This window comes from Prenolepis imparis, unplaced genomic scaffold, assembly GCF_030444845.1.
Source record: "Prenolepis imparis isolate NDT839.2.m4 unplaced genomic scaffold, iyPreImpa1.0 SCAF_3, whole genome shotgun sequence".
Classification (NCBI taxonomy): Eukaryota; Metazoa; Arthropoda; class Insecta; order Hymenoptera; family Formicidae; genus Prenolepis; species Prenolepis imparis.
This window is the reverse complement of record NW_028141161.1, coordinates 2,067,911-2,139,999: the sequence shown is the minus strand read 5'-3', so window position 1 is coordinate 2,139,999 and position 72,089 is coordinate 2,067,911. Positions and strand designations below refer to the sequence as shown.

General features: G+C 36.5%; 1 protein-coding gene and 2 pseudogenes across 1 annotated transcript; 2 read left to right on the top strand and 1 right to left on the bottom strand.

Moving 5' to 3' along the window:
* Positions 1-10,199: 10,199 nt before the first annotated feature.
* On the top strand, positions 10,200-20,715 carry LOC145933711 (uncharacterized; annotated as a pseudogene).
* Positions 20,716-42,135: 21,420 nt separating this feature from the next.
* On the top strand, positions 42,136-43,401 carry LOC145934222 (uncharacterized). Its single transcript, XM_083034593.1, has 5 exons — positions 42,136-42,313; positions 42,389-42,500; positions 42,772-42,890; positions 42,966-43,077; positions 43,205-43,401. Exons 1-5 carry the CDS (start codon positions 42,272-42,274, stop codon positions 43,399-43,401), a joined length of 582 nt encoding a protein of 193 aa, XP_082890719.1. The 5' UTR covers positions 42,136-42,271.
* A 25,110-nt stretch (positions 43,402-68,511) lies between these two features.
* The window catches only part of LOC145934221 (uncharacterized), a 17,138-nt pseudogene continuing 13,560 nt past the window's right edge, over positions 68,512-72,089 (bottom strand).

Genomic DNA, 72,089 nt, shown 5'->3' with positions numbered 1-72,089 from the left:
TATTTGTTATTCTATATTGTATTGGCCAAAATTGAAACGATCCATTCAATGTTGCACCATCTGTGCTTATATCTATAACTATTTCAGTAGGTAATTGATTTATAGGTATGTATACTAATTTCTGTTGAATAGTTTTTTCGAAACCGATATGAACGTATTTACTTGAACCTAATGAAACAATATTGTAATTTGATTTTTGTGATGTTTGCAAAAAAGTTCTAGTTAAACGTGGTAAATACGAAAAACAATGATGTGATCTTAAAACACGTAAAATAGCATCACCTTGCACATGTTTTATATTTTGTATGAGAAAAACATTACGTAAAGCTGAAGTAAATAAATGTTGATGATTAGTGAATGAACTGTCATTACAGTTGACAGCTAATTCTAGATCTGAGTCAACATTCAATTTTGATTCTTCCTCTATATTTGGATGTGTTACTTTAATACAATTAAAATTATTGTCTTCATCTGCAAAATTATTGTTTTTATTTGCAAAATTATTGTCTTTATTTGCAAAATTATTGTTTTCATTTACAAAATTATTATCTTACAAAATTGTCTTCAGATTCAAAATCGCATTGTTTATTAAATGTTTTGTATTTTTCTTTTAATCTTAAAAATAATATTTGTTTTTTCTTTTGCGATATACTTTTATGCATGAACTTTTTACTATATTTTAATTTATTACTTTTATTTGAATATGCCATATTATACTTATAAACACACTTATTGTATTCAGACTGTATTCAGACTCTTCAGTATTAATCTACGCAATAGAAGTTATTCATTTCTACAATTGTTTTTTTAATAACTATGAAATCTTACTATATGACCATCTTATTAACAGTCATTCAATTCATTAATATAACTGTCGACATTTAGATTCAATATGATCTCAGAGGTCTAGTTAGCACAAATCATTTTATAGCTGTAGTAAAAGCATTCTATGTTGCAGCAATCACGTATCATAGACATATCAGACATATAATCGTAAGAAATATATTGAATTACAAGATATATGTCAAACGACAAAAAATTATCAATACAAGTCATTCGTTTTTTTCTTCTTATAACGTAACAAAAATCTGCAATGATTATAAACAAATTTAAAACTAATAATTATATATAAGTATTGATATCTAATCATTTTACATTAACCATACGTTTAATAATATTAAATTTAAAAAAGAAAAGAAAGATTACCTGTGATTAAACTGTCGTAAGCAAACAATTACGCAGAGGCGGTAGATAATAATAAGAGGCCAACGCCGACAATTACATAGGCGGTAGAAGAGAGGCCAGCTCCAAAAATTTACGTATTGAAACTGATTTTCTTACATGGGAAAAATACTATCATCTGTGTGGCTATAAAATATAATAAAAATGAAAAAAGAATAACAGTTCATATTAAATATAAAAATCAAATATATATATAAGCTCACGATAAAATACCACAAATTTGCAATTAACAATTTTGAGGTTAATTTGCATTTCTAAATGATTCATCAAAAACTATCAAATATATGTAACAAATATTATAAAAAATGTCTTTCATGCAAAAATATCTTTAATATTTTTATGTTTTATAATATAATTTAAAAGAAAAAAAAAATTACCTGCGATTACAATCACGTAAACATATGGTGAACACACGCGCGATTACAGTCGGTAGAAAAGAGGCTAGTGCCGCCAAAAATTCCAGATATTAACGTATGGCAAACGCCATATTAGATACGTAATTTCCGGCGCTATTCATATGTATCTGCTAATGTATATTAGCTATACATACGCATTCTATGTATATACTCCAAAATTGAGAATATACGTGAAATATAAATACTATATATATATACACTCACTCCAAAAAAAAGCGGTACACTTAAAATTTGGGAAAAAATTATCAAATTTCAAATGACAATAACTTTGTAAATAATAAAGATAGAAAGGTTTATAAAAAACGAAAATGAAGCTTGGAATCTCTACTTTAAGAATCTATTCATTTTAATGTTGCGAGATAAATTTATTGAAAATGGCGGATGACAAAACGAGAGCATGCAAAATTGAAAAATAATGGTCCAAGTTCCCCACGGCACATGGCGTGAGTCAAATGTCGTACTCAATGGGATAAAAAGCATATGATAGTACAGAGTCTCCTCTTTAAAATGCTTTTTTAATCATCTCGATACGATGATTTTTCGCTGAGATATTCAAATTTGATAATTTTTTCCCAAATTTTAAGTGTACCGCTTTTTTTTGGAGTGAGTGTATATACATATACAGGGTGATTCACGTAACGGTTGCCACGATTTTTGGGACATTTCCGCCAGTTAAAAAAGTTTATACAGTGAAAATCAATCTGCTTTACGCAAGCTTTAACATGCAATACAAAATTTTATAAAAAAATTTATTTTATAAACAAATTAATGTCACCTTGAAATTTTTAAATGGAACCATCATATTTTTTATATATAAATTGATTCCTCATAATATTCCGGATAAAAAATTATAAGGGTAGGATGGTCAAAAAATGAATAGTTTACGAGATATTTTATATTTTAATCTTATAAAGGTGGTTCTCGTAACGATCGCCACGATTTTTGGGGTAGTTACAATAATCTGACAAAAAATGTCATTAATCAGGAATTTACCAATTTGTAACCGTCAACAAATTTAACAATAATTTAATGATTGCATATAATTACTTTATGTTACATTTTAATTCAAAATTAACAATTTTGAAGCTACTATAGTGTAATTCTTCGCTATCGAGGAAGTTCACTATAAATAGTAAATAAAAAATAAATAGTAAATAAAATAAAAATAAATAGTAAATAAAATAAAAATAAATAGTAAATAAAATAAAAATAAATAGTAAATAAAATAAAAATAAATAGTAAATAAAATAAAAATAAATAGTAAATAGTAAATAAAAATAATAACAAACTAAAATTTCCTGATCAGATTAATAGCTAAGCTACATGGTAACATAAGGTCAAAGTCAAGTCTGTTTACTATTTACGTTTTTAGTGAACTTCCTCGATAGCAAAGAATTACGCTGTAGAAGCTTTAAAATCGTTAATTTTGAATTAAAATATTACATAAAGTAAAATTGTATGCAATCATTAAATTATTGTTAAATTTGTTGACGGTTACAAATTGGTAAATTTCTGATTAATGACATTTTTTGTCAGATTATGGTAAGTACCCCAAAAATCGTGGCGATCGTTACGAGAACCACCTTTATAAGATTAAAATATAAAATATCTCGTAAACTATTCACTTTTTGACCATCCTACCCTTATAATTTTTTATCCAGAATATTGTGAGGAATAAATTTATATAAAAAAAATATGATGGTTCCATTTAAAAAATTTAAAGTGACATTAATTTGTTTATAAAAAAAAAATTTTTTTATAAAATTTTGTATTGCATGTTAAAGCTTGCGTAAAGCAGATTGATTTTTACTGTATAAACTTTTTTTTAAACTGGCGGAAATGTCCCAAAAATCGTGGCGACCGTTACGTGAATCACCCTGTATATATATTAGTAGACGCATATGCGTTCTCAGTATATATATATATATATATGTATATATATATATATATATATAAAATATCCACATTTAATAAATATATATTTAAAAACTATTTGCAGTTTGGGAAATATATATATTTAAAAATGTTTCTCTTTTTTGCTTGTTTAGACTAAAATCATCAGGGAGATCATTTGCTTGAGGTCCATAATATATAATAATGACGAAAATACTGAACGTACATAACTTATAATACATAATTGTTGATTATTGCAGTCAGCATGTGATTATCATGAGTCAATGAAGTAACGTTAATATCTGAGCTCACATTTTTCATCATGTGCATGTAACTTGTGCTCATGATACCTATCATCATAATATGATTACAAGACATACAACACATTTCGATCTATATCAGAAGATCATGACGTGATGAAATCTGATCATCAGGCATTGCTATCTGGGCGATACTATTGTTGAGATTAAATGTCCTTATGCGGCGCGGCATGTGTCTCCTATCACTGCAATGCTCAATAAGATTTCACATATTTATAGAATATTTGATAAAACGGATGACACTCGAATGAATCAAAGACACGCGTACTACTTCCAAGTGCAGGGACAACTCCACATAACGCAAAGAAAGTATTGCATTTTTGCTGTGTGGACACCCTTTGGATTGAAGTACACGATTGTCGAGCGTGATGACAGATTTTGGGAAACAAAAATGTCAGCACTGCTTAAACGATTCTACGAAGACTGCTTGGTTGCTGAAATAATAGATAGTAGAGTAGCAAGAAATATGCCTATTCGGGAACCGCAGTATGTCATCGAAGCACAAGCGGCTCGACAAAATTACATAAAAGTGGAAAGTGTTATCGAAAGCACTACTACCACTGTTGCTATTCCAGAAATAGAGCAAGATGACGATTGCATTATAACTGATTACTCGAATGAAAAACGAGATCTAATTGAGGATGACATAAAAAGATTGTAACGACCCCGTTCCCGACACGTCATCAGTCGGAAGGCTGCGCCCGGCGACCATCGGTCGGGCAGTGCAGGGGGTCGATTCTGTAATTTAAGTGAGATCACTCACTTTTCGCACTTTCATTTCATGTGAATTTGTTCGCGTGATTCTGTAACGAAGTGAAAATACGAAGCGAAAATACGAAATCACTAGATTTGCCAGTGTGGTGAAAAACATTTTGTCAAGGACTGTACCTGAAATAATAATCATAAACGTTTAAAATTACACTATTTTTTGTTATCGTCCTTGGTCGACAAACATGTTTAAGCGCGTTCTGCGTATAGAAGAAAGAAGATTCACTATTTCCAGCTTTTACTGTTACGAAAAACTGCTTTTTTCTGTGATTTTTTTCTGAAAAATGAATGTGACGGAAAAACAAAAAAAATTCTCATAAATTTTATGCATTCTCACCCGGATTTTGAAAGAGGCAGATTGCGATATAATCGAGAAAATAAAAGAAAAATAGTAAGTGATTTTATAAGTTATGTTTTATTAAATAATTATAATTAAATAAGTATAATTTTTACAAACGCTAATAATAAAAATATAATAAATTGTAAATAAAAAATACAAATAAATATAATGTATATTCTTTTTTTTTACAGGATGAATTATGGGAAAAAGTAGCATCAGCACTTAATTGTGCAGGCTCCGGCCCTCAAAAAACGCCAAAAGATTGGGCAAAGGTAAATATATGTTGAGTTTCAATTTTTATTTAGTATTATTAATAATAAGTAGTGATATAAGGCCGGTTCTAACTCAGGGGCAATCAGGGGGGGGGGGCGAGGGGAACCCAGGGCGCGGGGAATGACGTCACGCGGGGAGGGGGAATGACGTCACGCGGGAGGCGTCCGCGATGTATCGCGAGGGGGTCGCGGGGAGGGGGAAGCGTCCGCGATTTTGGAGCCGGGTCCGCGAGGGGTCCGCGGGGAGGGGGAGCGTCCGCGAGAGGGAAGCGGGGAGGGGGAAGCATCCGCGATTTTGGAGCCGGGTCCGCGAGGGGTCCGCGGGGAGGGGGAGCGTCCGCGATTTTGGTGCCGGGGCGGCGAGGGGTCCGCGGGGAGAGAGGAACCCGCGAAAGACCGCATGAAGCTCTTTGGGTGAGGGGTCCGCGGGGAGAGAGGAACGCGAAGGAGAGCGCGAGGCACACGTGAGAGAGATGACGCAAGCGAGGCGTATATGCAAGAGCGAGAGAGATAGCGCGAGATGACGAGAGGTAGCGAGATGATGCGAAGGAGAGCGCGAGAGCTGATGCAGCGAAGGAGAATGCAAAGAGAGAGGCGTTCGTAAGAGAGAATTTTTTTTTTATAATAATATTCTTAATAATAATTTAATATTTCTTATGCTATTATTAATAGTAGGGATGCAAGGAGAGGACCTATTCTAAAATAAATACATTTATTTAATATTTAAAATAATTTTTATTTTTTAAATGAGTATGTGTGTGCAATTATACAATTTTGTGTGTGTGTGTGTGAATTTAAAATATAAAATATATAAAATATAAAATATAAATTAATATAAAATGTAAAAAAGTATATAAAATTTAAAATATGAAATATAATAATACAATAATAATATAAAAATATAAAATGTATAGGGGGATGTGGGGCGGTGTTGAGCGATGGTGATGGTGATGATGAGGTGATGATGTTTGAAGCAGCAAGCGGAGGCGACGGCTGGGCGGGACTCCTGTATAACACAAAAAATATTAATAATCTTTAAAATTTTTTATTTATTATAAATTTAAAGAGATACTTACTACATTTATTCCTTCTCAAAGAAGTCGCCATGCTCACAAGGAAATTGCGATATCTTTTTTTTTAATTTTTTTTTTTATTTTTTTTTTATATCACAGGGCAAATCTCCAAGGAGATATCCTGGTTCCGCGGAGACGGAACTTAGGGTTATGTGGATTTTAGGAAATTATTAGATATTTGAATTTGTAGAGTAGCTGTATGACGTTTTCTCAAACCTATTTCTCGTCCATGTATCATCTGGAAGATTGAATTCACCGGAGTGTGTGTCGAAAGCGCAGGAACACTGGTATCTATGCTTAAGCAACATTTGCGTAGAAATTTTCTTTCTCTTTCAAGTCGCGCGATTCGAGCTGTCCGTGATTGCAAATTTTTAATTAAAAAGTTTTTCGGGTTTATTGTCAGGTCTACAAATGTCAAAAGTTCTTGTGAGCATTGTCCTTCTAACAAGTCGATACATTCATCACAATTTAACTCCCAGAACAGATAACTCACTTTACCACTTTCAGTCGGACGCACTGCTAAATTTTTTCTTTCCATCACAGCAGCAATTTCTAACACATCTTTTTCCAGTGATGCAATATATTTCATCAGAGTTGCCATCTTCACAGCACTTGCAGAATTCACACTTTAAGTGTTTTAATTTTTAACAGTTTAATATGTGCAAATAGAACACACACTGCACGATAAAATCTGATTTAGGGAGCATCTACAGTTGCAACACGTTTTCCCTTCAATTAGAGTATATCATACAGTTTCATGCAACCGCACAGCACGAGCATGCGAGTATAAGTCTGCTACTCTATGACACGACACATATATTATAATATTGCTCCCCTCTTGATTTTAATTCTACATTTCTCTTCATTTCTCTGTTCTAACTGGAGTATCATTTAGCTCATCATTTTTTGAAGAGTTTTGCTGATAATGCATGTGCACATCATACTATTCATATACATATAGAACAGGGGCGGGAAAGAAATAATTAAACACAGTTTAACAGTAAAATAATTTATTTGTTGCAAGCATTATAAATAATTTCATTTATAGCACAAGTTATCAATTCACAATCTATAAGTGATTCGCTATTAAACATATTACTATCACGTATCGCCTTTGCGGCATTGCTCACATCGTGGATATTATTGCGTTGTAATACATTTACAAATTGCTTAAATTTTTCATTAACACTATGAGTATTCTCACACAGCCAGGAATACATATGATCAATACATTTGTCGAAATCGAATAAATGTAGTAACTTGATGTAGAAAGTTGATGGTTTCATGTACAAAGAATTATCAGATAATGTAATTTTTATAATTTTTGAAGTATACATGTTAACCGCTTCGAGTGTCAAATCACTAATCCATAGTGGAGTTTCAGTTAGCTGCTCAATGTCTGCTCGTTTCCGCATTAGAGATTTCCATGTTTCAATGGGTAATATTATTTGATTGCCTCGATTATCACCGAGAGCCAATTCCACATAGGATATTATTCCGACGCTGATTCCTATTTCCAAATATTTGTATGATGTTGGGGTTAAGACGTATCTTCTTCCAAGTATACGAGCCGCATGATGAGATGAAGCGCTACAAAAATTTTATTAAAAATAATTATTTAAAAATCATTATTTAAAAATCTTTATTTAACAGATAATATTGAAACTTACTTGTCACATTTCTTCTTGCACAAAACATCACTCTCTTGTACTGGAACGTAATAATTCATGCTGGCGGAGTACATTTTAAAAGAACCTTTTGTTATAGCCCGAACTATAACCAGTAGTTATTAGAAATTAGAATTTACTGAATATCTTTATAGAATACTGTAAAACATTTTTGCTTATAAAAGAGCGCTCTCGACAAACGCTCGTCGCGTGAAAACGCTAACGCAGCGAGACACGCGCGAAGCACCGGAAACCGCGAGATGCAAGCGAAGACCAGGGACTTCGACCTGCTTCGCTTGCAATTAGATCAAAAACGCGTGAGTATTGTTAACCAATCAGAGACCTGTTTCCAAGGGCCTCTCCCGAAAGAAATCCAAGAAACAAAGAGGATATAGGACGGAGAGCCCGCCCGCGAAGGCAGTCTCGAATACAATTCCTAAACATCAAGATGTGGTCGCTAATAAGAAATCAGAACATCAGAACGAGACTCACTAACAACGACCTGAATTATTGAGAGGAATACGAATATACGCTCATCGAATGTTACGCGAATATATATTTAAAGAAAGGACGAGAAATAAAGCGAAACCATATTCAATCCGAAATAAAAGTGTATTTTAAGAGAAAGAAAAGAGTACAACACTCCTAACTTCCTACGAAGTCCTGCACGACCCGAGGATCCTCATCCTTAATTCGGCGCAACCCCAGTGCCTTGTTCGAGGCACACAACAAAATTGGTGGCAGCGGTGGGATTGCGCCGACGGACCGCCAGGACCAGCAGGAACCTGAAGACCTGAAAACAATACAAAAGTATTAGAAAAATCAGGCACGTCGAAATAATCGACGGACAACACAGAAAGCAGCATACTAAAAAATAAGACCCGCAATACACACATACACAACGTGTGGAAGCAGGCACGTCAGTTAGAAAAACAGCTGACGGAAATAAGCATAAGTCACAGTGCAGTGAAAGTGAAGGACGGACAACGCAAGCAGTACGAAGAGCGATAAGCAAGCAGCTGAGAATCGAGTAGGATCGCCAACGTCCCAAGGACAACGCCGACCTGCGACAATCTCACGGACAACGCGTCATCACGGAGCGACGACCTGCCGTGTCAAGCACGAGCACCGAGCCGCCAGCCGTTATCAGCCCACGAGCGATCGAGTTGCAGCAGCAGCAGCCAAGCCGTACCGAGCGATAAAGAGCGTAACGATGCGAACCGTAATACTGTAAGTCCGATCCTTATAATATTTCTGCGTGAATGTCGGAAGGGAACAAGACATCCCCGAAACCGATAGCGAACAAATCTTGGCTACATAGCGACTCAGCCAAACGAGCGATTCAAGCGTTACCCTTAACTGTAGAAAGACTCGAGCGAGTTCGGAGAAAATTAGAGAACGAATATTCAAGCGAAAGCGAAAACGAATTACCCGCGAACGTCATTGTTAAACGCGAGTTCCCCTTCGATAGTTTTGACGAAAGTATACTAAAGACGCGAACAGACGGTAATAACGAAAATATAAAAGAAATTAAAATACGCGCAAGCAAAACCCCTAGCAACGCGTCACAGAAAAGCGGATGGTCAACTACGTACGATAGTAGCGATTTTGACTCTAACGAAGATAACATGTCGGTAATGCACACCCCACCAAATGGTGCAGCGGACGTATCCGTGGGTGCTGTGGACCGCGAAATTGGTCGCCTACGCGAAACTATAGAGCGCGGAAACGTACATCGCGTAGAAGTCGACGTACACAGGACACCCGCCGAACATAGGACACCCGTCGAAAACAACGCGAACGAGGAAAATCCTATGATGCGCGACGTATTGCAAGGCCTACGAGATTTACAAATCGAAATGCGGACAGAAATAAATAAAATGTACGATTGGAGGTCACGCGGAGAGAGATCAGACGAGAGTCGTCAAAGCTCCCGCGAACGCGCACGCAAACGGGATGCAAATAGGCACCGCGATAATCGACATCTCCGTGAACACACCCGTAATCAAAATGCGGAAGAGAGATGCGACAGTCGGCAAGATCTACGCGAACTCACTCCCGAGCGAGACAGAAATAATCAACGTGATCACCGCGACTACCCTCGAAATCGAGACGCAGAAGATCGACGGAATCTACGCGAACACACACGCGAACAGGGAGCGGATAGGCGCTTAGACAATAGGCAGATTAGATCCCGCGAACGCGCTTATGATCGAGATTCGGACGAAGAGCACGAGCCTCGTATGGCTTACGGACGAACCGAGCGTGACATCCGAAATCGGCGGAATGCCTCACAACGGTACATGTCACTAAAGGAGGCGCGAATAATGATACCGGAGTTCGACGGCACAACGCGAACCCGATTACAAGAATTTCTAAACTCCTGTACGTACGCAATTAAAAATATTCACCCTGATGACGAGGAAGCGTTAATTCAAGGAATATTATTTACTAAATTACGGGGAAAAGCCATGCAAGATTTCGAGACACGAGACATTCAAACGTTCGAAGAATTGAAAGACCAACTAGAAAATTCTTATCAAAGTAAGCGGAGTACAGCGCATTTACAAATCGAGTTCAATTCGCTCAAGCAAAACTTTAACGAACCGGCACAGAGTTTCGGACAGCGCGTCGACAAACTTGCCAGGAAATTATATAGCTCAATGATTGAGGGAGAAAAGCGTTCGAGCACCTATAAGCGTGCTATTTTAGAAACCATACAAAGCCAAGCATTATTAAATTTCCAATTCGGATTACGTAACGAATTGAAAATACTCGTGCGATCACAACGATACACAACACTCCAAGAAGCGATAACGGGCGCAACCGCAGAAGAAAAGTTAATAGGATCTAACGCATCGCGAATGACAAATGCATCACAAAGCAAAACTGGGCAACAACCGCGACAAGGTCAACATAAAACCACGCAATGTTATAAATGCGGAAAATCGGGACATTACGGACGCGATTGCCGCAGCAGTAAATACGCGCTCCCAAAACCGGACAAGCCCCCTCGCGCAAATACCGTAGAGAAATTCTGCAATTATTGCAAAAAACGCGGACATAATCGCGACGAGTGTTGGACTTTAAATGGAAGGCCGAAAACAAATACACCGGACCGCGATAAGGGAACCGATAATAAAAAATCACGAAGCATAAATAAAATTGAGAACAGTAAGAAACCGAAATCGCGAAAAAGAGATACCGACTCCGAGTATAGCAGTGACGAGGAAGAACGGCAAGAAGAAAATAATAAAAAGACACGCGCGATAGAATATCAGGTGACTCACGTGCGACAGACGCCTCGTGGAGCAGCGAGCCTGAATTTAATAACTCTACCTATACGCGAAGTAAAGAACGGCAAGATTAACATGCTCTACGATTCTGGAGCTACTGTCTCTTTAATAAAAGTTAAACACCTGAAAGGTGAAACCGAGATATACAACGACAAAATTACTTTGATCGGCATAACCGGGCATAAAGCGCGAACAATAGGAAAATTCTACGCGACTATCGATCTAGGCAGCCGAAAAATCAAACACGCGATTTATGTCGTAAAGGACGACTTCCCAATGGAATACGAAGGGATCATAGGAATCGATTTTCTACAAAAGCAACAAGTCACGTGCGATTACAAAAAACAGGAGATTCAAATAGGAAACGCCGTATTAAAATTACGACCGTACAATAAAATTCAATTAAAACCGCGTAGCGAAACGATAATACAAGCGGCAACGAATCGTAATAAGATAGGCGTGATAAAGGCCGAAGAAACAGCACCGGGAATATATATCGGACGATGCCTGGTAGAACCAAAAAATTTTGTGTGCCCCGTCAGTATAATTAATACGACCGACGAGACCGTAGAGATTAGTACGCCGCTCGTAACCGTAGAAGACATATGTGAAGATAACGCACACAAAGTATACACGATACACACGGGCGACACTCATAACTCGTCAACGCGCGACGAACGAATCTGACAATTATTACGCACGGATCATCTAAACGTCGAAGAAAAACGCTCAGTACAACGGATATGCGAAGAATATAGCGATATATTTCATTTAAATGAAGAACCACTGACATGCACCGCGACGATAAAGCACGAGATAAACACGCGCGCCGACACCTCGCCCGTCAACGTAAGACCATACCGCCTTCCCGAGAAGCATAAAGCAGAAGTAAATAAGCAAGTGCAAGGAATGCTAAAAGACCAAATTATTAGAACAAGCATGAGTCAATGGAATGCTCCATTATTAGTAGTGCCGAAAAAAGCCGATGCGTCAGGAAAACAAAGGCTCAGGGTAGTAGTAGACTTCCGGAAAGTTAACGATTTAACTATAGGCGACTCATTTCCTCTGCCTAATATTACCGATATATTGGACCAGTTAGGGAACGCCAAATATTTTACGACGCTTGATCTAGCATCAGGATATCACCAGATACCGATGGCTGAGCGCGATAAAAACAAAACCGCCTTTTCAACCCCCTATGGACACTACGAGTTCAACCGAATGCCGTTTGGATTAAAAAACGCGCCTGCGACCTTCCAACGATTAATGAATTCGGTACTAACAGGGATACAAGGGCTCAGATGTCTCGTTTATCTCGACGACATCGTAATATACGGATCCAGTTTAGAGGATCATAACAAAAGACTCGTGGAAGTACTACAAAGATTACGAAAACATAATTTAAAATTGCAACCGGAAAAGTGCGAATTTTTACGTAAAGAAGTAATATACTTAGGGCATATTATTTCCGAGAACGGCATATTACCCGATCCGTCGAAACTAGACGCGGTAAAAAATTTTCCGACGCCACAAAAAATAAAAGACATACAATCGTTTATCGGACTAGCGGGCTACTATCGCAAATTCATTGAAGATTTCTCGCGAATCGCGAAACCGTTAACAAAACTAACAAAAAAGACGGAAGTTTTTGTATGGGGAAACGAACAACAAATCGCGTTCGACACCCTAAAAGAAAAATTAATGACCGCGCCAGTGTTAAAATATCCGGACTTCATCGAAGAATTCAACGTGACCACCGATGCCTCCGACTACGCAATCGGAGCCGTGCTGTCACAGGGACCGGTAGGAAATGACCGACCTATCGCTTACGCCAGCCGAGTGTTATCTCGGGCAGAGCAAAATTATAATACGACCGAAAAAGAATTGTTAGCAATCGTATGGGCAGTTAAACATTTTCGACCATATGTCTATGGAACAAAATTTAAAATAATAACCGACCATAAACCTCTAATTTGGCTATTTAACGTCACGGACCCCGGATCAAGACTCATCCGCTGGAGATTAAAATTAGAAGAATACGATTACGAGATAATTCACAAGGCCGGACGAGCAAACGCGAACGCCGACGCGCTAAGTCGACACGTAACTCGAGATACAAGCGAGAGAAGAAAGAGAGAAATCTTCAAAGTAGAAGAAGAGGAAGAAGAGAGAGAAGAAAAACTCGCCGATAACGCAAGAGTATATACCGAAGAGGAGAAACAACAAATACTCTACGAATATCATGATGCACCCACAGGAGGACATCAGGGAATCGAACGCACAATAAAAAGAATTCGATTAAAACATAACTGGCCAGGATTAACAAGAGACGTCGAAAAATATATCTCGAAATGCGAATCCTGCCAGAAAAATAAATTATCGCGACGAGTAAAAGCACCCCTCATTATTACGGACACGCCGAGTAAACCATTCGAAAAATGCGCGTTAGATATAGTCGGACCGTTAACAATTACTAATAACGGAAATAAATATTTACTAACTTTCCAAGATAATTTAACAAAATTTAGCAAAGCGATACCGATCGCAAACCAAGAAGCTAACACGGTCGCGAAAGAATTCGCCACGAAAATAATTTTCGAATACGGAATTCCCGAAAAAATTCTAACCGACCAAGGAACAAATTTTGTAAGTGAAATATTTAAGAATACGTGCAAATTACTTAAAATCGATAAAATTCAGACAACAGCTTATCACCCCGAAAGCAACGGAGCGTTCACACCGTACGTTAGCCGAATATTTAAGACACTATATAAATGCCGACCAAACAGACTGGGACGAGTGGATTCCCTACGCAATGTTTACGTATAACACGACCCCACACACGGTTACGGGGCATACACCTTTCGAATTAGTATACGGGCATCAAGCGGACCTACCGACAGCTCTAGCGAGACCGCCCAAACTAACGTATAGTTACGACGACTACTCGCAAGAATTAAAAGAAAGAATACGGGCGTCAAATCAACTCGCGAAAGAGAATATTAAAGAAGACAAAATAAAAGCCAAAGGGTACTACGATAAATCCGCGAAAGAAACAAAATTTAAGATAGGCGACAAAGTACTAGTATACGACGAGACGCTCCGACGGGGACGATCGAAAAAATTAGATGCACTATGGGCAGGACCTTACGTAATAACCGAAAAGAATTCCGACGTAAATTACACAATTAAAAAAGGAAGAAAAGCAGTGCGCATGCATACGAATAGACTAAAGCTATTTATAGAAAACTAATACTTACTGTTATATACTTACTGTGATCCGACAACAATATATACTATTTTGCGTTTCCCTTTAATTGCGCAACCGACCTATGATATTGTAAAAGTAATAAAATTCCCCACACCATCCTATAATAATGTATACAATTATATCAAAATAGATAATCAAATAATTGTTATAGATAAAGAAAAATTAACATATGCGACAATGACGAAAAGCGAATTGCGAAATTGTAATAAAATTAATACACAATATGTATGTAAACGCAATTCACCTATACACCGCGTAGATTTAGACGCACCATGCGAAATTCAAATGTATACGCAGCGACAACATTATCAGAGCAAATGTAATGTAAGACACTATGTCTCAACCCACATGTTATGGATAGCATTACACCAAGAGCACACCTGGTTATACTCGACGGACGCCGAACAAACGATAACCATACAATGTGACGGTCAGCTCGAAAATAAAATAATAAGAAATACCGGCGAAATTACGCTAAACGGAAATTGACAACACCAGACACAATAATAAGAAACGATTATAAAACTACATTGTAAACGGGAATTATAACTGTACGTAGCATTAGAAATAATCTTAACAAAAATAAGATAAGAAAGCGAAAAACTTCGTACCTCCGTTTTTCTTTTTTTTACGGGGGAGGAATGTTATAGCCCGAACTATAACCAGTAGTTATTAGAAATTAGAATTTACTGAATATCTTTATAGAATACTGTAAAACATTTTTGCTTATAAAAGAGCGCTCTCGACAAACGCTCGTCGCGTGAAAACGCTAACGCAGCGAGACACGCGCGAAGCACCGGAAACCGCGAGATGCAAGCGAAGACCAGGGACTTCGACCTGCTTCGCTTGCAATTAGATCAAAAACGCGTGAGTATTGTTAACCAATCAGAGACCTGTTTCCAAGGGCCTCTCCCGAAAGAAATCCAAGAAACAAAGAGGATATAGGACGGAGAGCCCGCCCGCGAAGGCAGTCTCGAATACAATTCCTAAACATCAAGACGTGGTCGCTAATAAGAAACCAGAACATCAGAACGAGACTCACTAACAACGACCTGAATTATTGAGAGGAATACGAATATACGCTCATCGAATGTTACGCGAATATATATTTAAAGAAAGGACGAGAAATAAAGCGAAACCATATTCAATCCGAAATAAAAGTGTATTTTAAGAGAAAGAAAAGAGTACAACACTCCTAACTTCCTACGAAGTCCTGCACGACCCGAGGATCCTCATCCTTAATTCGGCGCAACCCCAGTGCCTTGTTCGAGGCACACAACACTTTTCAATCGAGTGATCAATGTGATACTAAATTATTTTTAAATTTTATCCATAATATCAATTGTGATGGGGTGGGGATTATTGCTGATCCGATATTATTTTCAACCAATCAAAGCACTGCTGCTGCTATGACATCAGTCCCAGGTGTTCAAAATGCAGCATATGCAAAATTTTCAAGCGCCGATGTACGGCTGCTATAACATCATCGTCAAATGAAATGTTAGAATTATTGTCAAGGTCAAAATGTGCAAAATGCAACATATTCAAAATTTTAAGCGCTAATGCACAGCTGCTGCTATGACATCAGACCCAGATGTTCAAAATGCAGCATATTCAAAATTTTCAAGCGCCGATGCGCGGCTGCTATGACATCATCCTCAAATGAAATGTTAGAATTATTGTCAAGGTCAAAATGTGCAAAATGTAACATATTCAAAATTTTAAGAGCTAATGCACATCTGCTGCTATGACATCAATCCCAGGTGTTCAAAATGTGCAAAATTGCAATTTTCAAGCGCCGATGCACGGCTGCTATGACATCATCCTTAATGAAATATTAGAATTATTGTCAAGGTTAAATGTGCAAAATGCAACATACTCGAGTTTTTCAAGTATCAGTGATCAAATAAAAATGTTGGTAAGGAGGCATACTCTGTCAGTATCTTTGTCAGAGGTTCAGCAAGAGCATCTCAAAAATGGCACAATTGGAAGCAAGTTTGTTGGAGCAAGCCACAAGGATGAATTCGGTGGAAGAATATATTGTGTGGGAGCAGCAATGTGACGAATACATCGAATCACTGGAAGAACAAAGTCGAATAAAACGCCCACGATTACCGATCGGAGTTCGACAATCGCTTGTCTCCAAATCGCGCGTCTCGAAGGGTTGAAAAATTCGGTACGCAGACGTTTTGTACACGTAGGTGCCGGAAGCAGTTCGCGAGACGTCGGACTCATATGGCGAGAGATTGATACGGCGTTCGAGAGCCGCATCTTGACTGGTGCGGTGATAAACAGCAACCACATCGAACCTCGTCAATTTCTCGAGGATGCCAAAGACATTGTGATCGGACACGTGCAAAAAGTGTTGCAAAAACACACTAGTGTGAAAGTGAACACTATGTTTAATGGTGAGTTTGTGTCGGGTGATAAACGCGCCAATAAAACTATGAATACGAAAAACTGTGAAATCTTTCGCACCTCCGATTTGCGTGAATGGTACGAGCGCCGCATTATCGAGCCCACGCTAGCATCACTAGAAGAATTTCAGGAACGCGATAATGGTTGGGCATTGTCGCGAATAATCAATTTAATTGTAAATATAAACAAGTATAATCCAATGCGCGCGGGATGTCATGTTAAATTGCCACGAGAAATAATGATGAAGAGAGCAGTGGTTAATGTGTAATCAAAAGACAATGCATGTTTTGCGTGGGCGGTGGTCGCTGCTCTGTACCCCGCCGAAAGAAATGTGGAACGGGAATCTTCATATCCACATTATACGACAGTGCTGAATCTCCAAGACATTGAGTTTCCAGTGACTGTGAATCAAATTAAAAAGTTTGAACTATCAAACAACATTTCGATAAATGTGTACAGCATCGAAGAAAAGAACATTGTCTCGATACGTCTCAGTGAGCAGAAGAAAGACAGACACATCAACTTGCTGTACGTAGAAGACAGCAACAACATTGGACATTTCGCATGGATCAAGAATCTCTCCCGGCTCGTGAGCTCGCAATTGAGCAAAAAAGATCACAAGAAATATATCTGCGATCGGTACGTATATTTAATTAAAAACGCAATATATAAAATATATAAAAAAGTAATATATATAAATTATATATGTGGAAAAAAAAACTAATTATTTGTTTTACAGATGCTTACACTACTTCCATTCGGAAGACAAGTTGCAGTCACATACAGTAGACTGCGGAGAGATGAATGACTGCGCTATCCGGTTACCGAGCGATAAGGACAAGTGGCTCAGCTTCACCAACTACACCAGGAAAGAGCGATTTCCTTTTATCGTATACGCAAATCTCGAATGTGTGCTAGCAAAGACGGAAGAAGAAAAAAACTTTCAACATCACCAAGTATTTAGTATAGCATATTATGTACATTGCTCATATGACGATTCATTATCCGAGTATTATTTTCGTCGTAGTGTAGATTGCGTTTCGTGGTTTTCCGAACAACTACACAATTTAGCGATACGCGTAAAGAATATTTTAGCAACTAACGTCCCCATGGTAAATTTAACATCAGACGAGTGGGAAAAATTTCATAGTGCAACGCATTGTCATATATGTGAGAAACCATTCATGCAAGATGACGATACACGCGTACGCGATCATTGCCATCTGACCGGGCGGTACAGAGGTCCAGCACACTCAAATTGCAACTTAAATTATAAAAACTCTTTTTGCATTCCAATAGTATTTCATAATTTATCCGGTTACGACTCCCATTTCATAATTAAGGAAATAGCTACAGCGTTCGAAGGGGGAATCGAATTACTTCCAATAACTAAAGAAAAATATATATCATTTACAAAAAATGTTCAAATTGCAGAAGACAAATCCAGAAATATTAAATTACGTTTTATCGATTCATATAAATTTCTCACGACAAGTCTCGACAAATTGGCATCATTTCTAAGTAAAGATAAACTCAAAAATTTACAATTGAAATTTCAAAATTTATCCACCGAAAATTTCGAATTATTAACACGGAAAGGTGTCTTTCCATACGAATACATTGACTGTTTTGAAAAGTTGCAAGATACATGTCTACCACCGCGCGAATCATTTTACAGTTCCTTGACCGGCGACACTGTATCCGAGAACGATTACGCGCACGCCGAAAACGTATGGGAGCAGTTCTCCATTCGAACGCTGGGCGAATATAGCGACTTATATTTAAAAACTGATGTCTTGTTATTAGCCGACATTTTTGAAAATTTCCGGGATAAATGTATCGAGAGTTATGGGCTCGACCCCGCGTATTATTATACTCTTCCCGGGTATACGTGGGACGCCATGTTAAAGCATACACGTGTAAATTTCGAACTGCTCACAGATATTGATATGGTAATGTTTATTGAACGGGGTATACGCGGTGGTCTGAGTCAATGTTCAAACAGATATGCACACGCTAATAACAAGTATATGCAGTCGTACGATCCATCGAAACCATCTTCATATCTAATGTATTTCGATGTAAATAATTTGTATGGATGGGCAATGTGTCAACCATTGCCTTATGCTGATTTTCAATGGGTCGACGATGTATCTAATTTCGACACATCATCTATCGCGCTCGATTCACCCACAGGCTACATCCTCGAGGTAGATTTAGAATATCCACGACATCTTCACGACACGCACACTGACCTACCGTTTTGCCCGACACGCGACAAGCCGCCAGGCAAGCGGGAAGATAAGCTTCTCGCAACGCTATATGATAAGAAGCGATATGTGATACACTACCGCAACCTGCAGCAATGTACGCGTAACGGCCTTCGCGTTGCAAAAATACATCGCATATTACAATTCGCGCAATCTCCATGGCTTCGAAATTATATCGAACTTAATACGCAATTTAGAACACACGCGAAAAATGATTTTGAAAAAAATTTATATAAATTGATGAATAATGCAGTATTCGGCAAAACGATGGAAAATGTGCGTAATCGGGTTGATGTAAAACTTATCACACATTGGGAAGGAAGATACGGTGCAGAGGCAATGATTGCGAAACCAAATTTCCACAGTAGAAGCATCTTTTCGGAAAATCTTATTGCTGTAGAATTACGTAAACTCGAAGTAAAATTTTACAAACCAATCTATGTCGGCATGTGCATACTCGACATCTCCAAAACATGTTTATACGAATTTCATCACGAGTACATGTCACCGCTATATCGCGACAGATTCAAGGTAATGTACACCGACACAGACAGCCTAATATACCACATCGAATGTGAAGATGTGTATAAGAATATAAAGCGCGACGTAAGCAAATTTGATACGAGCGATTACGCTGCGGACAATGTGTATGGTATACCGCTCGTGAATAAAAAAGTACCTGGTCTAATGAAAGATGAAAATAACGGTGTGATTATGACCGAATTTGTAGGGCTTAGAGCAAAAATGTATGCCTTGCGAGTGGATGGCAAGAAAGATACAAAAAAGATTAAAGGTGTCAAGAGTAACGTTGTCGCGAGAACGATAACGTTTGATGATTATACGCGGTGTTTGAATGAAGAGATTGTAATGACACGTAGTCAGTCGTGTATAAGATCGAAATTGCATGAAGTATACACCATTCGCGAGACAAAAATTGCTCTAAGTCCTCACGATGACAAGCGGTATATCATACCTGAAACCACTGATACATTACCATGGGGACATTATAAAATACCTTTGTAAATAATATTTGTTGTAATATATACAGGGTGTAACTAAACAAACGTATACGAAGCACACCATCAGGTGCAGGACAACAAACTAAATCGAAAAGTCCTGAGCCATTTTTTTATCTGAGCTTTATTTCTTACGCTATAAATTGTTAAAGTTTGCCAATCAGCGCGTGGCTACAACGGAAGGCAGCGTAGGCGCCGCCTACTGGGTGAGGAGCGCGGGATCGGAGAGTAGCGAGACAAAGTGGGGCGAAGCGAATGTAGCATGTCTCTGCTCTTTTTTGTACGTTTTGCGTAGCTCTTAAAATTTGATTATTCTCGATACTCTCGACAGTGTGGAATATTTCATTTTTCCATCTCGTTAGCTGTCTCCATATTTGTGTTTAGAAATACTTTTTCTTTGAAAAGAAAGGTTACATGAGTTGTAGTCCGGAGATCGAGCAGGCCACGGACTAGTACTGAATCCTTCCCATTCTTGAGGAAAATTTTTATCGAAGTAGTGGCGGATGATACTTTTGAATAAGATTCATTGAAATTAGTATTAAAAGTGGTTCCGATAATTGGACTTAAATATTAAATTAATTTTAAACGCAAAGTATGTTTTTATTTTTAACATATTTAACAAAAAAAAAAAACTTTCTTGATGTATGAAAACATTATAATACATATGTATGTAGTAATGACTACTTTTATTAAGATTTTTAGTCTTGATGTGTGAACATGATATAAAAATTAAGCCCTGAGAGTAGAATACAGTATTGAAACTGAGATAGCGATCTTCACAATTTCGATAGATTTTATTAAACTACGCAATAAAATAATAATTATAAACATTTTTATAATAATAAAATAAAAATAAGTCATAATATAAATTATAATAAAATTAAACATATTTATAATAATAAAATAGAAATAAATAATGATATAAATATAATAATAAAATAAAAATAAAGATTTAAAAATAAATATTTAATTTATAATAAATATAAATTTATAATAAAAAATTAATTTATAATAAAAATAAATATTTAAATAATAAAAATAATTCTTATGTGTTAACAAAATAATTATTTAACTAAAAGTAAAGAAATTGTTCGAAATGAGTTCCTCCCACTTCGATACATATTTCTGCTCTTTTTTGTACGTAGCTTTTTGTATATGATGATTTTCAATTCTTTGAACAGTGTGGAATACCAATTCTTTCATTTCGTCTGTGGTTTCGATGTTGTTATTTAAAAACACTTTTTCTTTAATCGCTCCCCAAAGATAAAAATCACATGGGTTGAAGTCCGGAGATCGAGCAGGCCACGGAGTTATTGAACCTTTTCCAAACCATCCTTGTGAAAAATTTTCATTAAGATAACGGCGGACGATACCTTTGAATAAGATTCATTGATATGAATACTAAAAGTGATTCAATAGATAATTAGACTTAAATGCTAACTTCTAAGTGCAAAGTGTATGTTTTTACTTTTAACATATTTAATAAAACTTTCTTTATGAAAACAAATTATACACAATACACATGTATGTAATAAATACTGTTATTAAAATTTTTAGTGTTGATAAAACACGATATAAAAATTAACCTTTAAGGGTAGACTATAATATTGAATCTGAGATAGCAATCTTAACTAATTTTGATAGATTCTTCTAAACTGTATGCAATAAACATTTTTATAGTAAAAATTTCTTACGTGCAGAATGGGCAGGTGCGCCATCATGCATGAATATCATAGCTCGTCTATTTAATGCTACATCTTCCAAATTATTCTCTGCCGGAATTAATAAATCTGGCAGATTATTTCGCAAGAAATTGAGATATTGGTAGTATAAAAGGTCCAATCTAAGCTCAATTAATAAAGTTATATTAATAATAGGAACAATATTAGTAACAAAACAGTAGTATAATTAACAATTACAAATTAGAATTCTATGAAGAAAATTTTATTGTATTGATTATAAATAAAAAAGATATGTCAAGATATGTCAGAGATATTAAAAAATAAGTTTCATTGAAAAAAAAAGATTAAAAAGGACTGAATAAAAATAGTTTTAATTCAATTAATTTAAATTTCAATTAAATTATAATCTTAAAATACTTACAATTTGATCTCCCAGCAATCCACACCAAACATTTACGGAATATCGGTATTGAAAAGCCTTAACCTAGTGAGAAATGGATTTCCATGGCTCCAGTAATGATAATTGTGGGTATTAAACATTCCGTTTCTCGTAAATGCACATTCATCAGTATACAAAATCCGACTTCCGTAATTAGGTCTCAAATTCATTTGTTTTAAATAATATTCAGCAAAATTCACACGAAATGGATAATCTCGTGGAAGTAAATGTTGTACTTTTGTATAGTGATACGGGTGCCGCTCATTTTCTTTAAGCACTCTATAAACACTCATATGCGATATATCAAACTGACAAGCAACAGATCTTGTACTTAATGTGGGATCATTGCGAAAGACAGCCATAACAGCATCTTCCATCACAAGATTGCGTATTTGACGTGGACGACCTCCGTTTCTATTATTCGGTAAAACATTGCCAGTTTCTCGTAGTCGTCGAACAGCACCAGCTATTACATTTAGACTTGGATGATGTCGATTCGGATATAAATTAGCATATTGCACTGCGGCAGGTGCAGCCTGTTCTCCGTTTATAAAATACAAACGAATCATTTCGTAATAATCTTGTGCGTAATAAACGGGCATGATGAGGATTATTAAATGGTCTGTCACTTATAAAAGATCGTTCACTTATAAAAGCATAACAATGAATAATTGAAATGATCAGAAGATTTTGTTTATAAGAACCTTCGCGCTTGTGCTTTGTTTTCATACATACACAATACATAAAGATGAACATACATACATACGTATGAAAACAAAGCACTAGCGAAGATTCTTTATAAATAACAAAAATATTAAAGAAAGAAAAAATATAAATCTGATCTTTTTTTTTAACATTTCAACTATTCGTTGTTACGCCTTTATAAGACTATTTAATAATCTCATGCTCGTTTATTATACATAAGATTATTGCGATATGATTCGTTCATATTTTACAAGTGGAGAACAGGCTGCACCTGCGCTCTCTCTCTCTCTCTCTCTCTCTCTCTCTCTCTCTCTCTCTCTCTCTCTCTCTCTCTCTCTCTCTCTCTCTCTCTCTCTCTCTCTCCTCTCTCCTCTCCCTCCTCTCTCCCTCTCCCTCCCCCTCCCCTCTCCCTCCCCCCCCTCCCCCCCCCCCCCCTCTCTCTCTCCCCCTCTCTCTCTCTCTCTCTCTCTCTCTCTCTCTCTCTCTCTCTCTCTCTCTCTCTCTCTCTCTCTCTCTGCAGTAGAAAATGTTAATTTATATCCGAATTGACATCATCCAAATTTGAACGTAATAGTTGGTGCTGTTCGACGACTACGAGAAACTGGTAGCGTTTTACCGAATAATAGAGATGGAGGTACACAATCTTGTGATGGAAGATGCTATATAATTGTCTTCCGCAATAATCCCACATTAAATACAAGATCTATTGCTCGTCAGTTTAGTATATCGTATATGAATGTTTACTGAATGCTTAAAGAAAATGAGCAGCATTCGTATTATTATACAAAAGTACAACATTTAGTTCATGATATTATTAGCCTCGCGTGATTTTCGCTGAATATTATTTAAATCTAGTAAAAACCAAATTATAGAAGTCGGATTTTGTATGTCGATAAATGTACATTTACAAGAAACATTTTAGGAATGTTTAATATCTACATTCTCTTATTATCATTACTGCAGCCATTTGGAAATCTATTTCTTACTCGAGAGAGATCTTTTCAACATCGAATTCCGTAAATATTTGATATGGATTGCCGAGAAATCAAATCGTAAGTAGGTATTTTAAACTGAAATAAAATTAAAATTTAATTGTAATTTAAATTAATTAAATTGAAACTATTTTTATTGTTTCCTTTTTAATCATTTCTCTATTATAACTTATTTTATTATCTTTCGTCTGTCTATCGATTTGAATTATTTTTTTATTTAATCAATGCAATAAACATTTTCTTTCTAGAAAAATAATGTGTAATCGTTATATTACTGTTTACTTTTATTACTAGTATTGTTCCTATTGAATTATTTTTCCTATTGATATAAACTTATTGACAGGACTTAGATCGAACTTTTTATATTATCACGCGTGAACTCTCAAAAGTAGTCTCGATTTCTTACAAAATGATCTGCCAGATTTGTTAGTTCCGGCAGAGAATAATTTAGAAGAGGTAACATTAAATAGATGAGCTACGATATTCATGCATGATGACGCACTTGCCCATTCTGCACGTAAGAATTATTTTTATTAGAAAAATATTTATTTTTAATATGTATAATATATCTTTACTCTTATTTTATTATTATTATATTTATATTATTATTTATTTTTATTTTATTATTATAAAAATGTTTATAATTATTATTTTATTGCGTAGTTTAATAGAATCTATCGAAATTGTGAAGATCGCTATCTCAGTTTCAATACAGTATTCTACTCTCAGGGCTTAATTTTTATATCATGTTCACACATCAAGACTAAAAATCTTAATAAAAGTAGTCATTACTACATACATATGTATTATAATGTTTTCATACATCAAGAAAGTTTTTTTTTTTTGTTAAATATGTTAAAAATAAAAACATACTTTGCGCTTAAAATTAATTTAATATTTAAGTCCAATTATCGGAACCACTTTTAATATTAATTTCAATGAATCTTATTCAAAAGTATCATCCGCCATTACTTCGATAAAAATTTTCCTCAAGGATGGGAAGGATTCAGTACTAGTCCGTGGCCTTCTCGATCTCCGGACTACAACTCATGTAACCTTTCTTTTCAAAGAAAAAGTATTTCTAAACACAAATATGGAGACAGCTAACGAGATGGAAAAATGAAATATTCCACACTGTCGAGAGTATCGAGAATAATCAAATTTTAAGAGCTACGCAAAACGTACAAAAAAGAGCAGAGACATGCTACATTCGCTTCGCCCCACTTTGTCTCGCTACTCTCCGATCCCGCGCTCCCCACCCAGTAGGCGGCGCCTACGCTGCCTTCCGTTGTAGCCACGCGCTGATTGGCAAACTTTAACAATTTATAGCGTAAAAAATAAAGCTCAGATAAAAAAATGGCTCAGGACTTTTCAATTTAGTTTGTTGTCCTGCACCTGATGGTGTGCTTCGTATACGTTTGTTTAGTTACACCCTGTATATATATATTTTTTGTATAAATATGTATATTATATGTATATTTGTATTTATAAAATTATTAGATAAATATATTGTAAAATAAACAGTGTACAGATATTTTAAATAAATGTTTATAATACATTATTTTTATGAATCCATGAGTTGTGAGATTTATCCAGTCCCAACCATTTCACATAAACATCATCGCCTTTTTTCCGCAAAATCTTTTCCACGAGATATACATCGGGATTTGCAACATGATGTAACTCGTACTCGTAGAATCCTCCGGCCACGGAATTTCCGCGCGAATCTTCAAGTATATATGTCGCAGGATCAGTTTTCTGCACTTTGATAATTTTAAATATTTCGGTAGTCCAATTTGGTGTAAAACCTTTTTCGAAGATGGTCTTGAATTTACTCACGCGTACCTGACAGCCTACTTTGAATCTTGCCGGAGCAGCAATTTTTACGTTACTGTATATCGTATTTAAAAGTTTTTCGGCAATCTCCGGAGTAACATCGATAGGTTTCATGCCGATAGTGCGAGGTTTTCGCGCATTGTACTCTGCAACGAGTCGCGACAGCGCGTCGATCCACTTGTAATTGCCATTAAGTGTAAACATTTTCCACATATTGTTCTTTAAAGTACGATTAAATCGTTCCACCACTGAGGCTTTCATAACAGAATACGTCGAGTAATGATTGATGTTGTGTTTTTTTACGAGTTTCTGCACATTTGCATTGTAAAATTCTTTTCCTCTATCGGTTTGTATGTTTCTCGGATATCTCTTGCCATCTCGAATTATCTCGGCGATAGCGTCAGCTGTTTCGCGTCCGCTCTTATTCTTGAGCGGCACGGCCCATGCATACTTGCTCAACACATCGATGACGGTGAGTATGTAATTGTATCCTTTGTTGACTCTTGCATAAGGACGCATCTCGACCACGTCAGCTTGCCACAGGTCGTCGTATCCACGTACTATGACGCGTCTACGCGGAAAATTTCTTCTCGCTGGAGCGTGCAATTCCTCCACGAGTAGCTGCTTTTCAGAGGTGTTTGATCGAGGCATATTTGTAATAATGTGATATAATTTTCACGTACAGTTCTTTATGTATCTTTTGATGTAGTCTGCGTTACAGCCATTTTATCCAGCGTTAATAATAGCGCCTGCATATTCCTTTCAAGCCTGATTATTTTTTTCTCAATTTCTTTCTGTTGATCTCTCAAAAGCTTGACACTCGCTTCGACATATCGTTTGTTGGCTGCATCATTATCATCTTCCGGTTGCGCTACACGTCGTATCTTGCGCGACCTTGCGTCATAGCCGGAGGCTGTTAGACACAGAGTGTTATCGCGCACGTAATTTCTTAGTAATCCATTCCATTGATAATATGAATTATTATTCGACGTTCCAAGTGATAATCCAAATTTATTAATCGACATTTCGATACCACTAATATTGACAGACTGACTCGTATCGTGGATGTATAACTTATTTTATAATAATACCAGCTTCGTAAAGTTCCTCGATAATCGACAATATTTCATTGCCGTGGGCGTTGTTGCCGACTTGACGTGAAGCTTCGAGAAATCGCAGACGATCTACCAACTCACTGGGATCATTCCAATGCACGTAATCAATCTTATTATTGTTTAAGGTCATAGCATGCGGTATACCTTTTCCAGATTTTTTATCAGAGAATAATGGTGCGATTATATTTATATTTGTATCCCTTGTTACCTAATACTGGATGATTCACATTACCATTTCGTCTGTGCGCATTTGTTCTTATTAATATACTTTTGTAGTTTTGCAAGTCATTTGCAGTATATATTTCATCGTCGGGAATTCTCTTGAAAACCAGCTCGTAAAGACCTGCTGTTCCAACGTATTTTGATCCATCGATAATTATATTATCATTTTTATCCACATCGAAATTTTTATTACCGAGCATCATTCCTTTGTCGATAAATTTAACACCGTATACGTAATCCATCTTGAAATTTTTATCTTGACTCAATATAGCTGCCACATATTTTTGAGCAAGTGGACCCAGGTGATTTCGCAATTAATTTTGACCCTCAGATGTTTGTAATGTATGTTGAATCGATGTCACAAGCGATTCAGGTGAAGTCTCGAAAATTTCCTCGATAGATGTCTTATCATGTAATAATTGTCTTGGTTGTACATCTTGTATCGGAGTAGAAGTAGTTGCATCCAATAATTGTTGCATTCGCCTGCTTTTGATTCGCTTTGGAGTAGAAGTTATACCGCTCAATGATATATTTGATCGCTTTGTTTTAAACTCTTTTCTCTCCGAGCATACTCGATGATTCAATCTTTTCTTCACCAGACTCAACACCGACTGTATTTTCAACAAGCTGTTTCAAAGGTTCAGAGATTGGTTTAAAATGCCTCTCCAATGCATCGTCCTCCTCCATTTTACCAGTTTTCAAGAAACGATATTTTTTACGGATTGAATCGTTCGTTTTCGCAATCTCTTTCACAATCTTTTCACGATCGTTATTCATCATGTTGCAATTTAGACGTTGCTCGGTCAATGTGTCGAAAGCGACTAATTGCTTTGCGGTATTGCAAATTCATTAAATCCTTTTCTATATCGTCCATTAATCATCGGACTGTCCTTGTCAATCGCCGCGAATCCATATTTATGTTGCCAACATTTCTGGCAAAAAGCGCGAAAATTATCGTAAGACATATCTGTATTTACGTGATCGTTGTACACATGTTTCAAGTTTGTCCCATCTTGTTTAAATAAAATTAATAAATTTGCATTGTCACGTATAAGATGCTTGGGTATCTTGGCATACGTTTGACAAAGATAGAAACAGTCGACGCTCGAGTGTCGTCCCATTGCAAAGTACTCTCTTATCATATCTTGCTTGTCGCATGCCACATCATCAAAGATAAAAATGGAATTCGGAAGCGCCTCACTCGGTGGAATGACATCGCTATTATTAGAGAATGTAAAATAACCAATTTCTTCTATCGGTGATAGCAAATTTTCCAAATATTGATATTTCGGTTGTTGAAGCGATTTCGAGTAAACGTACATGTTCTCGAAGCGAACACCATACGGGCTTTCTATCAAACTAATCAACGTGTTAGTTTTACCGCAATTCGAGGGGCCGCAGATGATACCGCGTATAGTATTTGGTAGCATGTTTCCATGTCTGCGTATTTCTTTATCCAACATTAACCGTGTTTTATCGTCGAAATTTGTAACTTTGATTATCGTCGATTGCTGAACGAACCGCATGTTTTCTGTCGAATGAATGAATGAGTCATGGAGAGCCTATTTATAGCTGCGCGGAACCATGAATCGCTCAGTATCGAAAAAATGTTTGTTCTGCTAACAAGTGCTTCCGATATTCACGGTTTAAGCGCCGAACAGCTGCAATTTGTGCCAAAAGCATTTTTATTGCGATACGAAAATCACATCCACTACGTGTGGGACAAGCTTCCAGAACACATAAAGGCGGATCCAGAGATTCAGACCTGTCGCCGCTGTTTCAAACATTACAATCGACCGTGGCAGCAAACGCACATCGACGGTCCAGCGCCGATGATAAAGGATTGCAGCGAATGTCAACGAAAATAGGTAGTGGTCTCTTTAATCGCGCGATAAACGCACTTCCGATCGAATTCCATATCCCCGGCTATCAGTTTTGCGGTCCGGGGACTCATTTGGAAAAGCGATTGGCTAGAGGTGATCGAGGTATTAATCCATTGGATGCCGCATGTTTCGTGGCCTTGTGGCCCCCACGCGATGATCTCGGTTCTTGATCTCTCGGGATCGGGCGTGGTCGAGAAAAAACGATGGTTTCCTCTGATTTTTACTGAATTTATTTCTTAACTATTAATGATACACAACCTCGCTCGCGGTGCTTAGTAATTACGTATTTTGTACGGATGCTGCACGCACGATGTTGTTCGTTCGAGCGACGATAGAAGAAGGGAAGGGACCGTATGCCGCGCATCAGCGACGCGCAGTCGGTCACACACAGCGCTAGAGAGCGGCGAGCGGTAGGAACAGAATCGGACGGCGCTATGCGCGAATACAGAGAGAAATCACGCGTGTGCAATATAACAAAAAATACGAAAAGGCGCAAAATATTATACAACGCCGCCCCCCTTGAAAGAATGTTCTTTCAAAATAAAAGAAGAGACAACCACATGACAACATTATCGGCTTAGAACAATACATAATGTAACCCGTGTTGTTGTCGCGCTGAGACCCAAACAAAAAGAAAACTATAGTGAGTTGGTTTCTTTGGTGTAATCACAGGATAACGCTTAGTTGATATCTAAAATACAATAAAATACAAATAATGGAATCTTGACTTATATCCTAAACATCTATCGGCAATATCGCGAGCTTGGACAAAGGTCTCGTAAATAGACCCTTTGCAGTTCGCACGAGGGCAGCCCGCGCGATGCCGTCGGAACCGGTGTGCAGTTCTTGCACCCGGCCTAGGAGCCACTGTAAAGGGGCCAGGCCTTGTTGCTTTACGAGCACCAACTGATTCAGTTTCAATTGTAAGCCCTTGTTGACTCTCCACTTCGTTCGCTCCTGAAGAGAATGTAGGTATTCGTTGCTCCATCTTCGCCAAAAATGCTGCCGCATTTGCTCCACCCTTTGCCACCGCGTTAATCGGTTCTCGTTGGCGTCATGCAGATCATGACATGGGAAGCTGTTCAGCGTCGTACCGATCAAAAAATGGCCTGGGCTGAGATAGGTCAGATCGTTGGGATCGGAGCTCAGTTGCGTGAGCGGCCGTGAATTCAGTATCGCCTCCACTTCGTGCAACGCTGTTGTCATCTCCTCGAAGTTTAGATGCGCTTTGCCTATTATTCGAGTCATATGGTGCTTGGCCGACCTTACAGCAGCCTCCCATAAACCGCCAAAATGCGGCGCGTTCGGCGGAATGAAACACCATGTCGTTTGGTGCTCTCGGAGAAAGTGTTGTATTTCGTCTTGCGTCCGTTTGTCGTTTATAAATTCGTAGAGCTCCTTGAGCTGCTTGTGCGCTCCGACGAAGGTGGTGCCGTTATCGGAGTACATACAAGAGGGCTTGCCCCTTCGGGAAATGAATCGCCGCAACGCTGCAATAAAACTTTCCGATGTTAAATCGCTTACTAGTTCAATATGTACGCCTTTAGTCGCGAAACAAACGAATATAGAAATGTACGCTTTGTGGTTGCGTGCGTTGCGTCGCTTTCCTTCTCTCAAAATTAGCGGGCCGGCGTAGTCTACGCCACAGTGCGAGAACGGCTTTGAGACGGTAACGCGACCGCTGGGCAGAGTACCCATTAACGCTTCCGACATGATTGGCTTTACCTTGAAACATGTTACGCAATTTCGAATGATTTTTCGCGTTGTGGATCGAAGCGAAAGAGGCCAAAAACGTTGTCTAACCGCGGCCATCGTGGCGTGTGTTCCCGCGTGTAAACCACGTACGTGCTCCTGCTCTATTATTCGTTTCGTCAGCTCGTGATCGCGCGGAAGTAATATGGGGTGACACGCGTCAAACGGTAAGCTGGAATTTTTCAGTCTACCCCCCACTCGAATTAGTCCGTCTTTGTCCATAAATGGGGATAGGGAAAGTAATTTGCTGGACGCATTGATCGAGCTACCCTTAATTAATTGGCTATATTCGCTCGAGAATGCGGTTTTCTGTACCGTTTTACATGCAATTTCGAGCGCGCGCGATATTTCTGCATGGGAAACGAATTCTGTCGTGGCGTCCGATCGGTGTGTCTTGCGAAGCCTGAGGCAGTATGCAATGATGCGGCATACCCTATCTAAACTGGAATGCTTTTTTAATAGATCTTCGACGATGGGTTGCTTGGATGTAACGACGACTGTTGCTGTTTCCCATCTTTCGGGAATCTCGCCCCCCAGGCGAGTGAAATCTCCGTTTGGCCATTGAATCTCGTCGGTTTGTAAGAATGCGGGGCCATGCCACCACGTGTCTGCGTCCACCAATTCGTGTGGGTCGAGTCCGCGTGATAGAATGTCGGCGGGGTTGTTTGCTGAGGCGATGTGCCGCCAACTCTTTACTTCGGTTAAGCGCTGTATTTCTCCAGTTCGGTTTGCTACAAATACCTCCCATTTTCTGGAAGGCGAGCTGATCCAGTTCAGCGTTATTGTAGAGTCCGACCAAAGGAAGATCTCCATGTGAGTTGTGTCGATTGATTCGCGAACTTTATTGAACAGCCTTGATAGAAGCAGCGCCGCAGACAATTCTAGTCTCGGCAACGATACAGCTTTAAGTGGCGCAACGCGTGACCTTGAACACAATAATTCGGTGCGAAATTGATTTTCGTCAAGTCTCGTTCGGACGTATATGCAGGCTCCGTAGGCTCGCTGGCTGGCATCGCAGAACCCATGTATTTGCGTCCATTGTGCATTCGGGTTGAATTTAACGCACCGAGGTACTTGCAACCGTCTTAATCCTGCCAATTGTCGTTCAAATTTTTTCCAACGCGTGTGTATGTCCTGTGGGACGGATTCATCCCAATGGCTTCCTGCTTGCCATAATTCTTGTAGAATGAGTTTCGCCGTGACAATGGTGGGACCGAGGAGGCCGAGAGGATCGAACAACCTAGCGACGCCGGACAATATCATGCGTTTGGACACGAATTTATGCTCTTCACCAACGTCGTGGGAAAATCGGAAAGTATCCTCGCTCTGATCCCATATCATTCCCAAGATACGAGAGGTTGCGCCGTCGTTTATTGTGACCGACTTTCGGTTGAGATCGTCGCTGTCTTTGATTAATTTCGGGCAATTTGAGGCCCACTTGCTTAACTCGAACGATCCCAGGCGCAGTAATTGAATTATTTCCTTCCGCATTGATTTAGCCTCGTCATATGTATCCGCCCCGGTCAGCAGGTCGTCTACGTAGAAATCACGTTTGACGTGTTTAGCTCCCGTTGGATACTCGATTTCATGCTGTTCCGCTAAGTGCTTGAGACACCTCGTTGCTAAATATGACGCAGCAGCAGTGCCATAGGTAACCGTGAGTAACTCATATGTTTTGATGTCAGCGTTCGGTTCACTCCGCCATAGGATCCGTTGAAGGGAAGTTTGAGATGCGTCCACCAGAATTTGCCGGTACATTTTAATAATGTCGGCAGTGAAGGCGTACTGGAAGGTGCGAAAACGCATCAAAATGGACATCAGGTCCTGCTGTACCACGGGTCCCACCATAAGTGCATCATTCAATGATAATCCTGTGCTTGTCTTGCAAGAAGCGTCGAATACAACACGCAGTTTCGCTGGTTGCTCTGATGTCTTGAAAACACAATGGTGTGGTAAGTAACAGGATACCCTTTCATTGGGTTGCGGGTTTACCAACTTCATGTGACCGAGAGAAACATATTCGTTGATGAACTGCTCGTAGCGAGGCTTCAGTGTCGGTTCGCGTTTAAACCGCTTCTCGAGTGACTGTAGTCGCTTCCGCGCGATGCCCTCAGATTCTCCAAGCCTGGTAATTACCGATTCCTTGATTGGCAGTTTCACTATGTACCTGCCGTCGGGAGTGTTAGATACATTCTCGAGAAAATGATTTTCGCATCGAACCTCATCTATAGTGTAATTGACTGATGGACCGGCGACGTCCTCCTGTCGCCAGAATCGGTCCAACTCTTCATGCAGTTGCGCGTTAGTTATTATGGCGTGGAAGGATCGAATTGCTTGTGGTGACCTTGGATTGTTTAGTCGGCCCGCTAGTATCCATCCCAGCCTTGTTTTTTGTAGAGTAGGATGCGACTGTGACGCCTTGATTTGTCCCACACATATCAAGTCCCAGAACAAATCTGCACCAATAAGGGCGTCGACGTCAGCAGATTGATAGAACCGAGGGTCGGCGAGCTGCAAGTTGCGCGGAAGGTCGAAGTCAGTCCGTTTGATTGTGAATGACGGAAGCTTATCTGTCACTTGGTCAGTCACGATGCAGTCAACGTCGAAAGAAAATGCGTTTACGCGTGATTGCATTTTCAAACGCGCGGTTTGAGTAGACTTAGTGGTCACGCCGTTTATGCCTGAAATTGATATATTTAAAGAACGCGGCTTTAAGCCGAGAGATGACACAAAATTCTTGGATACGAAATTTGCTTGTGATCCGCAGTCCAATAATATACGGCAGGGTACCGGGAAACCCTTGCTATTGTAAGCGTGTACGACGGCAGTCGAAAGCATGGCATATTTACCATCAAAGGAGCGCGACAGGTGAGTAACCAACGCGGACGGTGCAGCCGGCGAGCTGGTTTTTTCGAATGTTTCTTGACTGGAGTCGGCCGTTTCTGCTGGAGCAGCAGTGTGCAACAGCGTGTTGTGTTTGGCTTTGCACACTCTACAAGCGCCTGATGGGCACTTGCTAGCAACGTGTGACGTAGAGCGTAGGCAATTGAGACAGACCTTCAACCTTCGAATTTCACTGTTTCTACGGGCAGTGTTGAGATCCAAAAACTGCTTGCAATGATATATAGAGTGATCGCCCTTGCAAAAGCTGCACTTAAACTTTAGTGTCGCGGCGCACGCGGTTTGCCTCTTTCCGTTAACAGGAGCACGAACATTAGAATTCTTCGCAAGAACGATGTTAGTTTTACCGGTCGCCTCGAGAACCTGGCACCGATGCGCGATGAAATCGACTAGTTGTTTGAAAGTTGGAATCTCAGATCCCGTCAATGACGTCTGCCATTCTCGCAGTGTGAGCGTATCTAACTTAGAGGCTAAAATGTACACGAGTAAATCATCCCATTGCGCGGTCGGACGATTCAATGCCTTGAGGGCGTGTATGTGTTTGGACGCGCCGTCCGCAATTTGTCTTAATTCGCCAACGTTTTCTTTGCTCATGGATGGTAGCTCCATGATCGCCTTGACATGAGTATGTACGATGACTCGTTTATTATCATAACGTTCTTTTAGCATGGTCCACGCAATATCGTAATTGAGATCCGATATCTCCAAAGAACTGATTATGTCATTTGCCTCGCCGGTGAGCGATGATCGCAAATATTGTAATTTCTGTACATTGTTTAACGACGCGTTAGAATGTATAACTGAATTGAATGCATCGAAAAATGGAAACCAGTCATCGTACTTGCCGCCGAATGTCGGCAGACTCAGCTTGGGGAGTCGCACATGAGTCGCGGGTTCGCGCATTACGGGAGATGCCGATGCCGTGGTCGGAGACGAAGATGACGTCGCTTCAGCGCGATGCGTAATATACGGCGGATTTATCAATTCTCGAATTTTAGCTGTGAGGCTAAAGAAAGCCTCTTCGAATGCAATGCGATCGTTACCCTCGCTTTCGTCGAGTGTTTCTAGTTTTGATTGTACCGTATTGTAATCCGACCAATATTGTTCCAACTTTGCGCGGCGCTCGACAAGCTGAGCCATTACCGGCGATGTGACGGACGTGATCGTTTCAACGTACGTTTTGATACGCGTGCAAGCTGCCTTAATTACGGTGCGTTGCTTCTTTGAAACGGCGGGATCCTCGTTGGAAGTCATTTCGGAGACAAGGGCGTAGAGTTCTCGGCGCGCGGAACTTGGGTCAAGACCGACGCGTAATTGTTAACAATACCTGGAATTTTCGCGACTTTGATGGTCTAACCTCAATGCGCTTCGGCCGGTAACTCAACTGACACGCTGATGGGTAGATATGGCAGGTGGCACTCGACTCGTGTCCTCCTGGTACGACTGGGCAGAAATGGCGGCCACGTGCTCTCCTTTCTGCACGGCGGGGAAGGAATGGCGGCGACGCTCGAATCGTGTCCTCCTGGCACGACTGGGCAGGAATGGCGGCGACGCTCGACTCGTGCTTTCCTTCCGGCACGAATTAGCAGGAATGGCGGCGACGCTCGAATCGTGTCCTCCTGGCACGACTGGGCAGGAATGGCGGCGACGCTCGACTCGTGCTTTCTGTTGAGCCTGTGCCTCGTGACGTTTTCGGCGTGATTGCCGTTTCACCGTGGCACTGCTCGTCCTTCTCGTAGGGTCGTCCCGTGCGTGGGCAGACCCTTGTCGTCGCTCAATTGCCGAACTCGTGATGTCTGCGCTGTGATCCGGCTCGAAGGATCAAAATGTTTCGTGGCCTTGTGGCCCCCACGCGATGATCTCGGTTCTTGATCTCTCGGGATCGGGCGTGGTCGAGAAAAAACGATGGTTTCCTCTGATTTTTACTGAATTTATTTCTTAACTATTAATGATACACAACCTCGCTCGCGGTGCTTAGTAATTACGTATTTTGTACGGATGCTGCACGCACGATGTTGTTCGTTCGAGCGACGATAGAAGAAGGGAAGGGACCGTATGCCGCGCATCAGCGACGCGCAGTCGGTCACACACAGCGCTAGAGAGCGGCGAGCGGTAGGAACAGAATCGGACGGCGCTATGCGCGAATACAGAGAGAAATCACGCGTGTGCAATATAACAAAAAATACGAAAAGGCGCAAAATATTATACACCGCATGTCGCGAGCACGACATTGCATATTCTCAAAGCAACGCCCTCAGAGAACGACACGTTGCTGACAATATACTCGCTGCGAAAGCGCGAAAACGTATTACTGCGAGAGATTCGAATCTTGGTGAAAGAGCAGCCGCTATGACTGTTTGGGCAGCTATGAAAGCAAAAACAAAATTCGGTATGGGGATGAAGACGAAAAAATCTTTGAAAAAGAAGAAGAAACGAATACTACCTGTGGCGAAGCGTGGTGGTATCTTGCCAATTTTACCATTGTTGGGAGTTCTCGGTTCGTTGGCCGGTGGAGCAGCGGGAGTCGCAAAGGCTGTGAATGATAGCAAGGCTGCGCAACGTCAGCTTGAAGAAATGCAACGTCATAATCGCGCTATGGAAGGTCGTGGAGTTTATCTCGCTTCATACAAGCGTGGACAGGGATTCTCAACTAAGAAAAAAAAACGTCAAAAAAAAAACGCTAAAAATGTCTGTGGGTGTAACAACTAATGTACAATTGCAACAACTGGCAAGACGTATGCGTATACCATTCTTTAGAGGTGTTTTCATGCGCAATAATTTACCGATAAGCGGTATACGACAAAATGAAAGCGGTATTGTAAATTTGGACGTTGATGGTTCCGGTACCCATTGGGTGGCATATGTAAAGAGAGGAAATCGAGCAATATATTTCGATAGTTTTGGCAATCTTCAACCACCCAAAGAATTGGTGCAATATTTAAATGTTACGAAAATAGAATACAATCACACATCCTATCAAAATTATAATCAGAATAATTGTGGACAATTGTGTTTACGATTTCTTCAAACGACTGATATAAAGCCTGTCAATCCATCATCACGATTCAGTTTGACAACATGTCGCTAACACTAACGTTGACTGGCAAAAGTAGCGTTCTCGCTGTAAGCTACTTTCCAGCTATAGATTTATCGAATGGTGATTATGAGCTCGGTTTAACAGATTTTGAAACTTATCATACGATACCGAATGTAAATTCTAAGAATAATCAATTTTACTTTGATAACGATGACAAGGAAATTACGATACCCGAAGGATCATACGAAGTACAAGCTATAGATGAGTATCTGAGACGTGCAATTTCACAATATCCTTCCAATAAAGAGCAGAATGAAAATGCAATAGCGCTTCGCGCCAATCATAATACTCTAAAGAGCGAAATCAAATGCATCTATAGAATAAATTTTAGTAAACCAGACAGCATTGGATCGCTGTTGGGATTCTCGTCGAATCGTATATTGCAACCTCACAAATGGCATGATTCGGATTTACCTATAAATATTATTAGCGTGAATATTATCCGTATAGAATGTAGCGTCACCACTGGTGCGTACAGTAATGACAAGCGCGTACACACGATACATGAATTTTCACCGAGCGTGCCGCCAGGATATAAGATATCGGAAACGCCTGCACAGATCATTTATCTCCCGATCGTCGTACGGAGCATTACTGATCTAACGATACGCATTGTTGATCAAGAAGGACGATTGCTGGATTTTCGAGGAGAGGAAGTTACTGTAAGATTGCACGTACGGCGTCGACAAAATTAGCGTGTGATGCTCGTGCTAAATGATACGGAGCACGTGAGAGACAATAATTTTACGAGGGACATTACGAGGGACAATACTTTTGCGAGAGCAGCTGCGGCAGTGAGCGACAATAATCAGAGATCTCGTTACACTAAAAAGAAACTCAGCGCATTGAATCGCGAATTTTTAAAATCATTGGGATTCATCGTACGAAAAGATGATTGATATTTTGAATATTGGTGGTGAACCAGTCTTTGATGATCGTATCGTCAAGGTTGAGACACATACGTACAATCCATACGCCAACTCATCGCTTGGACATAGCGATGAGATACGGATACCTATACACCACCAGGATTTGTACACGTTACCGTGCGAAAGCTTTCTGTATGTTGAGGGAATGTTGACGATATCTAAAATAGATGCAAATGAAACGCTGGTATTGGCAAATAACTGCGTTGCGTTCATGTTTGATGAAATTCGATATGAACTCGATGGTGTGGAGATTGATCGCAACAGAACCGTTGGAATAACTTCTACGTTGAAAAATTATGTCTCTTTAACTACCGAGAGAAGTAAAATCTTGAAAAATGCCGGGTGGGATATGACACATAATGAATCATGTGGTGATAGTTGCATGTTTAACTTTTGCGTACCGCTCAACATGCTGTTGGGATTTTGCGAAGATTACAAGCGAGTTGTGATTAATGCTCGCCACGAATTAATTTTGATACGTTCGCGCAACGACTACAATTGTCTGTATGGACCTGCTGAAGCTGATATTGAATTGATCAAGATACAATGGCGTATGCCGCATGTAATATTGAACGAAATCAATAAACTATCCTTGTTACGAGCATTGGAAAGCGGACGATTCTTAAACAGTGAGTTTTCGCTCTTGGGATCTGTATGAATTTCCGCTGTTACATAGTACGACCAAGCATTCGTGGACTGTGAAAACCGCCTCTCAGCTGGAAAAGCCGCGATATGTGATCTTTGCACTGCAGACTGGTAAAAAGAATGTTATGACAAAAGATGTTACTACATTCGATCATTGTAAATTAGCCAACGTTAAGCTATATCTAAACTCGGAATCTTATCCCTATGATGATTTAAATTTAGATTTCAATAAAAACAGATGGTCGATTCTGTATGATATGTACTCTCGTTTTCGCAAATCTTATTACGGGTGTGATATTGAGAATGTACTAACTATAGCAAAATTTCTACATTGCGGCCCTCTCGCAGTTATTGATTGTTCGCGACAAAATGAATCTGTCAAAAATTCTACCGTGGACGTGAGAATAGAATTTGAATGTAAGGAAGATGTACCGGCAAATACTACCGCCTATTGTCTCATTTTGCATGATCGTGTTGTCGAATATTGTCCGTTGACCAACATAGTTCGTAAAATTACTTAATCAGCATTTATCCTCCAATATAAAAGATTGAGATTTTTAACAATCGACATCAGTCGTCCAACATTCTTGCAACAATATGGTTGTACCAACGTTTGTGGATCTACAAGGATTTATTTTCAATAAACAGTTTATTGTGAAGGAAGCGGCGATCCTGAGAAGAGGATTCATTGTTTCACATTATTTTTTCGCATGCCCCGTACCATGGGGTGTGCTCATAAAATCGGAGAGACGTCAAGCCTCATGGTTGACTCGAAATCATCATGGATTGCAATGGATAGATGGAAACGTTCCATACAGCATGGCTCAGCGTTTGATTACAACAGCTATCGCTGGTATGATACAAGAAGAAGAAGAGTCATCCTCTCTTGTGTACGTAAAAGGCCATGAAAAGCGAGAATGGTTGATCGATATAATGGACGATGCGAGAAACGGTTTCATTATTGAGACCTTGGATGCAGACTATGAAGATATTCCTACCTTAAACAACTTAGATACTACCTATAGCCTACGTTGCGATAAACATGTAAAAAATTGTGCTTCAGAAAATGTATTTAAAATATTTAATTGGTGGTCAAATCATCGCAATGATTCGCCACACCCTTTTTTTGAATAAATTAATATTAAAATAATATTCTCTTTGTTCTCTCTCTCCTTTTCCTCGTATGCATACAAGAATTATATGTCCGCACGTGCTCGTATTAATTTCAGTATGCGACAGCATTCTTATGTTATAATTTTTAAATGTAGTCGATTGAGGTTTGAATGTGGTTGATTGATGTTCGATCGAGGTTCGAAGGTGGTTGATTGACGTTCGATCGAGGTACGAACGTGGTTCGAAAGTGGTTCGAAGGTGGTTGATCGAGGTATGAAAGTGGTTCGAAAGTGGTTTGAAGGTGGTTGATTGATGTTCGATCGATGTTTGAACGTGGTTTGAAAGTGGTTTGAAGATGGTTGATCGAGGTTCGAAAGTGGTTCGAAAGTGGTTTGAAGGTGGTTGATTGATGTTCGATCGATGTTCGAACGTGGTTTGAAAGTGGTTCGAAGGTGATTCGAACGTGGTTCTATTGACGTTCGATTGTGGTTTCAATTTTACATATTATTCATATGCTTATTCTCATCATGGAATCTTTGTCTCGGACCATCTGTTTTCTTATCTCATGTGCCGAGTAAGCGTTCAAGCTATTATGTCATACATCCCCTACTCTTTTTAACGTGAGTCTTTTTAACCCCGTGGTGTTCGTACATCCATCATAAGTTTCAGACTGTTAATAATGGAGCACGATTATAATTATTGATGATAGTGATGATGAGCCGATAGTGGCTGAAGTTGGATCAGACGTTGATGCTATATCAGACGACGAAATGGGCTCGGACGTTGAAATTGAGCCCGCAAACGATTCGGACTATGACAGTGAGTGCGATGGTGTTACTCGTGAAAGAAGAGTGCAAACTTATACACAGCGGACATCATCGCCATGGATGATACGACGAGAATGTGCGCGATACGTCTGTATTATCATCCATGGGGTGGTGCTAAGTTGTGCACAAGGTGTTTTGTGCGAATGCAAGATCTTTTCGTTGAAATTTACGTCGTGCGCACTCACCAAACGGCACAATACGAGCAGCTTTTGGGACAGTGGTGTACCGGTTGTCAGGCTCCGATGGACCAAATTTTTACAAGAAACATGTGTCCAGTGTGCAATCCATGTAAGTCTCATTAATTTTATAATAACTAAATTAAAATATTTAAAAATTATTAAATTAATAAAAAAAACTTTTTTTTTTGTTATGCAGGAGTTCCGCCCTGCCGCCTCGCAGCCACCGCCCCACCGCCACCTCGCAGCCACCATCGCGCTGCAGTAAATTTTATATACTTTTTTTTTATTTTTTGATTATATTATATTTCATATTTTAAATTTTATATACTTTTTTACATTTTATATTAATTTATATTTTATATTTTATATATTTTATATTTTAAATTCACACACACACACAAAATTGTATAATTGCACACACATACTCATTTAAAAAATAAAAATTATTTTAAATATTAAATAAATGTATTTATTTTAGAATAGGTCCTCTCCTTGCATCCCTACTATTAATAATAGCATAAGAAATATTAAATTATTATTAAGAATATTATTATAAAAAAAAAATTCTCTCTTACGAACGCCTCTCTCTTTGCATTCTCCTTCGCTGCATCAGCTCTCGCGCTCTCCTTCGCATCATCTCGCTACCTCTCGTCATCTCGCGCTATCTCTCTCGCTCTTGCGTCATCTCTCTCGCGTGCGCCTCGCGCTCTCCTCGCGTCATCTCGCTACCTAACCATCTCGCACTATCTCTCTCGCTCTTGCATATACGCCTCGCTTGCGTCATCTCTCTCACGTGTGCCTCGCGCTCTCCTTCGCGTTCCTCTCTCCCCGCGGACCCCTCACCCAAAGAGCTTCATGCGGTCTTTCGCGGGTTCCTCTCTCCCCGCGGACCCCTCGCGGACCCGGCACCAAAATCGCGGACGCTCCCCCTCCTCGCGGACCCCTCGCGGACCCGGCTCCAAAATCGCGGACGCTTCCCCCTCCCCGCTTCCCCCTCGCGGACGCTCCCCCTCCCCGCGGACTCCTCGCGGACCCGGCTCCAAAATCGCGGACGCTTCCCCCTCCCCGCGACCCCCTCGCGATACATCGCGGTACATCGCGGACGCCTCCCGCGTGACGTCATTCCCCCTCCCCGCGTGACGTCATTCCCCCGCGCCCTGGGTTCCCCTCGCCCCTCACCACCCCTCATTGCCCCTGAGTTAGAACCGGCCTTATATCACTACTATAATATATATTATGAAATAATCATTTTATATAATAATGTGGCATTAATAATCATTCTTTCTTTGTTACAGACATGGCGTGATTGGAAATCTAACTTATTGAAAAGGGTGGCTACACACAAGAGCTATGCTGGAGGTACTATACTGGAGGAGGTCCGCCAAGAACTTTAAACACAACTCCTGCTGAAGATGATTTACTAGAATTTTTAACTCCTGAAGCTAGCGGGATACCCAATATTCCAGAAGGAGGAGCTATTGACAATCATTTAGTCAGAGATCTACTGTAAATAAATCATATTTACAAAGTTCGAAGGAGTCCTTGCTCTCACAGAAGCCTTTTTCCTGGCAACAAACTTCGTATCAAGACACTTTGATTTCAAAGACCCCGACGGAGAATGTTTTTTCTCAGAATCTGCCGAATTTCACTTCTACCCATCAGCCTACCAAAGAGATTTTTTATAACAATGCGATGAACAATGAAAACATAGATATTGAAAATCTTCCAACAAATGTGAGTAATGATTCTTTTCTGCATGATGTTTATTCCTTGCACACAGCATATAAAAGTATTTTGTTCTGTTTTCAGGTATCCTCCGATGTACTCAATTCCGTAGAAACTATACAACAGACTCCAAAACAAGTACATTGTACATTTAATCCCAGTGCAAAAAATAAGTGGAGATATCTTGATGACGGAGGTAACTAAAATTAATGAATAATAACGACTTGTACGATACAAACAATAATGGTCTGTTCTTTATTCCTGCATTGGTGAACTAGTGTACACTGGTGCAGTAAGTTAGAGTAAAACAAAAAATGTTTGTTTCATTCTAACTTATTGCACCAGTGTGCACTAATTCACCAGTGAAGAAATAAAGAACAGATTCAATATTTTATTTCATTTATTCGACCTTTCGACATTGTATTGAAACAATATTAATAATAATATTAATGAATTAATTTTTTCAGATACTGAAAATACAAGAAATAACAAGACAATAAAAAAGCAAGCTGTAAAACAGAAAGAAATTTTTTATAGCGATGAGATGGACAATGAGAATATAGATGTAGAAAATCTTTTAACAAATGTGAGTAATGATTCTTTTCTGCATGATGTTTATTCCTTGAACACAGCATATAAAGGTATTTTGTTCTGTTTTGAGGTATCCTCCGATGTACTCAATTCCGTAGAAAATACACAACAGACTCCAAAACAAGTACATTGTACATTTAATCCCAGTGCAAAATATAAGCGAAGATGTTCTTATGATGGAGGTAACCAAAATTAATTAATAATAACGACTTGTATACGATATCAACAATATTTCATTTTATTTATTTAATCTTTCGACATTTTATTAAAGCAATATTAATAAGAATATTATTAAATTAATTTTTTCAGATACTGAAAATACAGGAAATAACAAGACAATAAGAAAACAAGCTGTAAAACAGTTATTTGAACAACACACGTCAAACTATTCAAATATTCAAGAACAGATATTGGAATTAAAAAAGGAAAAGTTATCTTTAACTACAGAAGAATTACAATTTAAAAAAAAGCTCACCAAGAACTCATTGAACTCTTTACATCATTAGTTGAGAAAGTGAATGAATTAACAAATATAATTCAAACTATTGGTCCACAATATTTGGAGTAAAAATTATTAAAAATGTTATTTCTTATATACTATATGTGTTATCTATGTAATCTATATAGTTTATATAAATATAGTTTTATAATATAATAATCTATATATAGTTTATATAAATTATCTAATATATACAAAATATGTAATATGTTCAATATATGCAAAATAAATAATGTATATCAAAATTAAAAATGTATTTTGTATAAATTTTTCTTACAATAGTATTTACAAATATTATTTCCATTATAATTACAAAAAATTCAATATAATGTAATTAATACATATAATTATATAATTTATTAATATAATATAATTCAATATAGTATTTTTATACTATAAATTTTTAATTAGCATTGATAGATGTTACAAATGTTTAAACAAATAATTAATTGGTAAAATACCACTGGATTACTCGATTACGAGTTTGTTCTCCACGTTCTTCATTAATATCATTATATGGTATCGGCGGTGCAACATCTAGTTCATCCAGATATATTTCATCATTAGGAATCCCCCATCTAATAACCATATTATGTAGAACGCAACAAGCATTGACAATGAGAGCTGTAAATATGACAAAAAATATTTAACCGACGTATACACATATATTGGGAGCTTTCCAACAAGGACACAATGTGTGACACAGAGTATCATTCTATCTTCTTTTAATACCAGTGAACAACAAAGATAGAATGATATTCTGTCACGCTGTGTCTTTGTTGGAAAGCTCCCATTATAACGAATAATAAAATTATTATAAAAGCAACTTAAAAAACTACATCCAAAATAATGTAGAAGCAAAATAAAACTTAATCAGAAGGAAAGTTATAAATAGTTATAATTATAATTTTATAAAATAATAAAAGAAATTAAAAAATTAAATTACCAGCAAATTGTGGACGATAATGTAAAGCTCGTTCCTTCCGTAAGCAACGCCAGTGACCCTTTAAAATGCCAAAACATCGTTCTATAGTGACACGAGTCCGGACGTGATGATCTGTGTACCTTGCGCCTGGAGTTCCTTCCATTTGATTTAATTTCGGTGTCAGCAAAAAAGGTAGAAGGGAATATGCAGAATCACCTATAACATACAATATTAGTTTTTAATTAATGCCGCCAACTTTTTAATTTCACAGAATTAAAGAAGAAAATTATAAATACTATTAAAGGAGTTCAGCATGAATACGATTGTACCTGTAATTCTATGTATCAATATTATTACTATAATAGCTAATACAATTATTTATCTAGAAGCCAGGAATCTATTTCACCCTCTCTGTGTCTGTTCTAAATGAGCAAATATTCTTGATGATCGTAACACTCGAGCATCATGTGTTCGCCCACCATGGGCACTATTTACGGCGAGAATTTCGCAGTTGAAATCACAAATCTGAAATCACATATATTATTTAGTAATTTATTATTATTGTGTATTATATTAATATTATATAATATTTTCTATATATACTATATATATATATCTATATATCTATATATATCTATATATTTCATTACTTATATACTTACAACTAATACATTTAGCGAATGGTATAACTTTCTGTTAATAAATAAATATTCTCTCTCAACTTCAGGTGAAACTATGGCTACATGTGTCCCATCGATTGCTCCAATTACCCCTGGAAAACCACCAATTTCGAAAAATCTGAAAGAAAAAGTTAATTTTAATATTTTATCCTTAAAAATCTACCAATTAAAACTAATATTGTTATATTATATAAAATAAAAGATTAAATTATAATATAATCTGACTAGAAGTTAATATTTATTCGAGCTGCATTCCATATACATATAAACATTATAAAATATATACATTATTATATTTATTATTTATAAATTATATTATAAATTATATATAAATATATTATATTAATTATTACCCTTGTTTGATTCTTTGAATTCTGTCAGCGGTTACTGGAAAACAAATCCAATTGTCCATCACATTAATCAGTGCATTGACAGTTGCATGAAGAGAACGACTTAGTGATGTTTGTGACATGCATGTTAGAAAATCTTGGCCAACTCTCCTTTGATAAGATCCCGTTGCAAAGAAGTTTAATGATGCCAATATCTAAATAAAATAAGATATTGAATCAAGAAGGTTAAAAAAAATTACTAAGAATTTAATGGCATTGCATAAATGGAAAATTAAAAACATATTGTACCTGAAATTCATAAGGTATCGCAGTTTTTCGTGATTTCTCAGGCATTAATGGTACCAATTCTTCAATCAATACACGACTTGTATCCTTTGTTAGTCTAAAATATAAAAAGCATAGAATCACACACTGCAATATAAATAAATCTTTGCCACTATTAAAGACTTTAAATATAAAAATTTACCTGTATAGCTTACGAAATTCGTTGTCAGAGATTGAAAAAGGATCTGATATGTCTCTCAATATCCTTCGTGTAACTCTCATAACTTGATTGTATTGAAAAGCATCATCCTCTTCGTCACCAAGTAATAAAATAGCAGCCATGTATATTGCCATTTTTCTTACAGCTTTTTAGGCTCTGTGCATAATAGAGAAAATATTAGGAATATTCCCAATATTTCCTCTATTGTACGCAGGGCCTTACTTTCAGGATTTGTGCAAAACAATGTATTTAACCTTAAAATTATAAACTGTCACAAAAACGCGTCACGACGCTATGGTTTCTCTCTCGCTCAATCAGTCTTTCTCTTTCGGATCTCACCATTCGACAAGAAATTTCTTGCCGAACGAACTCCCGTGAGATGGTTCACATTTCCACTATGATGAAAGTTACTGAATCGCTCGAACTGCTCACTTTTAGCATTTTCACTAGATTTTAATTAAAGAATCGGTGCCCAGGCGCCAGGCGCCCTTTGTTTGTTAAAGTCGTTAAACACGACTCAAACGCGAAACGGGCCCGATCCCGAAAGCTCCCGACGCGTACCGGAAAATACCGATTATCACCCCTTCCACCGTATCCCAAAAAACCGAATATAAACCGGAACGGGGGCCGATTTTTCCTATTCCGCCCGACGCCGGAGTGCGAGGTAGACGTGTACGCTGCCTCTGCAGAGATTCTCTCTGTCCTCCGAAATCCGGATTCCGAAACCTAGGAAAGTGCGTTCCCGGGGTAGACGTGTACGCTACCTCTCCCGAGATCATCTCGAGAAACGCCACCTTTCCTCCTTTTCTCTCTTTACGCGTCGCCGGCTCAGTTAGGTGGAGCTCCGCCACCTTCGTCGAGCTGACTCGACACCTGCGACGTTCCCTTCCTGAAATTACACGAAAGCATAGTGTACGGTCGTAATCCGCCGATCCACTACCGCCGCGGCTAACCATCGCACTCGAACCGCGACCACCGGCACCGTTCGACCGCGCTCTCTTCGAGATATCGAAGAGAGCGACCGCTCTCTTGCGATACCACCGACTATACGCGCGACCCAAACAAACCGACGGCGCCCCTTACCGCGCCCGCGCCGCGCCAAGACTTTACCTGTCAACATCGTCGGCGCCCACGACACACATAGACACAACTCACTCGCGCTATTGTCTACACACATACATACCGCGATTTAAACCCCATGCGTTGACCCAGATATTGAAATATATATATATATATATATATATATATATATATATACACAGGGTGCGTCAACTAAATCCGGATAAATTTCAATTTGAATTTCCCGCCATATTTTATTTTAGCGCTAGGTTGGTATTTGTGTCCGAGTAAGCCAAAACAATGTTCTGAACGAACATAAACTCAAAATGGCTGAGCATTCAAAATTGAGCGCGGAATATAACAGAAGAGAGGCGATTGTTGAAAGTCTTCGCGCAGGACGTTCGCCGGCCGAAATAATTGAATTCTTTAAATATCCGAGATCGACAGTTTACGAAATTTCCGCTAAATATAGGACTTCGGAGAAGTCTAAAGAAGGTTCCGCAAACCAGCTCACACGAGTTATTTGGTCCAAAACTGGCTGTCGGAAAACGTCGACATGTTTTGGAGCAGAGTTTTGGCCTCTGAATAGTCCAGATTTAAATCCGTTGGACTATTACGTGTGGAGCGTAATTGAAAGGGTCACCAACAAGTCGAAACATCCTAATGTGACATCTCTCCAAGCCGCTATTGAAGCAGCATTCTTAAATATGGACAAGCCGGCGTTGCAGAGAGCCTGTAATCGCTTCGCCAGGATCGAGGCAGTAATTGCGGCAAACGGTGGTTACATTGAGTAATTTTTCTCTATAACGGTTCCACAAATGACATGAAAAAAGGTTTTTATGTAATTTTGTACTTTTGACCAATGAACTTTTATTTAAATAAATTGTTTATTTTGTCCGGATTTAGCTGACTCCCCTGTATATATATACACGGCGATTTACCTCGTTGCGAAATCTCTCCGTATAACCGCACACAACTTCGCACGCACATTTATACCAACACATTTGTACATAACACCATTATATGTAATAAACATTGTTCTTTCATTTTTACCGTCAATTACTGCGCGTTCGTATCTCACCCCTTTCACGAGCCCTGATCCCGACTGTGCTCTCCGTGCTCGCGAAAAGAGTCGTTACAAGACTAAGAAAAATGTTAGATGATGTGATACCTTAGTAAAGAATAATGTTTTGCCCATAGATAGTAAATTAAATGATGAATCGTTAGATTTATTTTTACGCATTGTAAGAGAGACTTCTTGCTTTGAAACACAAAGTGTGTTATATTTAGAATACCCGCACATAATTGAAGCTAGTCGTAGCAATAAAAGCTTACAAATTATTGGCGGAAATTGCACAGATCATTGGCGATGCATTTATTTTGATGGCACCAAACTTCACGTGTACGACAGCATACCTGGTACTACGTACGAAAAATTGGCTGCTAAAGAAAAAGAATATATTCGCCTTCGTTATCCTAAGATCAACAAATATGATATAATTTTCGAAGAAGTGCAAACACAACCGGATTGCACCTCTTGTGGAATTTATGCTGCGGCTTTCGCTACAACTGTACCCTTGAAAGGAAATCCTTGTAATGAAAAATATTCCAGTGACGTAAAATGCATGAGACGTCATTTAATTAAAATTCTAGAAAGCAACAAATTATTGCCTTTCCCGAATTAATATTTTTCATTATTTAACGCATCTTTGTAAGCTTTTATTGCTGCCATTATGCAAAAATAAGCAATGATAAAATAAGATGGTAGAAGTTATCTGCAATCGTCATTGTATAGAACATATGTATAGTAACATAAAAATCTCGGAGAGATGATAAAAGAATATTGGTTGCGTTCTCACGGGAATGGGCGTTGGAGGGGCTCATTCTATATTTTATATATGTAATATTAAATTTATTATGACAATTAAATTTTATGTTATACTTTTGTTTTGAAAATAGTGCATTGCAAATTAGATCGCAATTTGAACTGAGGTAATTGCGTCGCAAAGTGTTAATATCAGATAGGTTTTGTTTTGCAATGTACTATTTTCAAAAATATTTAGTAATAGAGGTAGATGAAAATTAAACAAATTACAAAATACAAGTATAGAAACACATAATAAACAAAGTTGCATGTAAAATAACAAGAAATATTTTATACAGTATACTTCCCATAATATGGTTGAGGTCACTTTGCGACGCAATCATTTAACTTAGTTTAAATTGCGATCCACTCAAATTATTAATTCGTGTTGTTTATTAAATATGTACAGAAACAATAGCAATTACATTAATTTAAATTTTTATTAACTTCAAATTATAGAAAAGATATTAGATATTTAAATGTATGTTTATATGTACATTGCTTGCTATTGTTTACTGTACATTGTGTACATATTATTACATATCTTTATCCCATGAGATGAGTAATCGTACTGCATTAAAAACTTTAAAATAGAAAAGATCTCAAAAATAATACAATCAAATATATAATTAATAGAAGTTTGATTGCATTGGAAAAAATGGCATATATCATACTTTTACATTTCTTATTATTTATATTATATTTTTATATTTATATTACATATTTTTTTCAATATTTTGTATTAAATATTTATATATTACGATTTTCGGGATAAGAATATGTAACAATATGTTGTAGCGCTTCTATTGTTGTGTTTCCGATAAGCGCAAAAAATTATAATTTTATTATAAGTAATTGATATTTTAATATTATATAATTGACATTGTTTTCCTTGCAGATTTTATAATGACTAGAACACTACAAACCGCGCGCTTCGCGCGCGCCATTTATTTCCTTCAACTATACAATATAAGCTGCGGTCGAGAATGTGCTACTAATATGGAACAAAGATAGAATGATGTTTCGAATTATTCGTAGCGCATTCTCGATCCACAGCTTATACGTTAATTATACATATTATACAACAATTATAATATTTATCTTTTGGGGACACTTAATCACACACATCAAATATATAAATAGAAATATAGGCTCGAGAATGTGCTGCAAATAATTCGAAACATTATTTTATCTTTGTTCTTTTGTAATGTAGAGCAAATATAGAATCATGTTTCGAATTATTCGTAGCATTCGTAGCATTCGCGCATTCTCGACCGCAGCCTATATATTATATATACTATTTAGATATTTGATATGTGCGATTAAGACACCCTGTACATACGTATAGAAAAAAAACATACAAATGTCATACATATTCATATATGTATATTCACATAAGATATTCTTTCTGTTTTTAAATAATTTTCATTTGTCAATTCAAATATCATTTGGAGCTTGGATAAAAATATTTATTCTGCTGTAATATATCATATTGCAGATAAGTGTAAATTTATTATTTTTATATCTGTTATTTAGGTCCAATTGCATCAATGTCTTTTTGATTTTGAGCGAGATAAAGATAAATATATATTTAAATCTCGCTTAAAACCAAAATGACATTGATGTAATCAGGCCTAATTCATTTCGTTATTCTTTCAATATCATTCTTTCATTTCTTTTAAACAAATGTCCTTTTTTCCTTTAAATCTAACTATTAGTTTATAACTTTTGACATTTTCTCCCTTTCTATCATTTTTTTTATTAATCTATTATATTCTATCTACTCTTTTTAGCTTTTTTCTTTTCTTCGATAAAATATAGATTATAATTAATTTATTATATTTTATAATTAATCGATGTCCTTAATAGCTTGATTATTTCAATTTAACACGCGTTTTGCAATTTTTTGAATTGTTCATTATTTCTAATGCATTTTTAATTAAACAAGTTTGATTTTATTAGTTGTATTTATTTTTTCTAAGAAAAATCATAATTTTTATAATTGTACAACATTATATAATAATATACAAAAATATGGTATTTACAAAACAATATATATTATATAATTATATAATATAATTTTAAAAATATATATCAAACATAAATAATATTAAATTATAATAATAGTATTAACAATAATATAAAAATTATAATAGATATAATAAATATAACAATAATGTAAAAATGATAAATGTAATAATAAATATAACAATAATAACAATAACAAAAATTAATTAAAATTTAATAAAAATTAATAATAATAAATTAATACTAATTATAATTTACTATCTGCAGAATACATATTTCCAAAGAAATGGCTGGAAAAAATATTGAAGTTAAGAAAGTTAATGAAGATTTGAATGAGAAAATGATTGCAGATAATGAAGATTTAAATGAACAAGAAGAGGATGTAGATCCGATAAGCTTGTTTTCCACGAATGAAGCTATAGATACCATTCAAGTTTTTGACTCAACTGTGTAAGTCTAATATAAATTAATTTTCAACCATTCTCAGTTATAAAGATTTTTATTCTTTAAAAATAATAATAACTTGATACACTGGCAAATTTTTATTCTTATTTTCTGAAATTAAATTTTTGACTTAATTGTGTATGTTTATTATAAATTAATTTTCAATCATTCTCAGTTATAAAAATTTTTATTCTTATTTTTTAAAATTAAAATATATTTTTTAATATTATTAAAAAATTTTTTGTTTTTGCATTTTTCTAAATTTAATTTTTAAAAATTATGATTAATTTAAAATCGTTAATACTTAATAGTGAAATTATTAGTTATATCGACGGAATCGAGTCGTCACGATACGTAGGAGACAATAATCAATAATAATGGTTACTAAAAAAATAAACATAAATACAATTAATTAGATAAAATACATAACAAAATATTATTTGATAAATATTTACTTTATATTACTTACTTTATATTAATAATAGAAGTTTTAAACACCATCGTTTTAATTTCAATTTTTTACACTACACATTTGGAGGAAAAGTAGTACAATGCCTAAAAAATTGGTTGAATACAAACTATGATATTGTGAGATGTGTGTCTAAATTAAAGTTTCTAAAGCAATGTAAGTCAGCTAACATCTTTCCGAAACACTTGATGAATTTTTGTAATAATAAATTTAAATTCCATCATCATAAATCAGAGAAAAAATTAGAGGTGTTGCACAAATCCAGACTCGATATTTTAAATATTGAAATATTTGATTTATATAGATCACTAAATTCACTTCATAAGAACCTATCAAATTACACTCAAACTTTATATAATAACATTCCATCGTACATATGGTTTGAGATTTCCAACTACCATTTCATCTCTTTTAATAAATATCACAAAAAGTTACACCACACTCAAAAAAAGAAGTTCTTATGGTTATTACAGAAACACAAAACAGAATATTTGATTAACATCAAGCCCATTAATTTTAGTTGCATGATAGATAACATAAACAATCCTCAAATAGACAGATATACGCACATTAATAACCACATAACTGCAAAAAAATTCTCACACAATATGTTCAATCCTATAGAACAAACTAACACGAAATGGTTTATTGACTTATCCGGCGAAAACCTCCCAGCAATAGTAACGAATTTGTTACAATTTGGAAGCAATTTTAGCCTACCAATTAATACTAATAAAAAAACAATGATCCATGAATTTATCAAAGACATAGAGAGTAATTCTAACAATTTGAATAACCTTAATACAATACGCAATATTGCTATACCACAATTTAACCAATTTTTAAACAATAAACCAAAGAAAAATCAGACACAAGAAAAACTGGCATTTATAGAGAAACTAAAAAATTTTGTAATCAAAATCCCAACATATTATTCACACGTGCGGACAAAGGTAATACGACTGTTGCAATGAATAAAGAATTTTACATTAAAAAAGTAGAAGAATTATTAAACGATAATAATACATACCAAATGATCAAAAATAACCCCGCAATAAAAATCGAGAAAGATCTTAATAACCTATTTAAAAAATGGTTGAAAAACGACACAATCACGAAAAAACAATATTATTACTTACACTCGAGTGATTCTCTACTCCCGAAAGCATATGGTTTACCCAAAATCTACAAGGAAAATGTACCTTTCAGAATAATAGTATCCTCAGTCAATACCGCATTACATCATTTTGCTTCTTTTTTACAAAAAATTATAACAGATAGCATCCCTAAAGCAAACAGTTTTGTAGATAATAGTTTTGAGTTGTGCAACGCATTGTCTGATATAAAAGTAAAGAACACCGAAATCATTGTGTCACTAGATGTAGTATCGTTATTTACAAATGTTCCACTGGATCTTGCAATGAACGGCATTAACAATAGATAGCATCACATACGAAAATACCTAAAAATGAATTTATTAATGCAATTAAATTTGTTCTAATGTCCGCGTCGTTTACGTTTAACAGTAATAATTATAAACAAATATATGGTGCCCCTATGGGTTCCCCACTATCTCCAATTGTTGCTGATTTAGTAATGCAAGATCTAGAAACGTCGATTCTTAACACCTTGAATATTAACGTACTATTTTATTATCGATACGTCGATGACATTTTGCTTTGTATTCCAGAAGATAGTGTCACATTCATACTGGACAAATTTAATAATTATCATGAACGATTGAAATTCACGATAGAAAGAGAGAAAAACCGTTGTATAAATTTCTTAGACATATCTATCAAAGTAATTGATAATATAATACACATTGATTGGTTTCATAAGAAAACATTTTCGGGGAGAACACTATCGTTTCATTCTAGCCATCCCATATGTCATAAAATCGGCGTTATTTATAATTTAGTTGATAGAGCTTTACTATTATCACACCCTATATTTCATAGTAAAAATTTGGAAATTGTCATAAATATACTACTAAACAACGGATTTCCTCTTAATCTTATCTTCATAGAAATTAATCGTAGAATTAAGCATCTTATAAATAACAATCTTAATGTAATCAAATCAAATAACTCAGATAATAGTAATAATATTACGGAAGATACTAATATATTTATTGCGATACCGTACATGGAAGGAATCTCAGAACTAGTTGCGTCAGCGATAAAAAAATCAAAGACAAAAATAGGATATCGTTGCATAAAAAAACTAAATAGCATTATCACAACACAAAAAGATAAAAATCATTTAACGAAAAATTCAAACATCATTTACAAAATTAATTGTAAGGATTGTGAAGCAACATACATAGGACAAACAAAAAGACAATTGCACACTAGGCTCAGGGAACATAAGAATAATATCAAATTAGACTCAACGAGACACTCAGTCATTTCTGAACACACATTAAATCAATCACATACATTCGATTGGGATAATGCAAGGATATTAGATTATGAAAGCAATTACCATAAAAGATTAATATCAGAAATGATACATATAAACGAACATAAAAATAGCATCAACTTAAATAAAGACACTGAGTCACTTGATAGTTGTTATTTTGATGTACTTGAAAGATTAGGTGAGTCATGCTAATGTATTTATATCTTTTCAATAGATATCTATTATTCCTAACTGTTCCTTGGTCACATCAACATACAAAACTAATAACAGTCTTAACGATAAATCAGTAAGAAAACTTGTATTTGTAAGTATTATAATTATTAATTGAGATTCGAAAATACGGAAATAATTATTATAAAAAAATTGTATAGCTAATATTAATACTCTAACTACCTTCGAGTTATGGAATCCAGTAAGAGATCGTCTTCTAAAGAAATCAAATTGCCTCACTTTTCGCTTACTAACGACAAAATCGGAGCAGAAAAATTTTCCTTTATGGAACATAATCCAGATTAATTTTTAACATTGCGAGACATTATTTAGACTAATCATCGACATGCGATTTAATATACGCTCTTAGACATAGAAATCCAATCATTCGTTTCAAATGTTTTATCACTGAATATTATAAATTAATTGTGGAAATTTATATGTATTGAGAATGACTGTCGTACAGTCGAAACGTATACGTTGTTAATATTTCGAATTGTTATGTTATTCGTAATAATAAAGTTTGTTTGACATCCGGAAATGATATAGCTCGTTTAAATTGGCCTTCATTTATTAATTTACTTACTTATATACGCCGCATTTAATCCATATGTGTGTCCTTTTAAAATATCGCTGATTATACAATTTGGCACATTGTATTGAGAATCCCGCATTAAAAATTGTAAGTCCCATATTTTGCCTATTTTTATGATAGCTTTCATATTATGTGGAATTAAATGGTTTGTTAATATTTCTATTGCAAAATCAGTTATGGGTTTGTCCATCAAAATTGCCTCATATTCTTTTACATATTTGTTTTTGTTTCTAAATACAAAAGATATTACATGATATATTACCTCATACACTCTCTCTCTTTCTCATTATTGGTCTGTTCTTTTTAGCTGCACTGCTACAATAAGTTAGAATGAAACAAATATATATTTTTTCACTCTAACTTATTGCACTAGTTCAGCAGTGCAGCTAAAATAAACAAACCTTATGTATGTATGTATGTATGTGTGTGTACATATGAATGTATACATATACAAAAAATTATATATTAATATATAAAATAATAAATTATAATGTATAGGTGTGTATAAATATGTATGCATTTATGTATGTTCATATATATCGATGATTGATAAGCGGACTATTAACAAGACTATATATTTGCAAAACTATCGTATAATTATAAATTTATATTGGAACAGAGAGCAACGAAAATGCATACTCATCAGAGAAACATTAATAATCTCATTCATTTTTTCGAGTAACTTTTTAATAAGTCATCAAGTTTATTGCAACTATTGAAGTCAACAGTATAATTAAAGTCAGAATTGAAGTTTAGCTCTTTGATGTAGCAATATCATTAACTTCTCTGCTAAGATTTGCAAGACTGTTTAAATTGTGTTAAGAACTACTTTACCTGACAGTTGTTGGACGTTGTTGTTTGACGTCATCACAAAATAAATTGATTTTTATATTCGACCCACAAGAAGAATTTGCAACTGGCTGCTGAGCAACTAGCTCATTATTAGATGATAGAATTCTGCGCAAAATAAAAAATAAAAATTGCTTAAGTCTTCAAACTGTTATTAATAATGAAATATTTACTAATATATTATGTATTAATAAATATGAAGTCAACAACATAATTTGTTAGATTGAGCAATGTATAACCTCTCTATATATTCTATACTCTATGTTCTAAATTCTGAGTTACGTTTCTTATATTCTTTTTATGTTTCATGCCTATGTGTCGTTGTGTGCATCAAAAAGTTAGTTAGTTAATAGAGCTTCTTGAGAGCGCATATTAAAAAGTACAGTTCTATAAACATCTGATAATACTTATTTCTGTCTACTCCTCATCCTCGCTACTCTAACATTATCAGGTTATGGGCCCAGTATTACGTGTGTGAAGGAGGAATTTAGTCGCGGAATAAACTTTGCAAATCGCGAGTCGGAATAGTTCGAGAAACAACGTGTGCTAAAGCGTGACAAAAAATGGCGGACGACGAGAAATACAAAGTGTCACTATTCGATGGAAGCAACTATAGCAACTGGAAGTTTCGTATGCAAGATTCTACGTGAGGAACACGATCTCTTCAATCTGGTCGGTGAAGAGCTTAATACATTAATAGCAGAGCTACCGGCGGCAACCGCGGCTGCTCAAGCTTCTGTCTTGAGAAGAAATGACAAAAAATGCAAGTCGCTTATTACTCAACGTATCTCAGATAGCCATCTCGAGTACATGAAGGAGAAAGATACAGCATACGACATGTGGGAAGCTCTCTCGGATAGTTTTGCGTACAGGCGTTTCGAGCCAACTTCGCCTTAGAAAAACACTCTTGACCATGCGGTACGCACCAACGGAATCCATGGCATCTCATTTTCTGAAGTTTGACAAGTTCGTTCGGGAGTTGAAATCGACCGGTGCTAAGATAGAAGAAACCGATATTGTGTGCCATCTATTATTGACGATGCCCGAAGAGTACGATATGGTCGTAAGCCCTAGAAACAATGTCAAGTTATATGGATAGTTAAGTCTCAGTTTCGCCAAAACGAGGTTATTGAATGAAGAAGCGAAACGAGGTGGCAGCACCGGTTCAGTGGGTGGAAGTTCGTCTACCGTGTTCTCAGCTACGACGAATAAACGCCATGGAAATCGGAACGCGAACTCAACCGGAAATCAGAACGTAAACAATAAACGGAATGTTAATTCGAACGGGAATAACGCGGGATCCGGAACGCAACGCACCCGGTTTGACTTTAGATGTCACCACTGTGGCATAGTCGGACACAAACGGTCCGAGTGTCGGAAATGAAAATACGGAGATAAAAGTTCAGAAACGGCAAATGCCGCGCTTGATGATAACAGTAACAATAAACAAAAGGCTTTTGTGTTTCTCGCAAATAGAAGTGACAGTGACGTGTCATACGTAAATTGGGTTTTAGATTCCGGATCTACTGAGCACTTATCAACGAAAAAGACAAAATTAATTAACGTGCGGAAATTAACCACCGATAAATATACGTGTTGCAAAGTCGGGTCACGTGCTAACTGCAGATGAAATCGGGGACTTGAGAGTGCGCGCGCGAGTGAACGGAAAAATCAGTGACATTGTAATGACTGGGATTTTATCGGTAACGGGACTCGAATGTAACCTTCTCTCAGTTCGTAAACTTGAAATAAATGGTTTTTCAGTAACCTTTGAAGACGATAAAGGAATCATTAAGAAAGGAAACAGTGTCGCCGTAATCGCGTATCGTAAAGACAAGTTGTATGAACTATGTGTTGAAAGCGTAACAGAAACCGCTAATGTTTGGAGGATCAGTGAAACAACACAGCTGTGGCACCATCGTTTGGGATACCTGAGCAGTTCCGGGTTGAAGAAACTGGTCAGCATGGCAGACGGAATAGACGTGAAAGAATTGGAGACTTCATCGGAACTTTGCGAAATCTGTGTGGAGGGTAAGCAGACTCGTTTCCCTCACCAAACTCAGCGCATCAGAGCAAAGCGTCCTCTCGAGCTGGTTCATAGCGATCTCTGCGGTCTAATAGACGTTACGTCTTTTGATAGAAAACGATATCTACTTACCTTCATTGATGACTTTACTCACTTTACTGTGGCGTACACATTGGAAGCCAAATCAGAAGTGCTCAGGCATTTAAAAATGTTCCAATCAATGGCAGAAGCTCATTTTAATCTCAAAATAAGTAGATTCAGGTGTGACAATGAAAGGGAATACCTCTCGACCGAAACTCGTCAGCATTTCGAGGACTGCGGAATACAATTCGAACTTACTATTCGCTACACGCCGCAACAGAACGGAGCGGTGGAGAGAATGAACCGACCAATAATCGAAAAGGCGCGCTGTATGATTTTGAATTCAAAAATAAATAAGATTTTTTGGTCCGAGGCGGTGATAGCGGCTGTTCACTTAATCAATTGATGCCCAACGAACGCTGTAAAAGATAAGCTGCCAGCGGAACTCTGGTATGGAGAAAAACCTAACCTTCGGAAACTGAGGGTTTTTGGGTGTGTTGCGCATCTTCACATTCCAAAAGAACTGATCAACGGAAAATTCGAATCGCTGCAGACTGATGGGCTATTGTACGAACGGGTATCGACTGTGGTGTCCGAAAAGTAATAAAATAATACTGGGTCGAGATATTATTTTTAATGAGTCAAAGTTCACTTCCGAGTCTGAAGATTTTTATGATGGCTTAAAGTCTACAGAAGGAGCAACAAAGAATCAAGAATTTTCCAATTCAGGCAGAGAACATGAAGACTCGAGTGACGAAGGATCCGAATATTTCTATAGTGCTGAAGAAGAAGACGTTAATCAAAGAAACACAATGCCGGAAGATAAAACAAAGATTTTGAGAAAAAGCACACGAGAGAAAAACAAGCCCAATTATTTAAATGACTACACTGGTTTAGCTTTATGCGCAGAATCCTTCGTCGAAGATGTTCCACAACAATTTAACGACATACATGGACGGGATGATGAAAGGCAGTGGTTGCACGCGATAAATGAGGAAATTACATCTCTTGTCGAAAACAAAACTTGGGATTTAATACCATTGCCTCCTGGAAGAAAAGTCATTGGCAATAGATGGGTTTTCAAGATAAAAAGAGATAAAGACGGAAACATCGACAAATACAAAGCACGTCTGGTGGTAAAAGGATGCTCTCAACGAAAAGGCCTGTTACGAAAAGACGTACGCACCAGTTGCGCGTCTCACTACGGTGCGTACCCTTCTATCGATAGTCAATGAACTCAGGCTAAAAACTAGACAGCTAGACGTTAAGAACGTATTTCTACACGGAACTATTAGTGAAGAAATATACATGAAACTACCTCAAGGATTCACCCAAGATAATGGTCTCGTTTGCAAATTGAATCGTTCCCTATACGGACTGAAACAAGCTCTACGAGCATGGAATGCTCGATTCAACGAGTTCATTCTGACTCTAGGACTCAAAAGATCAGAACGAGACCACTGTCTCTATACAGCAATATCCAAGGAGTGTCAGCTGTATCTCCTGCTTTACGTCGATGATATTATCATTGCAGGCCAAAATGAGATCCAGATACAAGAGATTGTTGATGCTCTTAAAAGTGAATTCGCTATGATGGACATTGGCGAAATCGGAAGTTTCCTCGGAATAAAGATTGAGCAAACATCAAGAGGTCTATTCTTGAGCCAGAGAACATATATGGAAAAAATGCTTGCTCGCTTTGGAATGACGGAATGTAATCCTTCTAAATCACCCATGGAAGCAAAGCTTGAAAAACAAGAAGACAACGACAGAGAAGTAGTAATCGAGATGAAACCACACAGAGAGCTCGTTGGATGTCTGATGTTTCTTATGCTCAACACGCGCCCTGACATAATTGTTACTGTAAACTATTACAGTCGTTTCCAGAGCAATGCAAAACTAACTCATTGGAAAGGCCTTAAACGAGTTCTTCGATAAATCAGAGGCACTCTCGACTATGGATTGCTGTTCAAACGAGGCTTGGATCTAGAAACACCACTTCGAATCTACGTAGATGCAAACTGGGCTACAGACAATGATCGCAAGTCAACTACTGGCTTCCTACTTCAGGTCTTCGGCTCTACGGTAGCCTGAGAAGTTAACGATATTGCTACATCAAAGAGCTAATAATGAGCTAGTTGCTCAACAGCCAGTTGCAAATTCTTCTTGTGGGTCGAATATAAAAATCGATTTATCTCGTGATGTTGTCAAACAACAACGTCCAACTGTCAGGTAAAGTAGTTCTTAACACAATTTAAGCAGTCTTGCAAATCTTAGCAGAGAAGTTAATGATATTGCTACATCAAAGTGCTAAACTTCAATTCTGACTTTAATTATATTGTTGATTTCAATAGTTGCAATAAACTTGATGACTTATTAAAAAGTTGCTCGAAAAAATGAATGAGATGATTAATGTTTCTCTGATGAGTATGCATTTTCGTTGCTCTTTGTTCCAATATAAATTTATAATTATACGATAGTTTTGCAAATGTATATACTCTTGTTAATATTCCGCTTCAATCATCAATCATCGCTTCAATCATCGATATATATGAACATACATAAATGCATACATATTTATACACACCTATACATTATAATTTATTATTTTATATATTAATATATAAATCACAAGGCTCCTATGATAAAAATCAATAATATGAAAAGAAGGGCAATGAGCCGTAGCAAGAAGTTAGTGCTTACAATTAATATATTTGAAGTAATATGACAAACGTTTCGATCTGTATTAGATCATCTTCAGTGTACAAAAAGAAAATTAATAATTTTTCACTTATTGACCGTTAATTTATAATACTTTTAGTAGTTTAATATGTAACGAATTATGTTTTGATCCGAAATTACGTTTTATACTCTTTAATAAAACTTTCTTCGTTTTCTTTTTGTACACTGAAGATGATCTAATACAGATCGAAATGTTTGTCATATTACTTCAAATATATTAATTATAAGCACTAACTTCTTGCTACGGCTCATTGCCCTTCTTTTCATATTATATTAATATATAATTTTTTGTATACGTATACATTCATATGTACACATACATACATACATAAGGTCTGTTTATTTTAGCTGCACTGCTGAACTAGTGCAATAAGTTAAAGTGAAAAAATATATATTGGTTTCATTCTAACTTATTGTAGCAGCTAAAAAGAACAGACCAATAATGAGAAAGAGAGAGAGTGTATGAGGTAATGGGTGCATCCAGTAGCACGATCGCTCAGTGAGCGCTCAGTGAACTCCCTAGATCTGAGCCGGGTGAAGTTAGCCCCCCTATATTAAATATTATTAATTTTTTTTACATGCTTCGATTGCACATTGTTTGCACATGTTTGCACATTCTTCATTTTTGTTTGCACATCTCTAGTACAAAAGTTATTCAAAAAAAACTTTTGGGGGGGCCAACTTCACATTAGCCCCCCATTTTGTGCATAAATGGTTTTTAATTAACCTAATCGATAGATTTTCGTTTGCACATTTCTAAACAATTTGAATTTTTGTTTGCACATTTCTAGAAAAGAAGTTATTTAAAAAAAAACACTTTAGGGGCTATCTTCCGTACAAAAGTACTCAAATTTCGCGGAAATCCTTTCGTAATAAGCATAATCGATAGATTTTCGTTTGCACATTTCAAAACAATTTAAATTTTCGTTTGCACATCTCTAGAAAAAAAGTTATTAAAAACACAAACCTATTGGGGAGCTAACTTCACATTCAAAAATACTCAAATTTCGCGAAATCCTTGTCATAATAAGCTTAATTGATAGATTTTCGTTTGCACATTTTAGAACAATTTGAATTTTTGTTTGCACATCTCTAGAAAAAAAGTTATTGAAAAAAACATATTGGGGGGCTAACTTCACATTCAAAACTATTCAAATTCCGCGAAAATCCTTTCATAATAAGCTTAATCGATAGATTTTCGTTTGCACATTTCGATACAATTTGAATTTTTGTTTGCACATCTCTAGAAAAAAAGTTATTAAAAGAAAAACTTTGGAAATCCCCAAAGTGTTGTTTTTTTTTATAACTTTTTTTCAAAAGATGTGCAAACAAAAATTCAAATTGTATCAAAATGTGCAAACGAAAATCTATCGATTAAGCTTATTACAAAAGGATTTTCACGAAATTTGAGTATTTTTGAATGTGAAGTTAGCTCCCCGATAGGTTTGTTTTTTTAATAACTTTTTTTCTAGAGATGTGCAAACGAAAATTCAAATTGTTTTGAAATGTGCAAACAAAAATCTATCGATTATGCTTATTACGAAAGGATTCCGCGAAATTTGAGTACTTTTGTACGGAAGATAGCCCCTAAAGTGTTTTTTTTAAATTACTTTCTTTCTAGAGATGTGCAAACGAAAATTCAAATTGTTTTGAAATGTGCAAACAAAAATCTATCGATTATGCTTATTACAAAAGGATTTCCGCGAAATTTTAGTACTTTTGTACGGAAGATAGCCCCTAAAGTGTTTTTTTTTAAATAACTTTTTTTCTAGAGATGTGCAAACGAAAATTCAAATTGTTTTGAAATGTGCAAACGAAAATCTATCGATTATGCTTATTACGAAAGGATTTCCGCGAAATTTGAGTACTTTTGTACGGAAGATAGCCCCTAAAGTGTTTTTTTTTAAACTTTTTTTCTAGAGATATGCAAACAAAAATTCAATTTGTTTAGAAATGTGCAAACGAAAATCTATCGATTGAGCTTATTACAAGGATTTTCGTGAAAATTGAATTCTTTTTAATGTAAAGTTAGTTTCTCAAGTGTTTTTTTTTTTTTAGATTCATTATGTATTACTTTATTATTATTAAACTTATCGTGTGTATAATAAATAATAACACACACACGCACATATGTTGAGATAGGTTCTTATATATAAGATTATATATATTTTATTTAGGAAATTTATTAGGAAATTATAGGAAATATATTAGGTTATATATTTCTATAGATACTTTTATTTCTCCGATTTTATATAAACTATAACACTCGGTCTGATTAATTTATTTGATATCGTTACACATTTATTTTTTAAACTGTCATATTCCTCCCAAATGTTTGTTACTCTATAACAATAAGCGATATAATGTCCCACTTTGTGCTCAGCATAACCGTCATAAGATATTATTCCTATTAATCGATAATTTTCGGTTTTCATTTTTAAGTTTATAGATATTTCAGATAACAATATATTCTTGGGTGTATCTGGAAATCCAATCTTAGCTAAAAGTGTACTGTGGTATGCATATTCGACATCAATTAATACATGTGTATCTGGATTTATTTCGCTGATAACTTTAACGTCGCAACTTTTACATTGGATTTCTTTACGCGAAAGGAAAGCATCTACACTTTTCTGCAATCCAATATGTAGACCTTGTTGAAGAATTGGTTTGCAATCAATCTCTGCTATTGCAATGTTTTTAATTTCTTCGTGACATTTGGTACAAGTGATTCTTTGTTTGAAGCTTGATGCTTCAATCAATAATTTACTAATTAAACTAGAGATATTACAAGCACAATTAACAATGTTTTCTCTTTCGTCAAAAAGCGTTAATAAGTAAAAAGTTCTTTCAAAATAAAACATATTACTAATTCCATTAGTGGCGTATTGTATTATTATTTGGAAAAATATTAAATCTGTATATTTTTCATCAATACTCTGCTTGTAAATGACGGAATCTGCATATGCAGTTGCTAATATTTCTGTTATTGCGTCAAACGGACAAGTAGAAAGCACTTGTATCTTTGTGTTGTTAATTTTAATTGGAGGAAGCAGTGAACCATTTTGTATACACGCATTTTTCTTTTTACGTAGAGGGCGATTATGAATCAAACTTATATCGGGATAAGCTGTTAAGTATTTTCCTCTTTTTTTTTATTTATCTGTAGTGAACTTTCCTTTCGTGTTTTTTTCTGTGGATTCATACCACGCCAATTTTCTTCTACAGTTAGATATTGCTCGACATCATTATTAGATTCTTCATTAATATTCAGAATAGAACTATCGCATTTTAATTCGTCCGTTTTTCTAAAAATATTACTCTGTATATTGTTGCGATTATCGTACACTGCCCGTTCAATTTTACAAACACTTTCAATTGAACGTATATGTTTAACAATAAATTTGTCTACTCGTATTGGTCTATCATCATTAAACGTAATATTTTTTATATCGTTAAAATATGCTTCTGATCTAGCCGATGAAGCTATAGTATATTTAGATTTACTAATTTTTATCATAACATTGGTCCACAGAACGTAATATTTTGCGAATCGTAAAAATGCATACTATTGTCACAAGTTCGGGACAATAGTATGCATTAAGTTGCTCACCTATACATGTTTTTTCAGCAACACTTTTTGCGGCACTACATAATTCCTCAAAATGTAAATTTATATCTTTTAATGCAACATCTATTTCGTCCAATGAATCATTATCAGAATTATTTTTTATTTCATCGCTATTTTCCGTTTCATCTATTGTAAAATTGCGTATCGTTTGTAAAAGAAATTCTTGTTTATTTGCGCTCTGTGAACCATTGTCATTGCATTCGCTGAGAGCTACAACTAATATTGAATAAAAAATATTTTTAAACTTACTTTTCGTTTCAACAGTGGTTAGAAATCCTACGCATCGCATATAAAAATCTTTTATTCGTGGAGCTTTACCATGGAAACATTGCCACCTAGCGATCATTTTTATTATGTGTGCAATATCTAAACGTATAAAACATTTTGGTGGAATAGTTTTGACATCTTTTTAATAATTCAGACTTTTTAAACAATTTAATATAATCAGATAGAGTACAATTATTAAATGCACGTGCAACAGCATTTAACAATGCAAACGAAAAGTCAGTTATAATTTCATGTGGTATTGTCCCTCCGGAACGCAACCATTCACCTAACCAATAATGAATTACATTTGCGTCGTGTTTCTCGGATAACATTTGAAATAATGGAACAATTTCACTTACACCAGATCCAACGGCTTGATATAAAAAAATTGCACCTGATTTTTGGTTTTGTCTATGTATTTTTTGTACGACGGAACCAGTGGCATCAATGGATATAAAATTATTTAGTTTTACAATATCTTTGTAAATATCCATTTGTAATGGTGACCAATACATACAATAAAATTTATGTAATCCTATCTCTCGTAAGTAGTATATGGGCATGCATGGCCCGTCATAACAAACCCCCACCACTCGGCCACTGGCGCCGTCCCCCCACCACTCGGTCACTGACGCTGTCAGACATGGCCCGTCAAACTAACCCCTCCCCACCCCCACCCCCTCGGCCGCGGACTTTAGAGAGGGGGATGGTGGGGGGAATGCCGATTGGTCACGCCGGTGAGATAAAAAAGGGTAATAAAATGTATTTGCATACGTCCCGGTGCGTCGAAGGAAATCATCGATAATAATTACGGTAAGAAATAATTGAAAAGAAAGAGATTACGCAATATTATATTTAAGTAGACGACTAATGACATGACAGAGGGGTGACAAAATTATCCGACAAAATAACGATAAAATGCTGAAGTCGCCGTGGTATACCGAAATCATTGTAGGGAGTATGACATCCCCGGCTATCTCTTACGGTAGAGCGAATGGGCACCGGCGTCCATGTATAACGCTGAAAAAAATTAACCACAAGCATTTATTTCGGCCGAGCGCTTACTCAGCGTCGCATTGCCAGATATCGTTGGTAACAAAGGAAACAAAAAGATATACAAAAAATACAATCAGCCAGCGTCCGTAATTATGGCTAACCGATTACTCAACGTCACATTGACGGGTACTATCGTCACCTCAGGTAACAAAAAGAATTCTAAGGTGCGTCGAAGGAAATCTTCGATAATAATTACGGTAAGAAAAAATTGAAAAGGAAGAGATTACACAATATTATAAGTGGATGGCTAACGATATGACAGTGTCGTGAGAAAAAAATAGATAATAAAGCATGCATAGATTCTGGAGCGTTGAAGGAAATCTTCGAAGATAATCGCGGTAAAATGTGTTTGAAAAGGAAGAGATTACACGGGAATGGTGATATGTGTATTGTTGTTCGTATGACGAAGCGACTCGTCGTTGGGAGAGGTGAACAGAAACGTGCATGCATGCAAGATGGGAAAATTTTTGGTTGGTGGGAGGGAAAGAAAGAAATAGACTTTTTTGAGTAAAAATATATGTGGTTTATATAAAATAATGTTGTTATTACACAAAAAGTTACAAGAATATTCATGGATACAATTTTCGTTTCATTACTATTATACTTGTTATTTGATTGAAGTAAAGTGAGACTAATTCCAAAAATGTTATCTCAAAATATACATCGAGAAATGTTAAATCTTTTATTTGTGTGCGTACATTACGCTCTATTTCCTTGCTATTACCTCTGATTGTATGTTTTATAACGCTGTTATTAATATATTTATTGAGCGGTAGATTAATTTCTATTTCATTAATTAGATACCGCGCACATTCATTAACATTGCAAGAAATTAAATTTAATTGATTCAAATTTGCGTTCACGCAATCAACTATATTTTCTAATCCTAAAAAAGTTGCTTTCTGCATCACTATTGCGACGTTGTAAGTTTTTCGTTTCTTCGCTACTGGTGCGTTTGTTTCCGCATCTTCGACGTTATCGGAAGAAGTATTTCCTTGTTCATTTTCACGATACGCTAGTAGAACAGCTCTTGCTCCATACGCGGTGGTAAAATTTATAATTATCTTGTTGATCACGTTTTTGTTGTGGTTTATTTGCTATCTTTCCTTCACTCATTACGACACTATGAAGATATTAACACAAGAAATAAATTTTGAGATTTGCGCATGCCGTTAGAGCAAACGCTGAACCAATCAGTATTCGATATTCCTAAATTTCCTAAGTTATGTCGCACAAGTTATAAGTTTTGCTAAACGTTCCAAATGGAATGTTCATAGAAACCAACTAATATTAAACTGAGAGTTAATTCTAACTGAAGTTTTACTAAACTTTAGTTAAAACCAAAATTAGTAGAAACGGGCATAAATGTTCCTACCTTTAACGTCGAATCTGGCATTTTTCGCGAAACGTCGGGCATCACGAAGAACATTTTGTATCACGGAAGGCGAAGGCGCAAAGTCTGGATCATCTGCATCGAAGGACACGTTTTCCTCGAATTCCGTCAGTGCTGTTATCTCTGTTATACTTCGCCCAGTATTGTGTCACAAAGAACACGCCTAAAGAATGAGCCTAAAACAAAGACAAAACAAATCGCCTCGTTAAAGTATCATCCATTATGACACCGAACGATTACGTTACAATACTTTATTACAACGGTGTTCATTCTAGTAGTTATAAAATGATATTAGTGTTTGTGTCATTACATAACTCTTTCACAACGAGACATTTATATTCTCCTCCTAAGAAATTCATTCTCCTATTCACAAAGACATACGTTCGCGTTCCTATACCGTTCCATCACGATAATTCTTTCGCTGCAAGTTCAAGTCATTGAGCAAGTTTTAGGCTAAAGGCTAAAGTCGTTACGAGATTGTCGCAAAGAAAATAGCGTTGATCGTTACCTGTAACGATGATAATAATCACATCGGCATTCCCAGCTTGCTGTCACCGTCGCGACATTCGGTATCGCGATTTCACGGACGATTTAGAGAGAGAGAGAGAGAGCCGCTATACGGTCCTTCGCAATTGTTTCCCCCCGATGATCCGCGCACGACGCGAAGCGGCAACCGACTGACACCTGATGCCTGTTATCGCGCGGGAAAATCGCCGCTAGCAGATGATGTGCGGCCAACGTCAGGCTGCTTTCGATTTCGGACCTATAATTTTCGCGCGTGACAAAATTGAAGCTTCCGAATCTTTTAAAATTTACACTTCGAAGAAATAATAACAGACTCAAAATTACAATATTTTTCTATACAATCATTATAAGGCTATATTTATTTAGCGCCAGAGATATCACGCATCTTTCAGTTCCTCTTTTAAGAATAAACATTTTCAGAATCTCTCTAAAGAACACAAAATTATACATGTATTTACATTGTATATTTCGTTAAAAAATATAATACATCTTTTTTTTATTTATTACTTCTATGGAATAAGTTGTTGCATACATAATATGTACTTATAATTACTCTATAGAATAAATGTGCACATATATAAAAATCAACTAATAACGAATTTGACATGTATAGTATTAATTTCATAGTGTTATAATTTCTCTTTCTTATTATATAATTATAAAAGTATAATTATAATTATGAGTCATATAAAAATAGATAATAACATAAATGCTTAAGCAGTATGATCTCAGTATTTGATGTATTATTTTATTATAATTTGAGTTGTCTATATTTATAGTGTTTTATAAAAATTTATATTTATAAACTATATGCTTATCTTTCATATATTGTAGAAAGAATACTTCAAAATAAATCATATATGTTAAATAGCATATCAAAATAAAGAATAGATAATTACAGTTTGAAAAATTCAAAATAAAGAATAAATAATTATAATTTCAAAAACTCTACAGACCCAGTTGTAATATGAGAAAAGATTATATAAAAATAGTTTGCGGATTATATATTTTATTATCACATATCGAATGAGTTTATTCGTTTTTCGTACGCATTCCAGAGTTGTTTTTTATATTCTAAAGTAGCCTTTAAATAATCATAGGAGGCTTCCGTGATGCCTCTACCGACAACAGCCAAATCTACAGACCCAGCTGTAATATGAGAAAAGATTATATAAAAATAGTTTGCGAATTATATATTTTATTATCACATATTGGATGAGTTTATCTGTTTTTCGTATATTCCAGAGTTGTTTTTTATATTCTAAAGTAGCCTTTAAATAACCATAGGAGGCTTCCGTGATGCCTCTACCGACAACAGCCAAATCGGCACCCGCATTGATAACCGATTCCGGATTGTTATATTGTTGATCTAACCCATCATCGCTTTTGGATAACTTGACGCCAGGCGTCAATTGAAGCAGTCCATATTCCGCAAAAAGATTGGATTGACACACAAGGCCGACTACAAGATCAGAAACCTCCTTCGCCATCGACACCGCGCTTTTCAGATAATCGCCGGTGGTCAACGCACCCTTGGATGACATTTCAGCGATGAGGAAGATGCCGCGAGGTTCCGTGATGTTCTCCAGACCTTTCTTTAACGCGTCGATAACGGATGCGCCGGATATCGGATGCACTGTGATCAGATCGGCCCATTCGGCGATCTTATATAAACCACATCTATATTGCAACGACACCGTGTTGCCGATGTTGCCAAACTTGCGGTCTTCCATCAGTAGAAACTTGTGCCGCTTCGCTAACTCCTTCAGTTGAAGAATAAAATTCTCGTTAAAGTCTTCTATGATGTCTACGTGGGTCTTCAGCACAGCTATGTGAGGATCAGCTACATTTGCTAACTATAAAATCGTTTTTTTCATATCGGCCGCCAGACAGAGATTGCTTTGCTTAAAAACTCCATTAGTTCCAGCAGCTGCGAGGCTAATGGATTTTTTGCTAATTTTGCGCGTTTACTGTACGGCAGTCTCAATCTATCATCCGGTATAGCTACAGTGTCTATAAGCAAAAACAAATATTAATGATAAATTATATAAGTCACACATATGAAATATCCATCAAAATAATTTACCTTGAATGGAAACGTTTGGAGCCTGATTTGTTGTCAGATAATCGTTAACATCCTTGACAATTTCCGACGTAATCTTTCCGGCCTCAAAGAGATATTCCATGAGCTGCGTCATCACGTATAAACACTTGACCTTGATTCCATGATTCTCAAGATTCTTTCTGCCACCTTGCTGCCTATCGATTATCACATACGCTTCTGTTATATTCAGGTGTTCCTTCTTCAAAGCATCAACGGTTTCCAGAATACTGCTACCACTCGTGATGACATCCTCGATGATCACACAGTTACCACCAGGCGAAAATGCACCTTCGATCAGCTTCTTCGTGCCATACGATTTTGCCTCCTTTCGCTTTATTAACATCGGAATCTCATTGTCCACTGAGATCAGGGTGACTAATGGCAATGCTGTGTACGGAACCCCACAAATTTGGGATACTTTCGTAGTCATCCGAAAGAGTCCACAGAGCTTTCGCTAACTTAGACTACAATTAAGTAATAAATTAATAAATCATATATATTATATATCTTGTATAAATCTATCATGATTCTCGTGTTATATCATTAATATATACTCGTACATACAGTGGCGATCAAAAGTTTCGGGCCAAGTAGATTTTTTTTCCATATTTTGGGTTTAGGAACAATGAACAAAAAAAAAAAGATTAATTCTACATATAATAACATGTTTTACTATGAATAAGCGTTGTTAATAATAAAATAATAGTTAAAATTATTTTTTTATTTAACATAATGCAAAAGATGCATGATCATAAGTATCGGGCCAGGAACTTTAAGTTACTTTAAATCACAAAAATAATAATATTTAATATTTAATATTTAATATTTAGTAGCTATTCCCTTAGAAATAATGACTGCTGCGCAATGACGTGGCATTAACTCGATTAAACGGATGATTAAGTCTCGAAGGATTTTTCTCCATTCTTCATTCAAAGTGTTGAATAAGTCTCGTTTATTCGAATGTTTTTTGTTGGCTACTCGGCGACCAAATTCATCCCAAAGATGCTCAATAGGATTTAAATCCGGAGACTGAGCAGGTCATTCTAAGACTTACACTTTTTTGGTAGATAAATATTGTGATACGATCTTTGAAGCATGTTTTGGATCTCTATCATGTTGGAAAATCCATCCATGAGGCATATTATCCTTGGCATAAGGAAGTATTTGTTTGTCTAGTATATCCTTATACATGAAGCGATCCATCACACCTTCAATTTCTACCAACGGACCCAATCCTTCATACGAAAAGGCTCCCCAGACTATGACTCCATCTCCACCGTGTTTCACTATTAGTATTTGATATTTACAATCATATCTGGCACCAACAGGGTCGAACATATTGTTTTCCGTCACTTCCAAATAATTTAAATTTTGATTTATCAGAGAATAATACATTTTTCCAGTCCTGCACAGTCCAGTCTTTATGATTTTCGGCAAATTGCAATCGGGCTCTCTGATTCTTTTACTAATACGAAAAAACAAGGATATATTTTTTTAATTACTTTATTTATCTAAAATAAATTTATTAATATATTGCATAAATATTTTGATTATTGCAGGTGGGGAAAATGCTGAACTATTCCGTAACAGAAAAGGTTATTTTTCTTTAAATGTTCAAACAATATGCAATAGCAATTTAGAGATAACGAATGTAGTTGCTCGTTGGCAAGGATCAGTACACGATAGCACTATTTTTAATAATAGTCGCTTGCGAGTAAACTTTGAAGATGGAATATACGGCAATAGTTTATTATTAGGAGACTCTGCTTATCCTTCAAAGCAGTATCTTGTAACTCCGTTGCTAAATCCACAAACTGCTGCAGAACAACTTTATAACGAGTCACATATTCGTACAAGAAATATAATAGAGCGCTTGTTTGGTATCTGGAAAAGAAGATTTCCAATACTAGCACTTGGGATGCGATACTATTTACATAGAATAATGTCTATCATTGTTGCCACAGTTGTACTTCATAATATTGCCAGAAGGAATAATGATGTGGTGCCAGATCTCGATCCAGAATTGCATATACCTCTATCATGGGATGAAATGTTAGCAGCATGTAACATCAACAATAACAATAGAATTAATAACAACGAAATTAACGGTACAGCGACTCGAACAGAAATAATTCATAACTACTTTGCCAAGTATGTTAGCATAAGTTTTTATATAAAAATAACGCCTTGATATCTGATTGCATGTACATATATACATATATATATATATATATATATATATATATATGATATTTAAATTTATGATTTATGATTTTTAAAATGTATTATACTCGTATAATACATTTTTAAAGTGATAGATGACATACAGGGTATAAATTTAAATATCATATACAGGGTGTCCCAGAACTGGCGAAGAAGCTTTTAATGACAGATTCTTCATGAAATTCTAAGTCGAAAAATTCTTTACAAAAATGTGATCCAATGAATAGAATTTGAATGGTGAGGCATTGAAGTTGACGTATGGGAGC

Bases quoted from the DNA above. Each gene is read 5' to 3' on its own strand.
- LOC145934222 (XM_083034593.1), top strand. From the start codon at position 42,272: ATGAACAATGAAAACATAGATATTGAAAATCTTCCAACAAAT. The intron at 42,501-42,771 runs GTAACTAAAATT...TAATTTTTTCAG, and splicing joins GAGATATCTTGATGACGGAG to ATACTGAAAATACAAGAAAT. The intron at 42,891-42,965 runs GTGAGTAATGAT...TTCTGTTTTGAG, and splicing joins TAGAAAATCTTTTAACAAAT to GTATCCTCCGATGTACTCAA.